Source organism: Rutidosis leptorrhynchoides, chromosome 3, assembly GCF_046630445.1.
Source record: "Rutidosis leptorrhynchoides isolate AG116_Rl617_1_P2 chromosome 3, CSIRO_AGI_Rlap_v1, whole genome shotgun sequence".
Lineage (NCBI taxonomy): Eukaryota > Viridiplantae > Streptophyta > Magnoliopsida > Asterales > Asteraceae > Rutidosis > Rutidosis leptorrhynchoides.
In genome coordinates, this window is record NC_092335.1 from 572,730,130 (window position 1) to 572,802,218 (window position 72,089).

The 72,089-nt window shown below is 34.7% G+C and overlaps 3 protein-coding genes across 3 annotated transcripts in view; 1 reads left to right on the plus strand and 2 right to left on the minus strand.

The window, feature by feature from the left end:
* Window positions 1-12,462: 12,462 nt before the first annotated feature.
* LOC139902106 (uncharacterized) lies at window positions 12,463-13,212 on the minus strand. The gene has a single exon (XM_071884761.1). The coding sequence runs from the start codon at window positions 13,210-13,212 to the stop codon at window positions 12,463-12,465; it is 750 nt and encodes a 249-aa protein (XP_071740862.1).
* A 10,658-nt stretch (window positions 13,213-23,870) lies between these two features.
* On the plus strand, window positions 23,871-38,543 carry LOC139898661 (uncharacterized). Its single transcript, XM_071881416.1, has 2 exons — window positions 23,871-24,243; window positions 38,074-38,543. The coding sequence occupies exons 1-2, from the start codon at window positions 23,883-23,885 to the stop codon at window positions 38,394-38,396; spliced, it is 684 nt and encodes a 227-aa protein (XP_071737517.1). The 5' UTR covers window positions 23,871-23,882; the 3' UTR covers window positions 38,397-38,543.
* A 33,195-nt stretch (window positions 38,544-71,738) lies between these two features.
* The window catches only part of LOC139902107 (uncharacterized), a 784-nt gene continuing 433 nt past the window's right edge, over window positions 71,739-72,089 (minus strand). Inside the window, exon 1 of the mRNA XM_071884762.1 lies at window positions 71,739-72,089. This exon is cut by the window's right edge and continues 433 nt beyond it. Coding sequence (XP_071740863.1) covers window positions 71,899-72,089 — 191 coding nt within the window. The 3' untranslated portion in view covers window positions 71,739-71,898.

Consider the following 72,089-nt stretch of genomic DNA (forward strand, 5'->3'; position numbering starts at 1 on the left):
TGCCACCCAAAGTGGCTCAAGCGTTTTTAACAAGGATTTTAATAGTAAGCTTCATCCCTAACGGAGGGAGAGAAGAAGTGTGATCCCTACATGGTGTAGTCTAATACGGAAACCTTTAATAAAATCAACCGAGAAAGTTTTGAAAAACCTTTAAACGTTTGATGCGACAACATAAATGGAACGAAGTTCTTGGTAAATTTAGAAGTATGTATAACGAGTACCATTTGCACAAAATTATTTGACTTAAAACAACTCAATAAAGGAGCGATTTTTAATCATCTTGAAGGTATAACTTAGTATGTACTAACCCAAAATAAGTAAGGGTAAATTTATACATATATGATTTTATAAATCGCGTAAGTGATAGAAAAGTTTTTAGTACTTTCATTTGTCCATAAATCTCGTGAGGACCGCACAAATAAGCAACGTGTAAATTAACGTGTAAAATTTTTGATAAACATAGTTTTTCGTATTTCAGAGGTTACGAGTTGAAAAAGGTCGAGTGAAAAATCTTTGAATCATCGGTTGACATATTACTAGGTAATGAAAACTAATGAATTAAATGTAGTTTTGATGATTATCCGAACTTAAGTCTTTGGCCCAAAAAATGTTTACGTCCGAAGCCGTTGCTAAAAAGTGAGGTATGAAGGATAGAGCATGAGGATGAGAAGTTAATCGCTTCTTGACTTTGCAGAATGCCACACAGGTTATGGCTAATATTAAAGTCGGAATACTAATGATGTTAATATCGCTAGGTGAGAATTTCCTTGGAATAGGTCAGGACTTTGAGTTATGTAAGATAGAGCATCGCTCCGACAGATGTGAAGAATAAGATCCCTGGGGTAACGTAGTAATTTTGAATGGTTTAAGTGTTTGTGGATGCCCGAAGGCTCTGCATGACGTGGTAGTAAGTGCCTTCATCACATACACACACATGAATCTCTTAGTTTCGACAGTTGTCTGTCTTCATGATGACTTGGATACGAATAAGCAACAAAAAATTTTATATTGACAAGCAACGAAGATTTATAGAATTCATTTAAGGTGACGATGTAAGAAAAGAAATTAAGTTCTTAGCAAACTAGGGTTATGTACAACACGTACCATTCAAGGTAAAATATCCTTTGAATAAAAGATTTGATTTGTAAAAGTGAAAGTAAAATTTCATATGTATTTGTCAAAAAGAAGTAATTATTTACTTTATTTTATATAACGTATACGATTTCAAAAATTTGCACGAATGGCAAATAAAATAAATTTATTTTTATTAAGTTTTGAGAGGATCGCACAGTAAAATAGTGTAAGTAAAATTTTGGCAAACAAAATTTTCATATTTCGGAGGTTACAAGTTGAAAAAAGATTGATGAGAATCGAGTAAAAGACTTTTGAAAATCTCGGGTGATATTTGAGCAAAAATGTTACGAGGTAATGAAAACTGTTGAATTTTAATGTGGTTGATGACTATTAGTAGGGCATAAGTCCTTCGACCAAAAATGCTTAAGTATAAAGTTGTTGCTTATAAGTGAGAAACGAAAGGGAGAGTATGAGGACGGGGATTAACTACCCATTGATTTTGGAAATTCCGAACTGGTATGACTAATATCGAAGTAAGAAGGGTGATGGTGTGATTATCATTGATTAAGAATTCTCTCGGAATAAGTTAGGATTCAGTGTCGCATAAGAATGAGTATCAAATACGATTCTTGGGTAGTATAGTATTTGAATTGCTGAAGTGACGGAATACAATTTCCTTTATGTATCGTTGTCTATTGTATCGGTTTCTTTCATGGCTAGAAAGTGAGCAGATTTGGTGAGGCGATCAACGATAACCCCGATAGTGTCATAACTGCCGACTGTTTTCGGTAGTTTCAGAATGAAATCCATCGTCATCCCTTCCCATTTCCATTGTGGGATCTGGGGTTGTTGAAGTAATCCGGATGGCTTTTGGCTCACCATTCTCGCGAGGTATACGAATAAGCTTCTTACTATAAATAACTTTCGCTTTCGTCCTTGAAAGTCAGTCCGTTCCAACTATTTCCTCAAAGCTTTCTAACTCGATGAGTATTAGGTTGATTTTAAGGTCCATTCCAACCAAATCTTATTATACTGCCGTGAAAATTTTTATCAACCTTCTCAAATAACATCTGCTTGTGCGCAGGTAACTAATTCTTTCTAACTACTACTATAAAACTTCCAAGTTTTGTTGGCATGAGGTCATCTCCAAATGACCCACCTGTTAATTTTTAAGGTTCTATCTTAAATTACTCCTCTATCTCTGCCAACTTACCATTAGCTTGTCCTATAGAATACTTAACTCTCATGATTGTTAATGGCTTATTAGTCATCACACTAGGATTCTTAGATATAAGGTTTCTATCACTCTAGTATTAAACAATTCCGAGACGATAAATCGTTGTGAAGAAACGTACCCTAACTAAAATCAGGATCCATGCGAGTCTCCATAGCTGAGATAACAATTGCTCTATCGTATGTGAGTCCAAATTTTTTTTTTTTCCTCTTTGAGAACTTTTTCCTTAAGTATCCAGGGTGTCTATATCTATAACAAATTTTCGGGTTATCAATTCTGCAGTCCAGGCCCTTCTCGTACAGTATCTAGACTAAGTGGTTATTCCTGCCTTTATCAGACCATAATGCGTATACTCAAGTGGTTCCTACCAAAATTTCCTTTGAATCGCTTCATATTCCTTATGTAGTAACATTCGGACTTCTGCATAATTCACTTCAATATAATTACGCTGGCCTGGCGTCATTATATTGTACTAAATCGTACGTTCATTCCAATATCACTCCATATGGTCAATGTAACGTGATCACTTTCAGTTCTACTCAATTTCATCCAACGGTGCTTTATCTATGCTATCTCAAAACAAAATCTACATAATTAATCTCACGGTTTCTCGGTGTGGGTGCGTAAGTTCCGTAGGTCATGCACCAATGCCTAAATGTCCTGAAATTTCTTCAAAATGTTCAGGTTCAGGTAACATCGTTAGGTTCCTTTCTAGAAATTCAATCTGGGTCTCGCTTTGAGTTGTATGTGTAGCAAGTAGTAGTACGATATGTCTTGAGGTGACTCCCAAGTCTTTGGGTATGGTTGAGCATCAGTAGAAGGCACTCTGACCTTGTGAAAGGAGATGTCCTCCTGACTTCCCCAATGCCTAAGAGTGTTAGGGTACTAAATCCAGAAATGTCGTCAGATCGTCGAGCAGTGGTGAAGAACGAAAGATATAAGTGACGGTCATGAAAGCATATGAGATACGAGCCATCTTGCAGGAACTGAACAACCTTCGAATGTTCACACGTCGTACGTGGCTATTTAGAGTGAGCTCGGGGTGCGGTTACTCCGACAAATCCTCCAATATCTCCTCCTCCGAGGATCGACTTTAGTGGGCGTGTAATCCTAGGGGTACTCCTCCTAGATTGCGTGAAGAATCATATCGATCTCTGGAATGGTGGAACAGTAGTAACAGGTGGATTACAATACTAATCCTTAGGGTTAGACGTGTGGGAAATGGGTTCAGAAGAACATCTGAACTAGGAAAGGTAAGTTTTTCCAAGTCGGTGCAGCGAATAGCAGGCATGAAGCAAGCACGTAATTAGGCACTACAGCAATCTAGCTCGTTTACAGCAGTATATAGCATGGCAATATTAACAGTACTAAACAGAAGTAACATGCAATCGAAAGCAGATAGTAGCATGCAGTAGCTAGAATAAGCAAAAGCATGCAGCGAGTTTACATAGCAGTAAAAGGAAACGGTAGCATGCAGTACGTTCATACGGTAGTAAAAGTAAGCAGTGGCATGCAGTAGTAGTAAGCAGTAACATGTAGTAATATAACACAGTAGCATGCAGCAGGTTCCGCAGAAACAAATAAACTAGCAAGTTGTAGATTAGTCCTATTAGTGAATCCTACTTGGGTCGGTCCTAGACTCACTAATGCAACCTAATTCCCTACAACCAATGCTCTGATACCAACTGTGACGCCCCGTACAAAATCATCGTGTACGGTACATCAACAACAGGATCATTACAAGGTCAAACACTATATGCTGTTTGAAAACCAGTTTTGCATTCATGAACAGATAACGTTTTACAAAAGATGAATAGGAAACATTAACATGAGTACATGATACTAAGGTCATTACAAAGCTATTGTTTTGAAAATAACATAAGTTGGGAATGCAAAGTAAAAGTTTCATGCTTGAGACATCTCTAAGTAATGCAGCGGAAGTCTAACACAGCAAGTCTGTAACAGCAAGTCTATACACCGAGACTAGAACAGCAAGGCTAACAGCAGAAGCAACAACGTCTAAACACCTGAGAAATACATGCTTAAAAAGTCAACACGAATGTTGGTGAGCTATAGTTTGTTTGTATTCAGTAATGTAATGTAGGCCACGAGATTTCAGTGCTTCAAACAAGCGTTTCAAATCAGTAATTCAAATCAGTATGATAAAGTATATGTATAACCGTGGGCACTCGGTAACTAACTTAACGTTTATACCCCCTGAAAGTACACTTGGCAAGTGCGTATGTCTACGAAGTATTAAACACTCGTTAAATGCTAGCGCGACTAGCCCGAGTGGGGATGTCAAACCCTATGGATCCATATCTAAGATTCGCGTTCATGGTTCAAAAACCAATGATTAAACGTTACCGAGCTAAAGGGAATGTTTATGCCGTTGTATAACCCACACATATATAAGTTTAAGTACTCGTGCCTAGTATGTAAAACATAAAATCCGCATGTATTCTCAGTTCCCAAAATAAGTTAAAGTAAAAAGGGAATGCTATAACTCACAGTGATAAAAGCGGTAAAGTCGGTAATGAAAGTACGCAAGTAGTAAGTCGGTCCGAAAGGTCGTCAACAAGCAATACTAGAAAGGGAAGAAAGAAAGAACAAGTGTGTGTGAAAATCAAATGAGCAAGTGATTTGAATGAGAGGTAAATGGCTAGTATTTATAAGCAAGGAATTTGACAAGGATTGATGACATGGACAAGGACTGGTATTTATAAGCAAGGAATTTGACAAGGATTGATGACATGGATAAGGGCTAGTATTTATAAGCAAGGAATTTGACAAGGATTGATGACATGGACAAGGGCTAATTAATTGGGTCACTAGCTAGAGTAGGGTGGGCTTGAGCCCAACAAGGTAGAAAGTCCAACAAGACTAATTATTGTGCATAATTAAATTACTACGCGTAATTAAGCATCCAAAAACCCAGGTAATTATTATTATAAAATAATAATTAATATTTCGCAGTCATAATATTCCGATTATGACAAAAATTAAACTTACGCGCAAGTTCGCGGTTTATTCGAAACGTCAAATAACACTAACGGTTATAAAGGCTTCCAATGATCAAGTTATGTATCCTACGTACTCTAAGGTACGTTTTAACATATAAATGGAAGTAAACCACGTAAATCAAGTTTCCAGAGTATAAAGTAACACAGTACGCACAAATACGCAGTTTCGCAAAAACACAAGGCACAAAAGCAAGTTGAAAAAGCCGGGTCGTTACACTTGCCGTCCGCTATTTCGACTTCTACCGGACGACTTAACTTAGCTAACGGTCTATTAAGTCTAGGCACAAATTTTGGAGATACAAACGACAAATTTGCACCGCTATCAAATAGGATCCTTGCCGGATTAGAGTTAACCATAAAAGTACCTGAAACAACTTCGTTGGATTACTTGGCCTCATCATTGGTCATCAAGTAATTGCTACCCCTAGCCGTACCCGCCGCTCTCTCCAATTTCTTCACATGATCATTATTCAAATCGGGACATTCCGGCCTCTTGTGTCCCTCTTTACCACAATTAAAACAAGTAAGCTTGGTCGTCGCCTTGGTACAATCACGGGCGATGTGCCCTCTTTGATTACAATTATAACACGTGGGTCCAAAACCTCCGGAAGCACCCTTCTTCACACTATTAATGCTTTCGGAGCCTTTCTTGTTCTTTTTATTTGAAAAGTTCGAATAGCTCGAACCTTCAAACTTTATATTCGAAAAAGTGAAATCGCTTTTCCTTGGAACCTCCGGCTCAAAACCCCTAGCCAATTCGTATAAATCTTCAAATGACTTAGCCATTCCCCGGCTAATCTTACCCTTCAACTCATCACTTAAAGTACGGTAGAAATCTAGCATCAACTTGTGATCATCACCAACGTACTCCAGACAAAAACGAGTCTTTGCCAAGAAGGTAGACTTGAGAGTAACCAAGTCCATTGAACCTTGTCGCAAATGGTGCAACTCGTCCCGAATTTTATCAAGATCGGAAGAAGTTCGGTATTCTTGGAAGAATTCCTTCTTAAACTCCTCCTATGTCAAGCACATGCATTGCTCTTCACCATATAATTTGATTTTATCGTCCCACCACAACTTGCCCTCTTCGCGCAACATGCTAGACCCATACCTCATCTTCTTCTCGGGAGGACACTCCGCGGTACGGAACGCTCCCTCGATATCGGAAATCCAACAAGTGCTTTTCAATGGATCCCTCACCCCATTAAATATCGGAGGTTGAGTATCCTTGAAATTTTTGTTGAAAGTCCCGCCTTCCACCCCCACCATTACCTTCACCCCCTTCGCCTCGAGGATAAATGTTTCTAGCCTCTAAAGCCTCTTCTATTGCGGCTTTCATTCGATCATTGACCATTTCGGTCACTTGTCCATCAACCGACTCTTGGAAGACCTTTCGGACGTCGTCAAGAAAATCCTTCTTTAGCCTTTTAAAGATGGCCTCAACCTTGGCCGTGAGTTTAACGTCCTCACTCGTACTTCCGTCATTGGTGTCGTATCCATTTCTCATCTTCATTCTATAAAACGAAGTAAATTAAGCAACAAAACGAAAGGACTCAACACATATGTATATACATATACACCATACTACCCCATCTTGCTCAACAATCGTCGTACATCGCTTGTTTGACACGATTTGAACCCGTAACAACGGTAGCTAATCGTTGTTAAGCGAGCACGTCGCATTAAATCGCTAGTACCACGTCTATCTCGCTTGATGATTGCTAAAACAACACAAAGCAATTAGTGCATGGTTAATTCATATAAACACTAGCACTAACAATTCCCTTTCCGACCCAAAGTCCTACAAGTCCCGCATAAAGCGTACACACAGTAAAGTCTAAGTCTAGGCACCTATCTCAAGTCGCCTAAATCCCTTAGACCATGCTCTGATACCACTTGTAACAACTCAAACCAAACCACCATCGAACTCGCGAAAAATACCAAAAAAAAAAATTTGTTTGTTCAGCTAATGGCGCGGCGCGCCAGAAGGCCGCGCGGCGTGCCAATATGGTCTGTCCAAAAAGTCTTCAAATACGAAAAAGATTGGCCACTTCCCGACATAATTAGACAAAACACTTTTAACAACACATTCAAATATGTACAACTAACACTTTTCAAACATAAAATACGTTTTACAAAGCGGGGCCCACATCGGCCGTTTTACGAGTTTAATACATAACGAGAGTTTCGACCGCAAAAGTTTAAATACCAAACGATCCTACGAGCATGGTGTTTGGGGTTAAACTACCCAAGTCTCGGTCAAACCCCAAAGGCTAATCTCTCCAAAAGCGTCCCCTAATACGACGGGATCTCTACTCCAAACAAACGCCCTTACCTTTGTCCATACCTGAGCCTATAAAAAGGTAAACAACGAGAGGGTAAGCAAAGCTTAGTGAATGCAATAATTACACATACATATATATAACTCATCTATTTGCAATCACATTCACCAAATACCTCATACGAACTTGTAACTCAATTAGCATGTCATCGTACCCAAAACACTTAACAAGTCGTACATTAACACAAAACCGCATTAGCATATACTCAACACAATGTATATATATATAAACAATATGCTAAATAATCTACAATCTCAATATGGTTAACCATAAACGCTATGGTGCTACCGGATCGTGGTTCACACCATACGCAATTGAGTCATACTCTTTTATAGTGCTACCGGCTCGTGGTTCACACTCGATGCTACCGGCTCGTGGTTCACATCTTATTTTATAGTGCTACCGGCTCATGGTTCACACTCGATGCTACCGGCTCGTGGTTCACATCTTATTTTATAGTGCTACCAGCTCGTGGTTCACACTCGATGCTACCAGCTCGTGGTTCACATCTTATTTTATAGTGCTACCGGCTCGTGGTTCACACTCGATGCTACCGGCTCGTGGTTCACATCTTATCGCACACATGTTATGGCACTACCGGATCGATGGTTCATACCATAACACCCACAAATAAACGTGTCATATACACATACGTATAATTACTCCACTCACCTCAAATTCCCTTGTGAAAGATAATCAAGTTCGAGAACCTTCAATGTAACGTACCTATTACATTATACATAATATCAATCACAAACTCAAGTTGGTCAACCCACTAAAACTCCATTCTAGGGTTATCTTGACCCATGGTGCAATTTTGACCCATTTGCAACCCTAACCCTAATATTTGGGTTAACATCCCTAAAACCCTAATCATTATCCAAGTTAGGTCCTAAGACACTTTCCAATACAAGGTTTATGCATCAAACACATACATTTACCCACTTAGGTCCATCATGACCCATTTGACCATTTAAAGTCAATACACCCATTTCGGGTCACCCACTAACTCACTTAACACCCATTTACATATATATAAGTGTGCTAGTACTTTAACTAACCAATTTAGGCTCATAAACAAAGTTTAATACTTTGAAAACTCTAGTTAGTCATCTTTGGGTCTACATGACCCAAATTCACTCAAAACACCCAATTTACTAACAAATGGGTTTTAGGTTCATCACTTACCCCAAACCCTAACCCATAATCAAATTAAAATCAAGAAATCAAGATTAGAGCATACCACTACCACCAAAATGTAGCTAGAGGAAAGATGAACAACTTTGAAACTCGCACTAAGACCCGATTCAACCTCCTTCTTCCTTTAATGGAGCTTTCTCACTCTAGAACCTCCTCTCTCTCTAGGATTTAATGGAAGATGATTAAGTGGGTGGAAATGGAGTAAATGAGGCTCCAACAACTGATCCCAAGCCTTAAAGTCGGATTCCTTGTGATTTTACCAATTTGCCCTCAAAATATCTAATTAAAAAGGAATCTGTCACAGAACAATGGCGCGGCGCGCCAAATGGCCGCGCGGCGCGCCAAACTCCCAGACCAGTTTTCTGCATTCTTTTTAATATGTACAATCAAAACCCCACTTCAAGTACATTAACTACACTTATGTACACTACAAATAAACGGGTCTTACAGTATGTTTATGTACAGCTCTTAATTCAATAAGTAATTTTTTTTTTTTTTTTTTGTCACTTAATCTGCCACTTAACCTGAAAATTGGTCTATTTTCAGGAGACGTCAGACACATCTCCAGAATAAGAGGCAAATGAAAACAGAGGCAAATTTAGAAAAAAAAAAAAAAAGTAAACAAACCCTCAACCGTGTGTCTGTGTGTCCAAAATAAAACGCTATTTGATTGATCGAAATCCCTTTAGTCATCGAACACTCACTCACTTATTCCTTATTTAATACTTTCTTCTATCTGGTGAATTAAAAAAAGTTACTTATATGCAACAAAATATAAGTTAATATACATCTATTCGCTGTATGAGGACAATTCTCCTCCTGATTTTTCAAAATCGGTTCGTAAAGCCGGTCGAAATTCCGGCAAAAAATATGTAGAAGATGAGGCGAATACAACTAATAATGATGGTCTCGGGCCACAACAACAGCGTACTATATTCGTTGGTATGATTGGGAAAACGGTTACTTTGAATCCACTTTCGGTAAATTTAGGTCGCTAATGGAGTTCAAATTTTGGATGGCTAGAAGGTACTCGTTCATCTCTTATGTTGATGCTAAAGGCGTGCAGGTTGCAATTTCCTCAATGAATGGCTCCTGCTTTTTTGGTCGGCCAATTTATGCGGGATGGTCGAGGAACGCCAACAGAGGGATTAATGGATGCAATCGAGCTCCCGTGAGGTCTAAACTTCAACGTAAGATTTCCCCCAATCCGACGATCACCAATTTGTTGCGGTTTTCTGTCATGTTGTTTGATTCAGTCCCAATCATGGACAATAAGGTTTCAAGTTTTTTAATTTCGTCTAGGGTACAAGTGTCTCTTATCTCTAAGTTTGGGTTGTATGGGCGTATATGTGTTTGTGGGGATCTTGAATGCTTTAATAACTTGATTTGTGCTGGTGCTTTCGATTTTGCTATTGTTGTACCATTTGAACCGCTTGTAAGTTCCTACTTTCGGTTCGCTTGGGTTGAGATCTCTGGGGTTCCTGTGATGTGTGCATCCAAGGAGAATGCTACCATCATGGGTGGTTTATTTGGCGAGGTTATTTCAGTAGCAAAAGCTACTTCAGATTTGAGTAATGTATGCTCCTTATTTGCCTTTATTAAATCTGTTAATGCAAGACATATCCATGACACGGTTGAGGTGGAGGTTGAAGATGAGATGCATTCTGATCGTACTTTAGTTAATGTTTGGGTGTCTAAGTTGTCTGATTTTTCGTCTTTAAATCGTATCTTGTTTGACTCTTTTGATCGAAATTTGCTTTTGTCTACTAATCGATTTGTGGTGTCGAATGGTTTTTTGTGTTTTACACCTAAGCACGTTGTTGGTCATAAGTCTGCGAATTATAATGTTCATGAGCTTGGTTCAAAGGCTGATATGAATCGGCTGTTGGAAATATGTTGAAAAAAGTGTGTTTCACCATTTTTGGACAACGATTAATATATGATCAAGTGACATATATTAATAATTGATTAGCATGTTTTATAGTCATTGACGAGGGCTTTACAATGAGCTAAAATGTGTCCAAAGTGAAATAAAGGTGAATGAGATATTCGATCTCAAAGTTAGTTGTTTGGTACATAATTTGCAAATGAAACAACTTGTCTCACTTAGGAGTGGGAACAAAGTTGAAAGGTAGTTATAAGGGATTAACTACAAGCCATGTTAAATTGTTATAATGTGAAGTGGTTGTGGTTATGATTGAGTGGGCAATAATTGTGTCACTAAAATAGTCACATCAAGCACTAAGTCTTTGACTTCTATTATAATGATCAACTGCAACGATTGAATTGATCATTTTAAAATGAATTTTATGTCCATTATGATAATGGTAGTGGTTACTTGAATTGCTATATATTGATGCTTAATTCCTTGCAAATAGACACAACCAAAACAATACATAACAAACAACAAAGTACGTTTACTAGAAACACACAAGGTTGCAACAACTTTCTTTCTCGATTCAACACGGTCTCTCCTCCGACGATTTTTCAGACAAGTTCAAGTTCGGCAGTACGCTGCTTAGGACCGGTGTACCCTGGGAACAGACGAATAATCTGTTTAAGGGAATTGTGTCAAACACAAGCCCGGTTCAACCTAATATTGGTTAGATCGTTTCAACTTTCTCTTAGTTTGATTATTTATTAGCAATATGATTATTACGTTTGTGATAATATATATAAGTGTTTCAGTTTCGTATACAATTTTCCTACAAACTTAAACAGATTCTTATACGAAACTAATATTTGATATAAACTGCTTTTGATCTAATATGAATAATTTTATTGCTATTTAAACTCATAATACAGATCGTATGTTATATACAGAGTATTCCGTAATTGATGTAGCTTACCTGTGATATAAATTTTGTATGTCTAAAATATTTATGTTGATATAACTCTGCCATATATGTTATTATGGTCTATTAGAATACATATTAGTATTAGTATTTTAATCGTGTATAAATACAAAGATATGCATTCAAACTTATACAAAATATACCCAAGAATCCTATCTTAATTGGAGACCATATCCTTAGCATGTATTACACTTATAAAATACTATTAATGCACCGGTTTATTAAATTGATTGTAATTTGCCATGATGTTTCGGTGGTTATAAACATGTTTACTTTGTTATTAATTTTGCTTGCAAATAAAATTGCTTGTTTGTGTTGGTTAGGTCCTTTTCAGATCAGAGATCAAAACAAGAAAATAAAGATTGTATATTTGATGTATGCTAAAGTAGATAAAGAATTGGAAACAAAAAAGTACAATTTTATTAACCAACAGATGCTAGCTTTATATAGCTAGAAAACAAACGTAAACCATGCTGGAAAATAGCACTATCTAAACTACCATACTCTATTCCTAAAGAATAGGCACACCTTCTGACTCACTCCATGACTTCCACTAATTTAGGTCCACATACTACTTATTCAATACTAATAAAACAATTAATTAAAACATAGCATATAAAATAAATAACTATTAAATCTAAGTTTCCAGCCATCTTAAATTGCAACTGAACGTGACTAGCAAACCATTTTTGATATAAACCGATTATAACCCAACAATCACCCGCTTAATCGGTTTATAACAATGCCGGTTCCTCTTCAACAAAGTTTGCTTCATGCTCCTTACCCTTCCATTTTGTACACTCATGTTTGAAGTGTCCAAACTCTCCACACTCGTAACATCTAAACCCACTCTTGTTACCTCGACCCGAGCCTCTTCCTCGACCTCTACCACCTCTTTCATAGCTCCTTCCACGTCCCCTTACGCGTCCACTACTTTCACCATACTTTTGTTCACTTGCCAACAAAAGTTTGTTTTGTTCTTCATCTTTTTCTTCATGACCTAGAAGCCTTTCTTCATAGGCTTTCACCCTTCCAACCGCCTCTTCAAATGGCATTTTCGTAAGGTCCGAATATTGTTCAATGGGAGCTACAATTGGCAAGTATTTCATTGGAACCGAATTAAGAAACTTCCTTACAGTCACCTCATCTTCAAGAGTAGAACCAAGACTCTTGAATTTAGCAACAATGCTATTTATCTTACCCGAAAAATCATTAATTGATTCATTCTCTTTCATCTTTAGCATTTGGAATTCGTTTCTCAATGTTTGTAACCTTGCTTTTTGAACTAATTCAGCCCCTACATAACGAGTTTTGATTGATTCCCAAACTTCTTTCACATTCTTGTGTTTGGAAACTTGCAAAAGAACATCTTCGGGTAGGGTTTGATAAATTATACCTTTGGTAGTATAATTTTTCTTCTCATCAACCTCATCTTGGGTGATAGCATCCCAATGGCCATATGCCCTTAGAACCGTTTCGATCATAATGGACCATGTGGTGTAGTTAGTCTCGGTTAATTTTGGACATTGAATTGGTACGGTTCCTTGCTCACGAACGGATTAAGTCCCATCGCTTGATGACATCTTTTTTTCTGCCTTTTAATACTTGCTGACTTCTTTTTTTTTTTTTTTTTTTTTTTTGCTGCTTTGTACTGCTTTGCTGCTACTACTTCTTGCTGTGAACTTCTGATATTTATTGGTACCACTTCCTGCTATCTTCTACTGCTTTTCTGCTTATATTTGCTGCTAATTTAGACGTCTTTCTGCTGAGTTTACTGCAGTTATCTGCTTCTTTTTTACTGCATAAATCTGCTGCAACCGGCTGCTATTTTCTTCTCGTTTTCACTGCTTTTAGACTGCTATTTTTGACTGCTAATTGCTGAATTATCAGCCTGCTACTCTGCTACTGCTACTGCTTTTCTTTCATAGGATTGAGTCTAAGCTCTTGATACCAAATGTTGGTTAGGTCCTTTTCAGATCAGAGATCAAAACAAGAAAATAATGATTGTATATTTGATGTATGCTAAAGTAGATAAAGAATTGGAAACAAAAAAGTACAATTTTATTAACCAACAGATGCTAGCTTTATATAGCTAGAAAACAAACGTAAACCATGCTGGAAAATAGCACTATCTAAACTACCATACTCTATTCCTAAAGAATAGGCACACCTTCTGACTCACTCCATGACTTCCACTAATTTAGGTCCACATACTACTTATTCAATACTAATAAAACAATTAATTAAAACATAGCATATAAAATAAATAACTATTAAATCTAAGTTTCCAGCCATCTTAAATTGCAACTGAACGTGACTAGCAAACCATTTTTGATATAAACCGATTATAACCCAACAGTTTGATGATTATAATAAATTCAACTTCAATTAACAATTTCGTATATACAAATTCGTGTATTAATCTGTTTCACTCTTTTATGTATATATCGTCGAAGATCGTTGGTTACGATCCTAGATTAATTTCATATGTTTGGTTTTGTTTCAAATCGAGCTTGCCGTATTTTCTTTGGAAGACCCGTGAACATAAGATTGGATGACCTTTGTTGATGATCATCATCATTCTTTTCTAGCGGCGGTAACAATCGACAACACCGGCGAATAAATTGCAGGTATTGCCATTAACGATTTTTATTCGTTTAAGTGTTTAACCATAGTGTGTTAAGACAGGAACGAGATCGATTCCCGGTGTCACCGCATAGCCATATGTAAGGTAACACGATTAAAATCATGTATCACTCGAGGTGTTTTTTCTCTCGTTTGATATTTTTTTTTTCATTGAATACGAAACTGCTTTGCGTAGAAAATAAAGCATTGAAAAGGAAATTATTAAACTTGTCGTTATGATTCTTACGCTTATAAATAGAACGATAAAATTTCATATTTTAGTTCTGCTATACGTGTACTACTTGAATTATGTACATGTTCTACGTGTTGGAAAATTACGGTCTCACTAATTCCCACCACCCAGCCCAACAATAATAGTAAAGAAATCAGAATAATATACAACACAAGATTTAACGTGGAAACTCCAAAACAGGAGAAAAACCACCGGCCCCCAAAGAGAGAAATACACTATATCACAAATTGTTACAAAGATATAGACGACTCTCTTAAGCCAACTACACTCTCCAAAATATTTAACTAATACAACTCTCAAACAAGGGTAAGAAAGAAAGAAATAATCAAATATTTAAAGTGTATTGATTGGTGCAGTTTGGAATGAAGACTTAACCCCTCTTTTATAACCAAGCAAGTCCCCTCCAACTTTTTCCTCCCACCTATGTGGGATAAAATTCACAAATACTATGCAACCACATCCAATTCTTCTAACCAAAACTATATCCAACAAATCTCCACCTTTTGGATAGAAGAAGATAACCATGCTTCCATATTGCAAGGATAATCGATGTAGACGCTTCCTCGACGACAACTTCAAGATCCTCATCTTCATGCTGTTGACATTATCTCCCAAGAGACAAAACTTTCATCTGCATCGAACATTGTCAAGACCCGACAATCATTGTCATCATAGACAATCATAACTCTAAACAGAATTATCATACCCCACTATAAAGAGTATCACACTTAGAATATCACATTTCAAGCATTTCACCTCGGCACATGTTGTATAACCAGCTGAAAAGTTATGGTGCAACTTCCTGTTTGGCTTCCCTGGAAGTTTCATCAGCTACAACATCAGTTTCCACCACACAACCTGCACCAATGCCAAACCAGTGCCCATGTGCAATTGTGGAACCGCTAACGAACATCCCTTTTCATGGTGGCGCGGACACACCATGAGGATGATGTGACTTCAGAAGAATTCGTCACTCTCCGTAACGACGGAGACAATGTTAGCATCTTTGGAGGCATTTGCCGGATTAGCTCCACCGGGACAATTAACCCTTACATGCCCAGTCTTCCCGCACTTTCAGCATGTCAGATTCTTTACGGAGTTTCTCTTCCGCCTATCCGAACACAACAGTACCGTAGCTTCTGATGACGAGACCCCGTTACCTTCCAATCTTTTCTCCTCGGATAGGAGCTTGCTAGTAACATCTTCAAACTTCAACGTTTCTTTCCCGTACATTAGAATGGGTTTCATGTGCTCATAGGACGATGATAAAGATAATATCAACCTCAAAGCTTTATCTTCATCATCCATTATAACTCCAATAGCCTCCAGTTCCGAAACAATACCGTTAAGAATACTTAGATGATCTGAAATCTTTGAACCCCCATCCATACGCAGAGTATGAAATTGTTCTTTAAGACACAACCGATTTGAGATGCCCTTGCCCTGGTACAACTGCTCTAGTTTAACCCAAAGCTCATTTGCCGTTGATAACCCGTGCACATTTGCAAGCACGTTCTTTGCAAGACACAAACGAATCACACTTGCTGCCCTCAAATCCATATCATCCCATTCTTCTTCATCGAACTTACTGCTAGAATCACTGCCGGGAACAAAGGTGGGTTTACCTTTCAATGCCTTGTGTAACCCGGACTGAATCAACACATCCTTGACTTGAACCTGCCATAAGCCAAAATTGATCCTCCCATCAAATTTCTCTACATCAAACCTCATTGGACTGAACTTTGACATAGTATCCGTATCCTATAAACAACACTTTCTCTGATTTTGCTCACGTTTCGAATAGCCAAAAGATGTAGCAGGTAGCCAGGACCCTTTAAATCGGAAATCCACAACTCGCCACTAACAAATCCAACTATTACTACGAATCAGAAAAAATATTGTCTAACCAGATACCCTATACGATCAATAGAACTCGTTTCTGATGTGGACGATCCACTCCCGTGGCAACCACAGAGCATACTTCGACTCCTATAACCGAGACCCCCGTCAAACCTGACGCTCTGATACCAGTTGTTGGAAAATTACGGTCTTACTAATTCCCACCACCCAGCCCAACAATAATAGTAAAGAAATAAGAATAATACACAACACAAGATTTAACGTGGAAACTTCAAAACAGGAGAAAAATCACCGGCCCCCAAAGAGAGAAATACACTATATCACAAATTGTTACAATGATATAGACGACTCTCTTAAGCCAACTACACTCTTCAAAATATTTAACTAATACAACTCTCAAACAAGGGTAAGAAAGAAAGAAATAATCAAATACTTAAAGTGTATTGATTGGTGCAATTTGGAATGAAGACTTAACCCCTCTTTTATAACCAAGCAAGTCCCCTCCAACTTTTTCCTCCCACCTATGTGGGATAAAATCCTTCACAAATACTATGCAACCATATCCAATTCTTCTAACCAAAACTATATCCAACACTACGTGTACTTCTCAAGTAAATTACAAAAGAATTAAACTGATTGAAGTGTATGGTTTGAATTATTCTATTTAGATGGCACAGGTATTGAAATGTTACTTTGATTGATTGCAATTTGTTACACAATGTGAATCTGAATATAACCAATTAATTATGTGGTATTTGGTCAATTATAACGGATGACTTTGTTGTAAAACTTACTAATGTTTGCGAATATTAGTTGCATAATTAATACTGATGAATGAATGCTTTGATATGTTACTCGGTATTAATTTATTGTGGACAGTAAATCCTTGCTTATTACATATAATATCTAATTGATATTGATGTTGAACACGTAGTCTATGTGGTGTACATATATAACTTTTGTTTATAAACAACCTCAAAAAGATTAATTACTTGTTTATGCTTTTGCTGGTTATATGTGTTGTATATATATAACTTTGCTTAGCCAATCAGGACCTCTTATTGGACAGTACTACCACTGTCGAATGTGGCTCTTTCTCATACTGAGAAACCTGAGAAGTTTACTGGTGTAAATTTCAAGCGGTGGCAGTAAAAGATGTTCTTTTAGCTGACCACGCTGAACCTTGCGAGGTTCGTGACCGAACCTTGCGAGGTTCTTGACCGAACCTTGCGAAGTTCTTGGCTGAACTGCTTCCCAAGTTGTTGAAGGGGAACATGATGCTCAAATTGAGAGCGCGGTTCGGGTTTGGAATCATTCGGATTCCTTATGCCACAACTATGTTGAATGACATGGTTGATTCGTTCTATAACGCGTATTCGTACAGCTTTTTGGACCGTTTCCGAACTGTTTTCGAACATGGTTTCGAACAGGTATTCTGACTGTCTCCGGATAGTATTCAAGATTGGTTTTGGACCGTCTTCGGGACTTTATTAAGACAGTTTTAGACTGTTATTGGACTGGTTTCTAAACCTGTTTAATTTAATAGTTGGGTTAAAACCTCTTTGTTTTAACTATTTGGGTTAAACGGTTTAGTTTAACCATTTAGTTAAACCTTTTGGTTTACCTGTTTGTGTTTAAACCTGCTTGGTTTAACTGTAGGGTTGAAACCTATTCGATTTACCCGGTTGAGTTGAAAATGTATTATGGTGAAACCTGTTTGGTTACCCGTTTGGATTAAAACCTATTTGGTTTACCTGTTTGTGTTGAAATGGTTTAGTACCGTTTAGTTGAAACCGTTTGGTTAACCCAAATAGTTTTAACTATTTGGTTTACACGGTTAGGTTTAAACCAGTTCGATTTACCCGTTTAGGTTGAAAACATGTTTCTTTTACCTATTTGGTTGAAACCTGATTGGTTTAACCTGATTGAGTTGAAACCTGTTGGTTTAACTCAGTTTGTTCACGATAAACTGGAACTTTAATTTTGGGTTGAAAACTCAAATTAATTCAGTACATGTAGTACTTGTTGTTTTCTTAACAACTTAGCAACTGAAACAACTTGTTTTGTTAAAACAGTTTAATTCAGTTTAAATTTCAGATGATCTCTGAAGTTAACTTGGTTTGTTCAAACATCAAGAAATGGTGAACTTATACTAGGGTTTTCCTTCATGTGTGTGTTATCATGAGTCTGCCATTGATGATATTAATGGCAATGAGATTATTTTTGTGAAAATGAACTCTGCAAAGGGATTTACATTAATCAATGTGTTTGTATGTTCATGAGATTCGTAAGTATCTGATGTTCCCCATTGCTGTTGAACAAGTATGTCTTCAAAAAGTAAAGAAAAAGGGGAATGTATGTTCAAAAGGTCATGTTGACCAAAAGTGGAATGTATGTTCATAAGGGTTATGCCCGATAAATGTGAAATTTGTGTTGAAGCCAAATTAACGAGATCGTCTTTCTTATGATCCACACTCATGTGTGTGATTTGAGATCCATTCTAACGACGAATGGAAACAAATACTTTATTTCGTTTATGGATGATAGACAAAGTATTGTTATATTTACTTGTTTAAAGGTAAAGATGAAGCAATAGATTCCGTTTATTGCTTATAAAAACGAAGTTGAGAATCAACTTGAACGGAAATCAAGGTTGTTTGCAGTGATAGAGGTGGTGAATATGTTGCACATTTTGCTGAATTTGGTTCACAAAATGGCATTGAGCATGAATGCACTGCACCTTACTTACCCTAATCGAATGGCACCGTTGAATGCAAGAATAGAACCTTGAAAGAAATGGTGAATGACATGTTGGTGAGTTCTGCTGTAAGCCAGTCAATGCGGGGGGATGCCATCCTATCGAAAAATTATCTTTTAAATAAGATATTCCAAAAGAAAATGGATGAAACCCTGATGCCTGGAAAAGGTAGTTGTTCCACTACAAGGCACAGAAGATAAGATCCAAGAATGGCATATGCGTTATGCTTATAAAGGAACTAATACTGAATGTATACGAAGATATATGTGAAACTTAAAACCATCTTAAATGGTATATTTTAAGGTGGTGTTTGAATATATGAAGTCGATTTTGTCATGATACAAATGATATGGTATGACATTCCTTGTGAGAAAAGCTATGGAGAACATGAATGATGCGTCTTATATTCTCATACTTTGGACTTGAAGTCTATAGAATACTAGACTTAGACTTGTTAATAATGATCATCTGCAGAGATCAATTAACAACTAATATTTCAATGTGTTGAATTTGTTTAAAGACAAAATCTCTTTCATTCAGTAATAGAAGCATTTGGTATATTGTGAAACCAGATTTGTAAACATCATTGATGATGTAAAGTATTCCATTTTATGTGGAATATGATATAGAAGATAATTATAAATATAAAGATGTCAATCTTTATTATTTTATTATCTTGAGACTTTGAATCACCTAATCAGTATTAAGATGCAAATATAATTTGAGTGCGAAACTTCTGTAAAGTTCTCTAAATTCAACGTCTCTAGGTCAAACATAGAATATGACTAAGAATTGCTTAAATATGCTAAAATATGGATCATAAAAGATGTAAATCTTATGTGTGGGCATTTGAACGCCTTATTGATTAGAATCATATTAGATATGTATGATTATGATATCAAGTTACAAGACATGTGGGGGGAAGCTTTGAAACGATAAGCACTAACCCTAGTTAGTTGTGTAAAATGAACACAATAGCTTGAAAATGTGGGGGTGTCTTGTATTTTGATATAAAGAACATGATTCATGATAACGCGTTATAATGTACTCGATTCGACTTAGCATATGCTGTAAGCAAGCTAAATAAATACATGAATAATCTAAGTACAACTCATTAGAGTTGTATGATTAGGTTACTTCGGTACTCGAGATCACGAGTAGCATTATAACAGATATCCTGCAATGATCAACGGTCACTTTGATGCGAACTGGATATCTAATACAAATGATTCCAGTGCGACAAGTGGATATGTATTCATAATTGGAGGTGATGCTAAATCGTGTAAATCGTTTAAACAAACGGTTATTGCTAGATCCACGCTGGAATCATAATTAATCGCTTTAGATAAAGTCGGTGAATAGGGAGAATGGCTACGTCAATTCGTTGAGAATATACCAAGATGGCCTAAGCCGGTGTCGGCCATATGTATACATTGTAATAGCCTATCGGTGATTGGTAGAGCTCATATTACAACGTGTAATGGTAAGAAGAAGAAAAAATATGAGACGTATACATAATTAAGTACGACAACTAATCTCTACAGAAATTATCAATATTGACTATGTGAAGTCAAAGGATAATAATGCGGATCCGCTGACAAAAGGCTTAAGCAGAGAGTTAATATATGAGTCGTGCGTGGGAATGGGACTAAAGCCCATGAAAGGCTAAGTTTATATGAAGGAAAACCTAACTCAGTTGACTGGAGATCCCAAGATTTGAGTTCAATAGGACAACCTACTTGCATGAACTGGCGAAAGTCACTGTAGGAGAGTTAATTACTAAACTAGCAACCCCTACACATTTTAAAGGGAGTTTACTAATTAAGAGTAGACTTCCTATTTCATTCCTAAAAGTGACATGTAAGAGGATAAGCCCATAGCTTTTAATGATTCAACTGAAATAACCATGCATGGTTAATCAGTAGCCACGCTGTGGTGAATCACCTATGTGAGAGAGAAATGGGGTCGCTTCGAAGGGTGTTTTTGGGGCACAATACTTGATAAGCTCTCGCAGAACCAGGCTAATGTCCATGACCATAACAGACATAACTATGAGGACTTGACTTTGTCAGGGAGAGTCTTGTGTAAAGCGTATTGTCGCCTACACAAACGGCAGACGAGTTCAAATTCATCGCCGTCTACTCAGAGCCAGTAGACTAAGTGCGTTTCATAAGCGAAGGTTCAAAGGGTAACACCTACCTATCGTATGCAAGATCCAACTGTTGAAATTTAATCGGATGGTGTTGTTTCTGATAGCGATATCCATTCATGTGGGGGATTGTTGGAAATATGTTGAAAAAAGTGTGTTTCACCATTTTTAGACAACGATTAATATATGATCAAGTGACATATATTAATAATTGGTTAGCATGTTTTATAGTCATTGATGAGGGCTTTACAGTAAGCTAAAATGTGTCCAAAGTGAAATAAAGGTGAATGAGATATTCGATCTCAAAGTTAGTTGTTTGGTACATAATTTGCAAGTGAAACAACTTGTCTCACTTAGGAGTGGGAACAAAGTTGAAAGGTAGTTATAAGGGATTAACTACAAGCCATGTTAAATTGTTATAATGTGAAGTGGTTGTGGTTATGATTGAGTGGGCAATAATTGTGTCACTAAAATAGTCACATCAAGTACTAAGTCTTTGACTTCTATTATAATGATCAACTGCAACGATTGAATTGATCATTTTAAAATGAATTTTATGTCCATTATGATAATGGTAGTGGTTACTTGACTTGCTATATATTGATGCTTAATTCCTTGCAAATAGACACAACCAAAACAATACATAACAAACAACAAAGTACGTTTACTAGAAACACACAAGGTTGCAACAACTTTCTTTCTCGATTCAACACGGTCTCCCCTCCGACGATTTTTCAGACAAGTTCAAGTTCGGCAGTACGCTGCTTAGGACCGGTGTACCCTGGGAACAGACGAAGAATCTGTTTAAGGGAATTGTGTCAAACATAAGCCCGGTTCAACCTAATATTGGTTAGATCGTTTCAACTTTCTCTTAGTTTGATTATTTATTAGCAATATGATTATTACGTTTGTGAGAATATATATAAGTGTTTCAGTTTCGTATACAATTTTCCTACATCGGGATGGTAATCATGAGTCATTGTTGCCTTCTTCTTCGAAATCTGTCAAGAGTAACGGTTTGGGTTTGTTAGCAAATGAGGTTGAATTGAGGTTTGGGTCGATAGATGCGGGGTCTCTCTCTGCGTGTGATGTTTTACCGAGTAATGAGCCCGTTTTAGAACAAACAAAGATTGTGGATGATGGGCCGGTTAGGGCTCAATTAATCGAGGAAAGTATTTTTGAGGGTGACGGTTGTGTTAGTGTTTCTGTGCCTAAACCTTCATTCGTAGAAAGACTTAATAGTGCTATGAAGGAGAAGAAAAAGAAGCAGGTGGTAGAGTCGGGAGGGCGTCTTGTTGATAATAAGAATGATAAACCTACACCGATTTTAGTTGGACGAAGTGGTAGACTTTATTGTGATTATGTATTACCTTCTTGTGACGGATTTTGCAAAGCTTGGTTCGTGTTAAATAGAAGCGTGTCTAAAGCACTTCTTGAGTTCATTAAGAAGGATTCGAGAACGAAGGGGAAAGAAACTTATGAGGAGGGTTCATTTTCTCTAAAAAAATATTGTAGAAGATCTTGATTATGGAGAAGCGCTACAAAAACTTTTTATGAATGCTAAGGATGGGTGACCTTCAGATAGTGACCAAAAAGGTTTTTTTTTCATGAGTTTGTGGATCAAAGATTTCCTTGGGTTCCTGGAACCCGAATTGGTAGTTCTTCTTCCAACGTCATCTCGTATAACATCAAATCTCGGAGGGTAAAGGGCTACATATCGACAAAGTTGACGGGTTTACAAATGGTCCGGATAGAAGGAACGGTAAAAAACCCTCTTAGTTTGTGTTTTTGTTGTTTGTGTTTTTGTTGTTTGGCTTTTTAGATTGGTAGTGTTCTTGTTGGTAGTTTGCTGGTTTTTTGTGTAGTTGTAAAGGTTGTATTTTTTTCTTTGTGTATGATGTGGTTGTGGTTGTGATTATGCTCGGTTGAAGTTAGCGTCGGCTTGTGACGTTTACTTGTTTCGAGCCGTCTGGTTGTTTCATCTCTTTGGTGTATTGGTTAGAATTTTCATTTTTCGATGAAGATCCCGTTATTTATAGTATTCGTTATTTTTGCAAAAAAATAAAAATAAATAAATATACATTTATTATATTTTTCTCAAAAAGGGTACCAGTAAATTATGTAAGAACTAAGAACTGAAAGACCGTGTATAATCGCACTATCTTAAAATCAAACATAAGTGTTTATATATTACATGTAATATATATATATATATATATATATATATATATATATATATATATATATATATATATATATATATATATATATATATATATATACGGTTGCTCTATTTGATTCATCCTAGATTATTAGGTTGGTCCTATGATAAAAATATTTCCGAGTGATAATAATAAAGTGAAAATATAAAATGTAGTGTTATCACAACACACTAAAGTTCAAGGATCAAATATGATCGTTATTAGTTCTACAAGGACGACTTATGAACATAACACCACAAAATTAAATCACACCCACGCACAGAAACATACTCAACCGTTTGCCCAAAATGACAACGAGAGAATCGGCAACAACTGAATCCAGCAACGGGATAAAACTCGACGCTACAATTCACAAACCATCACTAAACGACAACAATTCAACTTCTACTGACCAAAATCAAGTAATTGTCGTTTTAGTCCACCCGTATTCAGTATTAGGCGGTTGTCAAGGTCTTATGAAAGGCATTGCTCGTACTTTAGCTGATCATGGCATCACTGCTGTTACTTTTGATATGAGAGGCGTCGGAAAGTCTACCGGACGGCCGTCACTTACCGGATTTTCAGAAGTTTCCGACGTTGTTTCCGTCTGCAAGTGGTGTTCTCAGAAGTTTAACTCGAACAGGATTTTACTTGTTGGTTCGTCTGCAGGTATATTAAGTTTTTGATTCGATTAGTTGACTGTGTTTATTGATTTGATTATTTATTATTATTATATTTACTTAGTGATGTTGCTAAATTCATACATATTTTTAGTCGCAATATCAGTCCAAAATGTTATGATTTTTGTGTATTCGAGTATTTTTCAGTTTTGTAATTGGTTAAATGTCCAAAGCGTCGAATAAAATGTCATTATGGATTTTTAATGATAAAAAGATCAAAATGAAGAGAAAATGAAGATTTCTAATGAGATACAAAAGACTACAACATCACGCCTCCTCAAGACAACGATGATTTGTAATATTCAAGAGAGTAATGGGATATTAGATATTACTATAGCAAGTAATGGGTCTTCATGGATAATTTAAATTAATTGGTTGTGATGTGATCACCTAATTACTTTGGATGACAACCAACGTGGCATATGCATGCCTAACCACATCTTTTGGATAAAAATAATAACACTGTAATGTTAGGCCACATAATGAAAATGGGACGGCTACTTTATTTAATTTAAAACCATTTCTTTATCAAGTGCAGAGCTCTTTACAGTAATTTTCCATCCATATGATTTTAATATATGAAGTACAAAATTACTATACACACACATATTACAAGACACAGAAGATATACACACACAATAGGTTTCATTGAGCTACACAACAAAAGATAATAGTTACTCCGTACTTTATAAGTCAACACTTTCAATATCCATTTATTCACTACTGTATCGATTATATTACGTTAAATATCTCGTATTTATTTGGCTTCTGTACCAATTTAATTCTCAAGTCAAGATTAGGATAGTTTCAAATATTAAGGGTGTATTGTTCGTGATTAAGGGTATTATTGTGCGAGTGAAAGGGTGTTGTTTTCATTTCCATTTCTACCATTTGCAGTTAATAAGAGTGAAGATTTTTGTAAGTTTGTTCTACTAAAATTATTGTTATCATCTTTTATCATTATCATTATTGTTATTATTATGTTTGTATATTTTTATTTTTATGTTTACCCTAGCATAATGAGTAGCTAAATTTCCCTAATGGTTGCTTAGATGTAGAGCCCCTAGTGAAATGGATTGTTATCATTTGCAAAATAAAAATGTAACTTAAGTGTTTTTAATATTGAGCCTAATTAAATGAACCATTATTATGTAATTGGATATTTAACCCCTGTCACTTAATTTATGAGATAAAAATAACGAAAGTTATTTTTATTTATATAAATTAAGCTTCAACATTAAAAGTGATTTAGACGAGTTTTATGAATAATTTACTAACACTAAATTAGGAATAAAGTTCGGTGGTTTGGGTAATATCACTAGTCACATAAAAGTGAAATTGTAAAAAGGGAAACCGTTATGATTTGGGTTTTGGCGAAGGTCAAAACTGGGTTGGGTCTCAATTTAAACACTTAGGGACTAGTAACTAACTAAATAAAATCCGGTGAAAATTAGATTTAATTCAGTTAGTCAAAACTTTATATTTTTTCGAAAGGAAAATATAAGTTTATTACTAAACATTTTAATACGAGCTTAAACTTAAAACAATCCATGGATCTAGGGGTGACACATTTAAGTAAACACTCCTATTTTTATATATTGTAAAATCATTATTATCATTATTATTTACGTATTATTATTATTCACTAAAAAAAAAATATCACTCCGTATAATTAAACATATCACTCCGTATAATTAACATATCATGTAATTTAGGGTTTCATATATTTTAGGTTAAAATTTAGGGTTTCATATAATTTAGGTCAAAATTAGGGTTTTGAATAGAATATTTTTATAATTAGGTTATTAATTTATATTAGGTTATAATTAGGTTATAATTAGGTTAGAATGTTTTAATCTTATAATTAGTATTAATATAATTTAAAATTAGTAATTAGCTTATAATTAGTTAATTATTATAATTCCTATTAGTTTATATTAATTTTAATTAAAACATGTCATTTAGTTAATTTAAATAAATTTATATTATAATTGCTCAAAACAAAATTCTAAATATATAGTTTTATTAAAAGTTATTGTTTTAACTAATTATCATCTAGTAATAAAATTGTCGCATCATAATTAGTATAATTTCATTTAGTATCTTTTTAAGTTAATTCTTGTAATATTGTAATTTTATTTTATTTAGTAAATTAGTTTAAGTTATTTTCTTTTACTGTTACTATAAATTCCTAATCCAAAACCCCCCTTTACTTAAGTTTGACATCAAAGACTATTAAAAACCATTAAACACTCCATCTCCCTGTGGAACGAATCGGATTTACCAATAAACTAAACTACACGGATAGGACCAGTTGCCTATATATGTGTGAAATCAACCCGAATTCATTAAAACACCATATATACAAGAAATCAATTCGTGTAACAAAATAACTCAAATCCGTTCAAAATAAAGGTTACGTTTCGCAGCATCAACTTTTTGGCGCCGCTGCCGGGGAACGAACCCGGGTCACCCGCGTGACAGGCGGGAACGAATCGGATTTGAGTACTCGCACTTGAACTTAGGCGAACTTAAACCAACCAATTCAGGCCTTAGATTCATTGATCAATCGGTTAATAAACCTATAGGGATTGCTGAAAACTTAGTAGTAAAAACAGGTGAACTTGAGTTTCTAGCTGACTTTGTAGTTGTAGACATGAAAGAAGATAAGTTTGTACCTATTATTTTAGGTAGACCATTCTTAGCAACTGCATGTGCTTTAACAGATTGGAAAACAGGAAAACTAGTTTTGAAGGATAGAGGCAAGAGTGCAACCTATCAAACTGAGTTTAGTATGAACCCACCACCCACACCGATAGTTTCAGTGAATATTGTTGACCATGTCAAACCCATTAGTCAACAAGCTAAGTGTGGGGAGGGTGATGAGGAGAAACTAGATAGTAAACCGCTCAATGATAGTGTTGTTGAGAAAACCATGAAAAAGTTATATGGTAGGATTAGAAATGCTATGTCGAAAAAAGATAAACATTTGAGAGAGAGATTGATTTCAAACCTATCAAAACTTGAGAAATATAAGTTGAAAAAACTGGTTGAAGAGTCAAGATTTTCGGACTCTTGGTTATTATCAAAAATTAGTGGTAAGAATGGTTGCAGTAATGGTTCTATTGGAGTAAAGAAGGGTGATGTTTATCACCCCGACGTTAGTTAAAAATTGGGGTAGGGTCGCGTGAACGACTCGCTAATAAACTTCACAAATTGTAAATAGTCCCATTCGTGTGTCTCGTTTTTTTTTATATTGTGTTTTAAATTCCTTTTTATTTTTTTATTTTTTTATATTTTTCATATACTTGTTTTAAAATTTAAAAACGTTAATCTTTTTAACACAAAAATAGAGTGTTTTTATTTTATTTTAAATTTGTTTTCGAAAAATATTAAAACTTTAACTTTTAATGAATTGAATTTTATAAATTGAATTTAAAAATTTATAAACGGATTAAGATCAGGTATAACAACCGAATTTCCATTACAAATATAAATTTATAAAAGATATTTTAAATTTAATTGATTATAAGTTATAAAAAAAAAATATAAAATGAAAAAAAAAAAAGTAAAAAAAAAAAATTTAGTTTGTAATAACATAATTTTTTGGTGTGTATTGAAACTTATTATGTTTTTATTTTTTATATATATGCAAGAAAATATAGCGTGGGGTAAAAAAAATGTGTTGTACGATTGAATTAAAACCCCATATTTTGTGTGTTTTTAACATGGTTTGACAGGTACAGATGAAAATGCAATTAGACGAAACGAAACATCAAATTACATTGTGATACAAACGTTGGATATAATCATAGGTAAAACAATTTGAAAATCCAAAACGGTTAACAAAGGAAGTTCCAAATACTCTACACTTTTTGTCCTCTCAAATTTATACATTATTATCTGATTTTATGTAATGAGGGCATTACATAATCTTAAGTGTGGGGTGGGAATATATAAATTCTCGAGAACTAATAAGTTATTGGTTTTTATGAAAATTTGAAAATTTTTAAACAAACGTATCTAATCAATTTTTAAGGTAACTACGAGCAATTAAAGATCAGGTGTAAAAACCGAAATTGTTGTCTCCATACATTAAAAATACATAAGTTTATTTGTTTAAAACTTATAAAAGAAAACCATTTATAACAAGAATTTATAAATCCTTATATTGAGAACCATTTATCACATTTTTCTTTGAAGTTTATTGCAGATATCATTGCTAAGGAACGTATAAACCTGAATATTCCATTATCACGAGTAATAGAGGATGAATCAAGTCCATCCCGTAAGGAAGTAAAGTCTTCCGAATTGACACACTTGCTAACTTATGTTAGAAGATGTAGTCCAGAACAGCTGTAGGTTGACGAAAAATCTTGAAAAGTCATCCCTAAAATCGGCTGGAAATCCACCTAACCTCAGCATCAAACAGGGTTTTTGGTGGTCAGACTTATCCTAACCATGAGATGGATCTGTCTCGTACAATGGGGGGGCACAATGCAAATTAGCTTTTAAGACTAATGAATCTAATCCCCAGATGGATGATCTCCGTAAAGATTAACCGCATCTATGTTTGACCGCGGTCAACATACATATGCCATAACAAATTGAGGTGTGCAAACTCATGGTTCACCGATGATATTTGGACACGATATAATTTTGTTCTAAAACTTATGCTATTTTATGAATTATATTTGTGTAAAACTATTTTTGGACATTTGGCTTCAAGTTCCATGATACTACAATCATGGGGGCGAATAGCTTGCTAATCGCCGACTGAGACTTCGGTTTTCAGTTACCCTCAACCGGAATTTGAGGTTAAAACCGGAAAACGTGTCTAGTGTAAAAACTAGCATGACATTTTATAAAATCATAAAACGTTTTCACAAGGTCCAATTTTCCCTAAGGATCCAAATTTTTAAACCCTAATCACGTGTTTCATGTTTGTTTCTGTTGTCAGAATTTCGTTTCGTGTGGTGTGCGTGTGATCCAATAAATACTGTGTTGTGTAATATATTTCATATAGCGTGTGTTTCATTTCGTGTAGTGTGTGTTGTGTGATCTAAATGTTCGATAAAGAAAAATATATAATGTTCTAATTCTGTTAAAAGATGTAATTGCTTGAGGACAAGCAACGTTCAAGTGTGGGGTAATTTGATATTGCTATAAATATACATATACTTCGTCGCAATATCAATCCAAAATGTTATGATTTTTATGTGTATTCGAGTAGTTTTCGGTTTGTAATTGGTAAAAATGTCCAAAGCGTCGAATGAAATGTTATTATGGATTTTCAATGATATAAAGATCAAAATGAAGATAAAATGAAGACTTATAATGAGCAACAAAAGACTACAACATCGCGCCTCAAGACTACAAGTCAAAATGATCGAAATCACGAAATCAGCGCGCCTGCACGAGAAAAATCATAACTAAATCATACGGACTCGAAAAAAGGCGAATCAGGAGTCCAGACGTCCGTAACTCAAAAATCTACAACTGCCCAGAATTGTACTTACACGAATCGTGTACAACTACACGAATCGTGTAATGTTTGGCCGAAATTCAGATTCCAAATGCAAAGTGGGGCGGCTACTTTGTAATTTTAAAACAATTCTTTACATTAGTGCTGCAGCCAATGGAATTTCTTTTGACTCAACAACTACCTACTATTTCAATGATAAATATGGATACGTTCAGAGTTGAAGAGGATATATGAAGTACAAAATTACTATACACACACATATTACAACACACAGAGAATATTACAACACAAATTTATATTTCAATTACTATAGTTAAAATTATTGTTAAATTTATTACGCTGTAAAAATAGTTTCAGTTATTAAGGGGGTATTGTTCGTGATAAAGGGTGTTATTGTACGCATGAAAGGGGTGTTATTATTGTAATTTTTCTACCATTTGAAGTTAATGCAAGTGAAGGTATTTTAGTAAGTTTACTCTGTTAAAATTAGTGTTATTATTATGCTTGCATATCTATATTTTTATGTCTCCCCTAGTGTAATGGATAGCTAAATTTCCCTAGTGTTTGCTTAAATGTAGAACCCCTAGTGAAATGGATTGTTACCATTAGTAAAGTTAAAATGTAACTTTAGTATTTTTAATATTGAGCCTAGTTAAAAGAACCATTTTTATGTAATTAGGTATTTAACCCTTGCCACTTAATTTAGTAAATTTAAATAACGAAAGTTATATTTATTTACCTAAATTAAGCTTCAACATTAAAAATGATCTAGACGCATTTATGGATAAGTTATTGACACCAATTTAGAAATAAACTTCGGTGGTTTGGGTGATATCAATAAATTATATGAAAGTGAAATTATAAAAAGGGAAACCGTTATAATTTGGGTAATGGCGAAAGTCAAAACTAGGCTAGGTCTCAATTTAAATACTTAGGGATTAGTAGCTTTCTAAAAAGAATCCGATGAAAATTAGATTTTATTTAGTTAAGTTGTAACTTTATATTTATTCGAGAGAAAAATGTAAAGTTTGATACTAGAACATTTTAATAGGGCGTAAAACTTAAGACAATCCATGGACCTAGGGGTGACACAATTAAGTAAACACTCCCATTTTATCTTATTTATACTTCTTATAAAAGTTTTATCATTTTTATTTACGAATTATAAGTTTAAAATATATAAAAATACATAAAAACATTTAATTTTTCGAACAGTAAACTGTCACATACTTTTAGCCTTACACGAATCGTGTACGGTCACACGAATCGTGTAGGCCTTGACGCGGCTACAGTACCAGCTAGGGTAAAAATTAGGGTTTTGATTAATTAATTATTTATAATTTAGGTTATTAGTTATTTAATTATTATAATTAGGTTATTTATTATATAATTAGTTTTAATTAAGTATAAAATACAAAAATACATGTTTTAATCCTAAAATTAGTATTAATCATTATAGGTTTATAAATTGTAATTAGTTTATAATTAGTAAATTAATTAAATTCCTTTTAATTTGTATTAGTTTTATTAAAAATGCATTTTAGTTAAATTAATTAAGTTTATATAATTTTTCCTTAAAACAAAAATCTAAATATATAATTTTATTAAAAATTACTATTTTACTAATTACCATTTAGTAGCATAATTAATGCATCATAATTAAGTATAATTTCATTTAGTATCATTTTAAGATAATGCTTGTCATATTATAATTTTATTTTAATTAGTAAATTAGTTAAGTTATTTGCTTTTACTGTTACTATAAATTGCCTAATCCAAAACCCCACTTTAATTAAGTTTGACATCAAAGACTATTAAAAAGAAAACCATTAAACGCTCCATCTCCCTGTGGAACGAATCGGATTTACCAACAAACTAAACTACACGGATAGGACTAGTTGCCTATATATATGTGTGAAATCAACCTAAAATCTATAAAATACCACATATACAATAAATCAATTCGTGTAACAAAACAACTCAAATCCGTTCATAAATAAAGGTCTCGATCCAGCACATCAACTTTTTGAGGGGTGGGAATATATAAATTCTCGAGAACTAATAAGTTATTGGTTTTTATGAAAATTTGAAAATTTTTAAACAAACGTATCTAATCAATTTTTAAGGTAACTACGAGCAATTAAAGATCAGGTGTAAAAACCGAAATTGTTGTCTCCATACATTAAAAATACATAAGTTTATTTGTTTAAAACTTATAAAAGAAAACCATTTATAACAAGAATTTATAAATCCTTATATTGAGAACCATTTATCACATTTTTCTTTGAAGTTTATTGCAGATATCATTGCTAAGGAACGTATAAACCTGAATATTCCATTATCACGAGTAATAGAGGATGAATCAAGTCCATCCCGTAAGGAAGTAAAGTCTTCCGAATTGACACACTTGCTAACTTATGTTAGAAGATGTAGTCCAGAACAGCTGTAGGTTGACGAAAAATCTTGAAAAGTCATCCCTAAAATCGGCTGGAAATCCACCTAACCTCAGCATCAAACAAGGTTTTTGGTGGTCAGACTTATCCTAACCATGAGATGGATCTGTCTCGTACAATGGGGGGGCACAATGCAAATTAGCTTTTAAGACTAATGAATCTAATCCCCAGATGGATGATCTCCGTAAAGATTAACCGCATCTATGTTTGACCGCGGTCAACATACATATGCCATAACAAATTGAGGTGTGCAAACTCATGGTTCACCGATGATATTTGGACACGATATAATTTTGTTCTAAAACTTATGCTATTTTATGAATTATATTTGTGTAAAACTATTTTTGGACATTTGGCTTCAAGTTCCATGATACTACAATCATGGGGGCGGATAGCTTGCTAATCGCCGACTGAGACCTCGGTTTTCAGTTACCCTCAACCGGAATTTGAGGTTAAAACCGGAAAACGTGTCTAGTGTAAAAACTAGCATGACATTTTATAAAATCATAAAACGTTTTCACAAGGTCCAATTTTCCCGAAGGATCCAAATTCTTAAACCCTAATCACGAGTTTCATGTTTGTTTCTGTTGTCAGAATTTCGTTTCGTGTGGTGTGCGTGTGATTCAATAAATACTGTGTTGTGTAACTTATTCCATATAGCGTGTGTTTCATTTCGTGTAGCGTGTGTTGTGTGATTTAATGTTCGACAAGGAAAAATATGTAATGTTCCGGTTCTGTTTAAAAGATGTAATTGCTTGAGGACAAGCAACGTTCAAGTGTGGGGTAATTTGATGTTGCTAAATTCATACATATTTTTAGTCGCAATATCAGTCCAAAATGTTATGATTTTTGTGTATTCGAGTATTTTTCAGTTTTGTAATTGGTTAAATGTCCAAAGCGTCGAATAAAATGTCATTATGGATTTTTAATGATAAAAAGATCAAAATGAAGAGAAAATGAAGATTTCTAATGAGATACAAAAGACTACAACATCACGCCTCCTCAAGACAACGATGATTTGTAATATTCAAGAGAGTAATGGGATATTAGATATTACTATAGCAAGTAATGGGTCTTCATGGATAATTTAAATTAATTGGTTGTGATGTGATCACCTAATTACTTTGGATGACAACCAACGTGGCATATGCATGCCTAACCACATCTTTTGGATAAAAATAATAACACTGTAATGTTAGGCCACATAATGAAAATGGGACGGCTACTTTATTTAATTTAAAACCATTTCTTTATCAAGTGCAGAGCTCTTTACAGTAATTTTCCATCCATATGATTTTAATATATGAAGTACAAAATTACTATACACACACATATTACAAGACACAGAAGATATACACACACAATAGGTTTCATTGAGCTACACAACAAAAGATAATAGTTACTCCGTACTTTATAAGTCAACACTTTCAATATCCATTTATTCACTACTGTATCGATTATATTACGTTAAATATCTCGTATTTATTTGGCTTCTGTACCAATTTAATTCTCAAGTCAAGATTAGGATAGTTTCAAATATTAAGGGTGTATTGTTCGTGATTAAGGGTATTATTGTGCGAGTGAAAGGGTGTTGTTTTCATTTCCATTTCTACCATTTGCAGTTAATAAGAGTGAAGATTTTTGTAAGTTTGTTCTACTAAAATTATTGTTATCATCTTTTATCATTATCATTATTGTTATTATTATGTTTGTATATTTTTATTTTTATGTTTACCCTAGCATAATGAGTAGCTAAATTTCCCTAGTGGTTGCTTAGATGTAGAGCCCCTAGTGAAATGGATTGTTATCATTTGCAAAATAAAAATGTAACTTAAGTGTTTTTAATATTGAGCCTAATTAAATGAACCATTATTATGTAATTGGATATTTAACCCCTGTCACTTAATTTATGAGATAAAAATAACGAAAGTTATTTTTATTTATATAAATTAAGCTTCAACATTAAAAGTGATTTAGACGAGTTTTATGAATAATTTACTAACACTAAATTAGGAATAAAGTTCGGTGGTTTGGGTAATATCACTAGTCACATAAAAGTGAAATTGTAAAAAGGGAAACCGTTATGATTTGGGTTTTGGCGAAGGTCAAAACTGGGTTGGGTCTCAATTTAAACACTTAGGGACTAGTAACTAACTAAATAAAATCCGGTGAAAATTAGATTTAATTCAGTTAGTCAAAACTTTATATTTTTTCGAAAGGAAAATATAAGTTTATTACTAAACATTTTAATACGAGCTTAAACTTAAAACAATCCATGGATCTAGGGGTGACACATTTAAGTAAACACTCCTATTTTTATATATTGTAAAATCATTATTATCATTATTATTTACGTATTATTATTATTCACTAAAAAAAAAATATCACTCCGTATAATTAAACATATCACTCCGTATAATTAACATATCATGTAATTTAGGGTTTCATATATTTTAGGTTAAAATTTAGGGTTTCATATAATTTAGGTCAAAATTAGGGTTTTGAATAGAATATTTTTATAATTAGGTTATTAATTTATATTAGGTTATAATTAGGTTATAATTAGGTTAGAATGTTTTAATCTTATAATTAGTATTAATATAATTTAAAATTAGTAATTAGCTTATAATTAGTTAATTATTATAATTCCTATTAGTTTATATTAATTTTAATTAAAACATGTCATTTAGTTAATTTAAATAAATTTATATTATAATTGCTCAAAACAAAATTCTAAATATATAGTTTTATTAAAAGTTATTGTTTTAACTAATTATCATCTAGTAATAAAATTGTCGCATCATAATTAGTATAATTTCATTTAGTATCTTTTTAAGTTAATTCTTGTAATATTGTAATTTTATTTTATTTAGTAAATTAGTTTAAGTTATTTTCTTTTACTGTTACTATAAATTCCTAATCCAAAACCCCCCTTTACTTAAGTTTGACATCAAAGACTATTAAAAACCATTAAACACTCCATCTCCCTGTGGAACGAATCGGATTTACCAATAAACTAAACTACACGGATAGGACCAGTTGCCTATATATGTGTGAAATCAACCCGAATTCATTAAAACACCATATATACAAGAAATCAATTCGTGTAACAAAATAACTCAAATCCGTTCAAAATAAAGGTTACGTTTCGCAGCATCACTTAGTTTCAGTATTAAGTTCTATTAGTTTCAGTAAAAATTAGCTCTATTAGTTTCAGTGTTTTGTTCTATAGAGTTCTAAGTTCTATTATTGCAAATTGCTTGAAAAGTACCAATTTTTTCAAAATGTGATGCCTAATTTGAAATTGTTGGGGGTATCCAAAGTTGAAATCTCTAAGTTAAATTCCCATTAAACAGTGGCGAATCCAGGATTAGAACTCAATGAGTTCCCAAAAAAAATTTCCAATACTAATTATATTTAAATGCTATTTTAATGGTTGTTTACCTAAAAAAAAACTAATTCGAACAATATATGTAATCTGAGTAGTTAAATTTAGTGGTATCCTATACAATTTAAAAGAAAAACTATAGATTCCAAAAATATATGGGGTCATGTAGTTAAATTTAGTGGTGTCCTACACAATTTTAAAGTATTTTTTACATATGAATTTTAAACTAGTGGTGTCCGTGACCTCACGGGTTATACACTAGATTCGCCATTGCTCATAAATGCGCAAATGGATCTATATTAATATAATTATGTTCTAACGCTACATACATAACATTGTAAAATTGATATTGATATATATTACATATTATAATTATTCTATTGTCCACATATTGTGTTACATGCTTTAAAATGTGGTGCATTTTTCTGTTTGGGATTGCTTGTATATTTTTTTGAACTTAAGCAATCGCAGAAAAATATTCGATAGTAAATTATATGGAATAAATTATACCTGGCAAACGGGTCAAGTTGGGCTGGGCTGGTTTGGGTAACGTGTCATGTTGGGTCAGTTTGGGTAACGGGTCAAAACGGTTTTGGAATGAAATGGTTCATGGGCCAAACAGGCAAATTTTAAAACGGGTCCACATTGGTCATGTTGGGTCGGTTGGATTGGGTAACGAGTCGAAACGGGTCATGGGTCAAATGGGTCCAAACGGGCCGTATATTGATTTCTTACATTTATCATATCATTTTATTTATTACTCTCTCCGTCCCATAGTAAGTGTCTTCTTTTAACTTGTCACAGTCTTTATTTCTCAACTTTGACTTTAAATATATTTATTTGTATTATATAATATTTGGTAAAAATTATATGAATGGATTGGGTTTTAAATGTACTTTATATTGGTATGAGTTTCACCAACTATTATATAACACAAATAAAGTTATTCGACGTCAAAGTTGAAAAGAGTAGACTTTGAAAAGTCAAAACATGACACTTATTATAGGACGAGGGAGTATTATTTATTATTCATATTTATTATAATATAAGACACTATTAATATACATAATAATTAATATAACCATGAATACTTTTTGATAAATGTTTGACGAATGAAATTTGTTATGCTCGCCCCATTTGACCCATTCACGAAACCAATTAGACCTATCTCTAGCTTTAGGAATTGATACCCATTGGACAATATCTTTTATATTTTGTATAGGACCCAATAGGTTAGAGCAATAATCCATTGGATCTTGGCACTTGTGTTAGATTTTGACTTGATCATTGGATTGGTATTGCTCCATTAGCGGACCGATTTAATAGATTGTTTCATCATGATTCTAATAAAGAGGTGGTTATCACTGATCGGCTTGTTAAGCATTCGTGGTCGTGGAGTTGGGTATGATCATCGATTTACAGCAGGAATATGGCTGCTCTTGATGTTCTACTGAAGAAATCCATAATGTGCAGTTGCACGATCAAGCAGATAGATGGGCATAGTCTTTAGATTCAAGTGGGTTATACATTGTTCGTTCAGCGTGTGCGCATATCGATAATGCATTGCAACCTTCTAATGGCCCGGCGACTAATGTGGATGAAATCGTTTCCGAGGAAGTTAAAAATTTACTTATGCGTTTGTGTTTGGATAGACTTTTACACTGGTTAATTATCGACTAAAGGTATCACTATGAATTCGTTGGCATGTCCTTGTTGCAAACAAGGGATTGAAGATTTGGAGCATGTATTTTTCACTTGTCCTAAATCATTTGAGTTGTCGAGACTAGTGCGCATATGGCTAGGATGTAACATGCCTTCGTTTACTTCTTGGATTGATATTTCATCTTGGTTGGAAGCATGGAGTTCGACTTCAGTTTCGAAATCAAAGGTATTGGTGATCGGGGCTCTTTTGTGGTTGATATGGAGAGTTTGAAACTGCGTGGTTTTCAACGACACATCGGTTTCTAGGCGTAATTTTTTTGTTTTCATCTTTTTAATTGGCTAAACAATAGAAGTAACATAGATTCGATTGGAATCCATGGCTTCTAAGCCCGTAATTCTTCTAGCTCCTTGCTAGTTGTCTTTTAATAAAATTTGTGTCGTTCAAAAAAAAAATCCATTGGATTTTTGCTTTACATTGTCGTGCCTTATTTTTATTAAGATCCAATTGACCCCAAAAGCTTGACCCAATTAACCCAAATATGAGATTATGAGTCTCAATTGCCAGGTATAGAATAAATAAATATGATTACTTAAAATGTAAGACAGTTCACAGTTGTATACTTGCTTATTTAATTTGTTAATAGTAATAAGCAGTAGTGCTCTAAAATTAGTAAATTCCTAACACCTTAGGTTTTTTCGGATCAAATTATTTGAATACACATGTAACTTGGTCGAGTTATTGAGTTGCTTACTCGGGAGTTGTATTTTACGATACATTGAGTTTTGAATTGATGTATTATTTGATTTGAATATTTGATTATTCGATTGCAGGTGCGCCCATTGCGGGGTCTGCGGTTGATCAGGTAGATGAAGTTGTGGGCTATGTTAGTTTAGGGTATCCTTTTGGGTTGATTGCTTCAATTCTATTTGGAAGACATCATAAAGCGATATTACAATCTACTAAACCGAAGCTTTTCGTAATGGGGACTAAGGATGGATTTACGAGTGTTAAACAGTTGGCTAACAAACTAAAAACTGCAAAAGGGCGAGCGGAAACACATCTTATGGAAGGGGTTAGTCATTTTCAAATGGAAGGTTCGTCTTATGATACTGAAATGGCTAATCTTATTATTGCATTCATTTCATCTTTGTAGTTATAGTTATAGTTATAGTTATAGTTATTCCCCTGTTATTGTAAACTTATAGCATTTGTTCTTGTGATTTTGTTGAAGTTCTCATGTGTTTGTTGACTTGTTGAATAAAACTGTATGTTGTAGAACTAAACCCTAGAGGCTATGTGCGTGTACAAAATACATGTCTTTCAATGATTAATCGTTGATAACTTATGAAACTTAGACCGCCTTAATTGTGTTTGCTAGGCATGAATAGTCAATAGATTATGCTAACTGTATTTACATTGACAGCTAAGAACATGTGTTTTAAGTAGGACTTTAGGACAGTTTGTATGTATATTTGAAGTGACAAAATGTCTCTTCATACTACCCTGGCATTAAACTTTCTTAAATCGATAAGGAAACTGAAGTTTTTCTTAGATCATGCGCTGAGAAGACTGAAACCAAAACACCAAATGCATTCTAATAGGTAATTATAGCAGTAATCTGATATTTGTACATAGTAGAATGGTAATTTTTGCAGTTGTTTAAACAATATGTTTTGTATTGGCCTGGGATGTCCCAAAAAAATACCCATTAGGCATGCATGATGCGAGCTTGTAAATACTTTCATTTAAATGCATTTTGCCGGGATATTGTCCCTTTATCCAAAAAAATGTATTCTGAAATATAATGTAACGTATTTATTAGTTCACAGTAATAGGACTTTGAATACCAGACTTTCACTTTATACAATAAATAAGAATTGAAGTGCAGAAAATGAGAGAACACGATGAATAAAATGAAAGACAAATAATATTGATCGTGCCAAGTACAAGTTACAAAAGAAAACATATGCCCTATTTATACAAGTAAAAACCAAATCTGGAGATTTGGTTTCCATAACTAACATTCCTATAAAAGTGGAAAAGATAAATTAAATCAAATCAAATCAACTATTAACTAGGAGGTTAACTCTGGAGATGAGATTAAATCTTCAAAACAAATCTTCTCAAATAACAAGCATATCTCCAGAATATTCTATGGCTTCGGCTTCAAGAAAACTTCATACGTTGACTTCAGTAATTCCGGAGTCTGCAACTTCAGACTCTAAATCTTCATACTCTAAAAACTGCAAAACACTTTTGACTCATCAGATTATTATTTTTATTTTTCCCAACAATCTCCCCCTATCTGATGATGTCAAAACAACCTGTACTCCTAATCAAACACCTTCGCGTACTCCCTTTCAATAAACTTGCACTTGTTCTTCATATGAGAAATTTTCTTCAATATGCTCAGCTTGCTATACAAGTACTTTAACAACTGCATCCTGAAAGGAGATGTTTGCTGTGTTTCACATCTGGACATTAGACTAATCAACATTTCAATGTCAGCCCCTTCAAACTGATCACACATAATTAGCATCCTTTGATTTTCAGTGGTCTTAATCATTAAGCCATCCAAGTATTCAACATACTTATTATCCACAAACTCCATATGCTCAGGAACAACATATCTTTCAACATTTCCCTTAACTCTTCTTTCTTTCATCTCCAGATTAAAAGCCCCACAAAACACCTCATAATCTTTAGTGCTTATGAACCCCTCTTCAAACACTAAGTGAATCAACATACACACCCTTTTTAACACTTCATCCAAAATAGCCTGATCCCCTGCACACTCTTTAATACCAAAAGCTATGCCTCTCCATTCACAAAAACCCAAACGAACTATTTGATTCATTTTAACTCTCAATCTCCTGTCTGTTATATGAGTCATTGTTAGCAATAGAATCACACCTTCAAACTCAGACCTTTCAACCTCAACTTTCACAATGTCACCAGCATATCTCCTAAACCTGAACCTCTTGTTCATCTTAGCTCTAAGATCACCATCTGTTCTTTGTGTAGCAGCAACCAAAACACCACTAGAACTACCCTGTTTATCACCAGCACCCATGACAGTAATATCCTCCCCCTCAATTTGAGTCTCCTTGGATTGCTCCCCCTCAATACCTGCATCATTTGATCTTTTTCTTTTCTCCCCCTTTTTGACATCATCTAAAGGAAGAGAAGATATGAACTTCCAAATTTCAGTCTGTGGAGCTTTGAGGGAAGAAATATCAGATGCAAATCCAGTAAAACAATCTTTCAGCTCATCAACACCAACCATTTTCTTATCCAGTTCTGTCAACCTTTGATCAACTCCTGTTACAGACCCTGAATCACTTGGACCAGCCAACCCCTGCACATCCCCAACCAACCTCCTCACCTCCATCAACTCAGCTTTAGAAACAAAATTATTATTAAAGTGAAGATTAATATTATTAAAATTAGACTGCACAACAGAAAGCTTGTCATCAAACTTCTTAGTCAAACTGGTCAAAGCCTTATTCAGGCCAACCATGGTGACTAGTGCCTCAGTCTGGGAAGTCGTGCCAATGGATGTGGGTAGGGTTGGTATGTCCTCACAGCCTTCCTGTGGAAAAGAAAGGCGATCTTTGGACATAGAAGGATTTGAGGCCTGTATCACACCCTGTGACATGAGTGTGACATTGGCAGCCTGTGCAAGAATGTGTAAGGATGAAACATTTTGGGTGGGTAGTGACAGACTCAAGTCTGAGGTAAAAGTAGGCTTGGTCATTTCGAATGGTTTTTGGATTTGGTTATTGGAGTCAAGGATTGGGACTTCTTCATGTAAGTCAACTGAGGGGGCTTCTTCAGCGACTGTAATGTGGGTATCCAAGTTTTCTATCCTACCAAGTTCAGGTTGGGTCAAAGCACTGCTCTTACCAACCTCTAGCAGAGGTGATGGAGTAGTACTAGAAGCACCTTGCCTAGTGAATTTTAGAGGGGAATCTACAGGTGCTGTATCATCTAAGGTTTCAAATATGGTGGTATTCTCTGTATGAACTGGTGAGTTCATAAGGTGGTCTGAGTGGGAAATTTGCTCAGTAGCAGTGGGTGAGGATGGGTTAGACTGAGGTGGGATTTCCTCATTCATGTCCTCAGCCTGCTCTGTATGTGGAACATCATGGGGTGGAGAATGTGTGGGGGTAGAAGCTGATTGCTCAGATTCTAAAAAGTAATTTTGACCATCCTCATTCCCTGATTGCTCAGAGTCAAAGGAGTTGTTGTGATCCTCTTCAGACTTGGATTGCTCAGAATCTGAGGAAGATGCCCCTTCAGACTCTGATTGCTCAAAATCTGCAGGTTAGTCTGCACGGTCAAGATTGACCCAATGCATCATAGCAGGAGTAAGAGCAACTTCTTGATCATCCACAATGTGCCTGTTAAACATTCTGACACTACACTCTGGCAAATATGTATACTCATACACACCAAATACTTTAAGCCCATCATATAAAACAGGAGTTATAGCTTGTTCAAACATAAGACTCAAGACTCTGATAAACGGCACATTATGGTCTCTTTGAGGTTTTTCAGTGAGCACCAAGAGTTCATTGAAATATAAACGTGCAAAATCTATATTCCTCCTTGTGACCATAGCGTGAAAAAGATATGCCTCAAAATTATTGATTTCAGTCAGACTACCACACTTGTAACTCAGACTCCTAGTGATATTTGACAACAAAAACATTCTTCTTGGAGAAAACATACTGATTTTAACGGATGAATCAGTTAAGGGTTGACCAACCAAAGGAAAACTAGTTCTTGCAGCAGTTTTTGACCCAGTATTAACAAAATTATCTTGAACAGGAAGATTTAAAGCAACCCTTAAATGATGTTCAGTAAGTGTTAAGGAATTGTTACCATCTCTGTAAGTACCAGTAATGGTCCTAGCTTCTCTGTTCCCAATGCAAGTGTATCAAAATTCTGCCAACATCTCTGAAAACATGATTGTAGTCTTGAAGAAAGCATCCTTCAAAGGATGATTCTTCATGAACAGCACCAGATCCTCATATCCTTCATTAGCAAAACCCTCAGGCACAGTGCCACATGCAACCCTATTATTAACCGAAACCTGTACATCCTTACCTCCTCTGAAATCTTTAGCCCTAATCATGTTGCCGGTGGGTGCAAGAACAAAAGGGATGAACTTCGTGTTTGCCATTAGAACCGAAAAAAAAATTATTTTCAAGAACACGAGAGAATTTTAAGAACCGAGAGAATTTTTCAAGAAGATAATGATTGAATGAGAGAAATTAGCAAGATATAAAATTTTTGAAGAGTAAAAATAGGAGAGATAAGAACGAATTAATACTCCTGACACAATCATTATCAAAAAGTTACCATTAACCCCCTCCATAAATAACAGATTTGACCCTTTTATTTTAGGAAATTGAATAAAGAAAAATAAAATTAACCTAAAAACGAAATTTAAAAAAAAAACTTTATTTGACTAAAGAAGGAAACGATTTTATACACAAAAATACACCTGAGTAAACTTTCTCAGACTCTGAATAATATTACATCATCCAGACTCTGAGAAAAAAAAAATCAGACTCAGGGAATATCATCACTGGACAACATTTCAATAGATGGATTTAACATTCCAAGTTATCCAATAAGATAAAAGTGCCTTTCCTCATTAAGTTCCTTAGTGAAAATATCTGCCAATTGGTCCTTAGTACCAATATGCTTTAAAAAGACTTTGCCCTTTTCAACACAATCCCTTATAAAGTGGTGCCTGATTTCAATATGCTTGGTTCTTGACTGAAACACTGGATTCTCAGTAATAGCAATTGCACTCTCATTGTCACACATGATTGGAGTGTTGGTCAATGTTAACCCAAAATCCAGAAGTTGATGTTGCATCCAAATTAACTGAGCACAACAACTTTCTGCAGTAACATACTCAGCTTCTGCTGTGGAAGTAGCCACAGAGTTTTGCTTTTTACTAGACCAGCTAACCAATTTTTCACCTAGCAATTGACATCCACCAGAAGTACTTTTCCTGTCTAACTTGCACCCTGCATAGTCTGCATCTGTGTAACCAATTAGATCAAACCCTGAGTCTTTAGAATACCAAAGACCCAGGTTAGGGGTACCTTTTAAGTACCTGAAAATTCTTTTCACAGCTTTATAATGAGACTCCCTAAGATCAGATTGGTAATGTGCACAAAGACATGTAGCAAACATTATATCAGGTCTACTTGCAGTTAAGTATAGCAAAGATCCAATCATACCTCTATAGGTTGATTGACAAGTGGGTTTCCCAGACTCATCTTTATTAAGCTTTTCAGAAACACTCATTAGAGTTTTTAAAGAGGAACAATTTTTAAAACCATATTTAGTTAACATATCAGAAATATAGTTACTCTGGTTAATGAAAATGCCCTCAAAACTCTGTTTTATTTGCAACCCAAGAAAATAGTTTAAAGTACATAAATTACTCATTTTATACTCTTCAGACATAATGTCAGAAAACCATTTTCTCAAGTGTGGATTTGTAGACCTAAAGATAATGTCATCAATATAAATTTGAACAAGTAACACATCACCTCTGTCCTTTTTGATAAACAAAGTCTTGTCAATAGCTCAACTGAAAAAATTCTTTTCTAGAAGAAATGTTGACAAGGTATCATACCAGGCTCTGGGAGCTTGCTTCAGACCATACAATGTTTTCTTTAGTTTGTAGACATGCTTAGGAAATTTTTTACTTTTAAAACCAGGAGGTTGTTTCACATAAACCTCTTCTTGCAATTTACCATTTAGGAAAGCACTCTTCACATCCATTTGAGACACCTTGAAATCTTTGTATGCAGCATATGCAGGAACAATCTGATAGCTTCAATTCTAACCACATGAGCAAAAGTCTCATCATAGTCTATTCCTTCTTCTTGTCTGTACCCTTGAGCAACCAACCTTGCTTTATTTCTGACCACAACACCATCTTTATCAACCTTGTTTCTGAAAACCCATTTTGTGCTAATGGCAGTTTTACCAGTAGGTTTTGGAACCAATTCCCATACATCATTCCTTTTAAATTCTGTCAAATCTTCAGTCATAGCCTCAAACCAGTCATTATCACCTAGTGCCTCATCAACTTCTTTAGGCTCAATCAGTGAGAGAAAGCTAGAAAAGAAGCAGAAATTTGCTGTAGCAAAGTTAGACACAGGTGTCTGAGAAGAGTAACTAGGCTTAGGCAACCCTGTAGGATCCACAACATAGTCCTCGAGATGCTTTGGAGGAACTATATTTCTAGATGATTTTCTAGTAGGTACAATGAGATCCAAGGTGGTATTTGATGACTGATCACTCTCTTGATTAGCAACAGATTCATCTTCCTGTGGAAGTTCTTATGTGTGAGCATTATTTGCAGTTTCATTTCTCAATCCAGACAATTTTGGTTCATCTGACTCAGACTCTGAATCCTGAGTCTGAACACTATATTCTGAAATCAAATTTGACAATTCTCTAAGTGCAGATAGCTCAGTACTGAATGACTGATCTATTTCTAAAGAACTTTCATCAAAGGAAACATTGATGGATTCTTCAATCTTCATTCTCCAAGTACTGAATGACTTTGCCCTTCAATCTAAAGAACTTTCATCAATGTTTCCTTTGATAAAAGTTCTTTAGAAATAGATCAGTCATTCAGTACTGAGCTATCTGCACTTGGAGAATTGTCAAATTTGATTTCAGAATATAGTGTTCAGACTCAGGATTCAGAGTCTGAGTCAGATGAACCAAACTTGTTTGGATTGAGAAATGAAACTGCAGATAATGCTCACACAGAAGAACCTCCACATGAAGATGAATCTGTTGCTAATCAAGAGAGTGATCAGTCATCAAATACCACCTTGGATCTCATTTTACCTACTAGAAAATCATCTAGAAATATAGTTCATCCAAAGCATCTTGAGGACTATGTTGTGGATCCTACAGGGTTGTCTAAGCCTAGTTCCTCTTCTCAGACACCTGTGTCTAACTTTGCTACAACAAATTTCTGCTTCTATTGAGCCTAAAGAAGTTGATGAGGCACTGGGTGATAATGACTGGTTTGAGGCTATGACTGAAGAATTGACAGAATTTGAAAGAAATGATGTATGGGAATTGGTTCCAAAGCCTGCTAGTAAAACTGTCGTTGGCACAAAATGAGTTTTCAGAAACAAGGTTGATAAAGATGGCGTTGTGGTCAGAAATAAAGCAAGGTTGGTTGCTCAAGGGTACAGACAAGAAGAAGGAATAGACTATGATGAGACTTTTGCTCCTGTGGCTAGAATTGAAGCTATCAGATTGTTCCTGGCATATGGTGCATTCAAAGATTTCAAGGTGTCTCAAATGGATGTGAAGAGTGCTTTCCTGAATGGTAAATTGCAAAAAGAGGTTTATGTGAAACAACCTCCTGGTTTTAAAATTAAGAAATTTCCTAAGCATGTCTACAAACTGAAGAAAGCATTGTATGGTCTGAAGCAAACTCCCAGAGCCTGGTATGATACCTTGTCAACATTTCTTCTAGAAAAGAATTTTTTCAGAGGAGCTATTGATAAGACTTTGTTTATCAAAAAGGACAGAGGTGATGTGTTACTTGTTCAAATTTATGTTGATGACATTATCTTTGGGTCTACAAATCCACACTTGAGAAAATGGTTTTCTGACATTATGTCTGAAGAGTATAAAATGAGTAATTTATGTACTTTAAACTATTTTCTTGGGTTACAAATAAAACAGAGTTTTGAGGGTATTTTCATTAACCAGAGTAACTATATTTCTGATATGTTAACTAAATGTGGTTTTAAAAATTGTTCCTCTTTAAAAACTCTAATGAGTGTTTCTGAAAAGCTTAATAAAGATGAGTCTGGGAAACCCACTTGTCAATCAACCTATAGAGGTATGATTGGATCTTTGCTATACTTAACTGCAAGTAGACCTGATATAATGTTTGCTACATGTCTTTGTGCACGTTACCAATCTGATCTTAGGGAGTCTCATTATAAAGCTGTGAAAAGAATTTTCAGGTACTTAAAAGGTACCCCTAACCTGGGTCTTTGGTATTCTAAAGACTCAGGGTTTGATCTAATTGGTTACACAGATGCAGACTATGCAGGGTGCAAGTTAGACAGGAAAAGCACTTCTGGTGGATGTCAATTGCTATGTGGAAAGTTGGTTAGCTGGTCTAGTAAAAAGCAAAACTCTGTGGCTACTTCCACAGCAGAAGCTGAGTATGTTACTGCAGAAAGTTGTTGTGCTCAGTTAATTTGGATGCAACATCAACTTCTGGATTTTGGGTTAACATTGACCAACACTCCAATCATGTGTGACAATGAGAGTGCAATTGCTATTACTGAGAATCCAGTGTTTCAGTCAAGAACCAAGCATATTGAAATCAGGCACCACTTTATAAGGGATTGTGTTGAAAAGGGCAAAGTCTTTTTAAAGCATATTGGTACTAAGGACCAATTGGCAGATATTTTCACTAAGGAACTTAATGAGGAAAGGCACTTTTATCTTATTGGATAACTTGGAATGTTAAATCCATCTATTGAAATGTTGTCCAGTGATGATATTCCCTGAGTCTGATTTTTTTTTTCTCAGAGTCTGGATGATGTAATATTATTCAGAGTCTGAGAAAGTTTACTCAGGTGTATTTTTGTGTATAAAATCGTTTCCTTCTTTAGTCAAATAAAGTTTTTTTTTTAAATTTCGTTTTTAGGTTAATTTTATTTTTCTTTATTCAATTTCCTAAAATAAAAGGGTCAAATCTGTTATTTATGGAGGGGGTTAATGGTAACTTTTTGATAATGATTGTGTCAGGAGTATTAATTCGTTCTTATCTCTCCTATTTTTACTCTTCAAAAATTTTATATCTTGCTAATTTCTCTCATTCAATCATTATCTTCTTGAAAAATTCTCTCGGTTCTTAAAATTCTCTCGTGTTCTTGAAAATAATTTTTTTTTCGGTTCTAATGGCAAACACGAAGTTCATCCCTTTTGTTCTTGCACCCACCGGCAACATGATTAGGGCTAAAGATTTTAGAGGAGGAAAGGATGTACAGGTTTCGGTTAATAATAAGGTTGCATGTGGTACTGTGCCTGAGGGTTTTGCTAATGAAGGGTATGGGGATCTGGTGCTGTTTATGTAGAATCATCCTTTGAAGGATGCTTTCTTCAAGACTACAATCATGTTTCCAGAGATGTTGGTAGAATTTTGATACACTTGCATTGGGAACAGAGAAGCTAGGACCATTACTGATACTTACAGAGATGGTAACAATTCCTTAACACTTTCTGAACATCATTTAAGAGTTGCTTTAAATCTTCCTGTTCAAGATAATTTTGTTAATACTGGGTCAAAAACTGCTGCAAGAACTAGTTTTCCTTTGGTTGGTCAACCCTTAACTGATTCATCCGTTAAAATCAGTATGTTTTCTCCAAGACGGATGTTTTTGTTGTCAAATATCACTAAGAGTATGAGTTACAAGTGTGGTAGTCTGACTGAAATCAATGATTTTGAGGCATATCTTTTTCACGCTATGGTCACAGGGAGGAATATAGATTTTGCACGTTTGTATTTCAATGAACTCTTGGTGCTCACTGAAAAACCTCAAAGAGACCATAATGTGCCGTTTATCAGAGTCTTGAGTCTTATGTTTGAACAAGCTATAACTCCTGTTTTATATTATGGGCTTAAAGTATTTGGTGTGTATGAGTATACATATTTGCCATAGTGTAGTGTCAGAATGTTTAACAGGCACATTGTGGATGATCAAGAAGTTGCTCTTACTCCTGCTATGATGCATTGGGTCAATCTTGGCCGTGCAGACCAACCTGCAGATTTTGAGCAATCAGAGTCTGAAGGGGCATCTTCCTCAGATTCTGAGCAATCCGAGTCTGAAGAGGATCACAACAACTCCTTTGACTCTGAGCAATCAGGGAATGAGGATGGTCAAAATCACTTTTTAGAATCTGAGCAATCAGCTTCTATCCCCACACATTCTCCACCCCATGATGTTCCACATACGGAGCAGGCTGAGGACATGAATGAGGAAATCTCACCTCAGTCTAACCCATCCTCACCCACTGCTACTGAGCAAATTTCCCACTCAGACCACCTTATGAACTCACCAGTTCATACAGAGAATACCACCATATTTGAAACCTTAGATGATATAGCACCTGTGGATTCCCCTCTAAAATTCACTAGGCAAGGTGCTTCTAGTACTACTCCATCACCTCTGCTAGAGGTTGGTGAGAGCAGTGCTTTGACCCAACCTGAACTTGGTAGGATAGAAAACTTGGATACCCACATTACAGTCGCTGAAGAAGCCCCCTCAGTTGACTTACATGAAGAAGTCCCAATCCTGGACTCCAATAACCAAATCTAAAAACCATCTGAAATGACCAAGCCTACTTTTACCTCAGACTTGAGTCTGTCACTATCCACCCAAAATGTTCCATCCTTACACATTCTTGCACAGGCTGCCAATGTCACACTCATGTCACAGGGTGTGATACAGGCCTCCAATTCTTCTATGTCCAAAGATCGCCTTTCTTTTCAACAGGAAGGCTGTGAGGACATACCAACACTACCCACATTCATTGGCACGACTTCCCAGACTGAGGCACTAGTCACCATGGTTGGCCTGAATAAGGCTTCGACCAGTTTGACTAAGAAGTTGATGACAAGCTTTCTGTTATGCAGTCTAATTTTAATAATATTAATCTTCACTTTAATAATAATTTTGTTTCTAAAGCTGAGTTGATGGAGGTGAGGAGGTTGGTTGGGGATGTGCAGGATAACCAGTACCACCATCATCAACACCAACAGGACCATTACCACCACCAACAACATCCCCATCATACGCTTCAACATCACAATCTGTACCTCGGATATCAACATCATACGCACCATAGATTCCAAGGAGTATCAACAACAACAAACGATGAAGTATGGATTCATAACTTCATCGGAGAAATATCCTACGGCGATTATATAATCTATAATCTTAGAGATTATCTATACTAGCCCTAACCATAAATCAAATGAGTGAACCAAAATGATAGAAGGAAGAGTAAAAACCCTGACAAAAATGGTGCGTAAGGTACAAGCTAGACTTGTTTTACCAACAGCATCAACAATACCCTTAGCCTCGCCAGCACAGTCAGTGCTGTCAACATCGTCAGAATCAGCAGCACCTCTAACATCACAAGTTTCGCCAGTTCAAGAATCACCGTGGATATCATTACGAATCAATAACGCGTATATTGTATCAACAAAATATTAACTCATTCTCTCTGAAGAATTTATATGTATATCTTAGATATATAGACCATAATAAATCTTTCTGTACTAAGCTATTATGTATGGAACTTAACTACTCGGTTAATTCATATTACTAATATGCTATGATGTACATTATTCGTTAGCGACTTAATCATCGTTAACTACAATCTCTGTTTCAATTCAATGAATTTCATTTCATAATAAATCAAGTGTATTATTCAATTACATAATTGATTTTACATTTTCATTTTCGATGTAATCGAAACTTTCCAGAAAACATCATCTGTGCCTTGTAAGGTTCACAAAATTCCACGAGCACCAACTTCCTTCACCGAGGAATATCAATAAGAATAAATAATGAAGTATTAATTTCATTAGTGAAATACTCCGCGAAGATTATGTAATCTCTAATGTTTTAGAGATTATTCATTTCTAATTCAAGTCAAAAATTAAATGAGCTTAATATGATATTAACTCATTAAATCTGTATTACATCTGCAGAAATATACATACATATATTTTCATAAAGACTGTAATGAAAATTCTTTTGTACAAAATATTACTTCTGAAATCTTTAACGGGTAGGTAATACTCGGAAAATATATAAGTTCACAATTAATATGTTACACTGTACATTCTTCAACTTTGATTCAAAAATTATTAACAATGCTCAGAACGATACACAATCGTTTTCATACAAATTCAATTACATATTCTGATATTGACGGATCAGAATCCAAGTCATAACTCTGAACCCGTGACATCATTCTTAGATCTCTACATCTTTCAAAGCTATACTTTGACTTTAAAACTGTGCAAGATCCTTTAGCATTGTTTTTACCGAAAATAATCTTGCAATCCCTTTTCAAAGTATCCAGCTTTACCACACTTCCAACCAGTCAACTTCGACTTTTCAGATTAGCCTTATTATAACCTTGACATATACGTTCTTGTTACTGGGGAACCTTTCATGTCCCACCACATTAGCAGTAAATTTACCAACAACTTCATTGATCTTTGACCTTCCGAAAAATCATTATACTCATTGAAACCATATCATTTACTCATCCACATCTTGTAACAATAATTTCCATACCAACTACCGGGAATTAGCAATCAGTATTTCGAATTTCGCAACAATTCTACGCCAACAGTTATATATATATATATATACATATAATGTCTATCTTCTAGACTTACCCACTTCGAATGTGAAGTTTCTGAAAAACACCCCAAACTGCGAAATTAGATCTCCGAAATTGGAAAAATGCTGATGAAGCAGCAAAAACTGTAAACGACCTTAACAGTCAAAAGTTTGATGATAAAGAATAGTATGGTGGTAAAGCTGTGTAGTGACCCGAACTTTTCCATGTTTATATATATTAATTGAGATTGATATTTACATGATTAAATGTTTCCAACATATTAAGTAATCAAACTTGTTAAGACTTGATTAATTGAAATAGGTTTCATATAGACAATTGACCACCCAAGTTGATCGGTGATTCACGAACGTTAAAACTTGTAAAAACTATATGATGACATATATATGGATATATATATATAGTTAACATGATACTATGATAAGAAAACATATCATAAAGTATATTAACAATGAACTACATATGTAAAAACAAGACTACTAACTTAATGATTTTTAAACGAGACATATATGTAACGATTATCGTTGTAAAGACATTTAATGTATATATATCATATTAAGAGATATTCATACATGATAATATCATGATAATATAATAATTTAAAATCTCATTTGATATTATACACATTGGGTTAACAACATTTAACAAGATCGTTAACCTAAAGGTTTCAAAACAACACTTACATGTAACGACTAACGATGACTTAACGACTCAGTTAAAATGTATATACATGTAGTGTTTTAATATGTATTTATACACTTTTGAAAGACTTCAATACACTTATCAAAATACTTCTACTTAACAAAAATGCTTACAATTACATCCTCGTTCAGTTTCATCAACAATTCTACTCGTATGCACCCGTATTCGTACTCGTACAATACACAGCTTTTAGATGTATGTACTATTGGTATATACACTCTAATGATCAGCTCTTAGCAGCCCATGTGAGTCACCTAACACATGTGGGAACCATAATTTGGCAACTAGCATGAAATATCTCATAAAATTACAAAAATATGAGTAATCATTCATGACTTATTTACATGAAAACAAAATTACATATCCTTTATATCTAATCCATACACCAACGACCAAAAACACCTACAGACACTTTCATTCTTCAATTTTCTTCATCTAATTGATCTCTCTCAAGTTCTATCTTCAAGTTCTAAGTGTTCTTCATAAATTCCAAAAGTTCTAGTTTCATAAAATCAAGAATACTTTCAAGTTTGCTAGCTCACTTCCAATCTTGTAAGGTGATCATCCAACCTCAAGAAATCTTTGTTTCTTACAGTAGGTTATCATTCTAATACAAGGTAATAATCATATTCAAACTTTGGTTCAATTTCTATAACTATAACAATCTTATTTCAAGTGATGATCTTACTTGAACTTGTTTTCGTGTCATGATTCTGCTTCAAGAACTTCGAGCCATCCAAGGATCCATTGAAGCTAGATCCATTTTTCTCTTTTCCAGTAGGTTTATCCAAGGAAATTAAGGTAGTAATGATGTTCATAACATCATTCGATTCATACATATAAAGCTATCTTATTCGAAGGTTTAAACTTGTAATCACTAGAACATAGTTTAGTTAATTCTAAACTTGTTCGCAAACAAAAGTTAATCCTTCTAACTTGACTTTTAAAATCAACTAAACACATGTTCTATATCTATATAATATGCTAACTTAATGATTTAAAACCTGGAAACACGAAAAACACCGTAAAACCGGATTTACGCTGTCGTAGTAACACCGCGGGCTGTTTTGGGTTAGTTAATTAAAAACTATGATAAACTATGATTTAAAAGTTGTTATTCTGAGAAAATGATTTTTATTATGAACATGAAAATATATCCAAAAATTATGGTTAAACTCAAAGTGGAAGTATGTTTTCTAAAATGGTCATCTAGACGTCGTTCTTTCGACTGAAATGACTACCTTTACAAAAACGACTTGTAACTTATTTTTCCGACTATAAACTTATACTTTTTCTGTTTAGATTCATAAAATAGAGTTCAATATGAAACCATAGCAATTTGATTCACTCAAAACGGATTTAAAATGAAGAAGTTATGGGTAAAACAAGATTGGATAATTTTTCTCATTTTAGCTACGTGAAAATTGGTAACAAATCTATTCCAACCATAACTTAATCAACTTGTATTGTATATTATGTAATCTTGAGATACCATAGACACGTATACAATGTTTCGACCTATCATGTCGACACATCTATATATATTTCGGAACAACCATAGACACTCTATATGTGAATGTTGGAGTTAGCTATACAGGGTTGAGGTTGATTCCAAAATATATATAGTTTGAGTTGTGATCAATACTGAGATACGTATACACTGGGTCGTGGATTGATTCAAGATAATATTTATCGATTTATTTCTGTACATCTAACTGTGGACAACTAGTTATAGGTTACTAACGAGGACAGCTGACTTAATAAACTTAAAACATCAAAATATATTAAAAGTGTTGTAAATATATTTTGAACATACTTTAATATATATGTATATATTGTTATAGGTTCGTGAATCAACAGTGGCCAAGTCTTACTTCCCGACGAAGTAAAAATCTGTGAAAGTGAGTTATAGTCCCACTTTTAAAATCTAATATTTTTGGGATGAGAATACATGCAGGTTTTATAAATGATTTACAAAATAGACACAAGTACGTGAAACTACATTCTATGGTTGAATTATCGAAATCGAATATGCCCCTTTTTATTAAGTCTGGTAATCTAAGAATTAGGGAACAGACACCCTAATTGACGCGAATCCTAAAGATAGATCTATTGGGCCTAACAAACCCCATCCAAAGAACCGGATGCTTTAGTACTTCGAAATTTATATCATATCCGAAGGGTGTCCCGGAATGATGGGGATATTCTTATATATGCATCTTGTTAATGTCGGTTACCAGGTGTTCACCATATGAATGATTTTTATCTCTATGTATGGGATGTGTATTGAAATATGAAATCTTGTGGTCTATTATTATGATTTGATATATATAGGTTAAACCTATAACTCACCAACATTTTTGTTGACGTTTTAAGCATGTTTATTCTCAGGTGATTATTAAGAGCTTCCGCTGTCGCATACTTAAATAAGGACGAGATTTGGAGTCCATGCTTGTATGATATTGTGTAAAAACTGCATTCAAGAAACTTATTTTGTTGTAACATATTTGTATTGTAAACCATTATGTAATGGTCGTGTGTAAACAGGATATTTTAGATTATCATTATTTGATAATCTACGTAAAGCTTTTTAAACCTTTATTGATGAAATAAAGGTTATGGTTTGTTTTAAAATGAATGCAGTCTTTGAAAAACGTCTCATATAGAGGTCAAAACCTCGCAACGAAATCAATTAATATGGAACGTTTTTAATCAATAAGAACGGGACATTTCAGTTGGTATCCGAGCGTTGGTCTTAGAGAACCAGAAAATTTGCATTAGTGTGTCTTATCGAGTTTGTTAGGATGCATTAGTGAGTCTGGACTTCGACCGTGTTTTCTTTAAAAATGATTGCTTAACATTTTTGTTGGAAACTATATATTTTTAACATATGAATATTATGTGATATATTAATCTCTTAACGTGTTTGATATTATGTGATAGATGTCTACCTCTAGAACAAGTCCCATTGACTCACCTAATAATAATGAAGAGTCAAATGTAAATTGGAATGATTTGTGGACTGATTCACAAGTTCCCGAAGAGGAACCGGAAGAAGAGTCGGAACCGGAAGAAGAATCGGAACCGGAAGAAGAATCGGAACCGGATGAAGAAATAGAACCGGTGGGGGAAATAATAAAACGGTTAAGTAAAAGAAAATCCTCAACCAACCGACCAAAGTTAATTATGGTCAATGGTGTTTCCGCCAAGGAAGCAAAATATTGGGAGGATTACCAATTCTCCGATGAATCGGATTCCGACGAGAATTCCGATGATGTTATAGAAATTACCCCAACTGAATTTAAAAAGGCAAAAGAAAATAATAAGGGAAAGGGCATAAAAATAGAGAAATCTAATTCCAACCCCGATGAACTTTATATGTATCGTCAACCCCCGAAGTCCTTAAGTTGTAACAATGACCCGAGAACCTCTAAACCACCAGGTTTTTCTAAACCAATGTGGACAACGACGGCTCGTATTAGGGGAACATCATATATCCCTAGAAACTTGGCAAAACGAACCAAAACCGAAGAAGAAGAAACGAGCAAGTCGGAATAAGATAGTTGTATTCGTGTGGTGTAATATATGTAATATAGTGTTCTTATGCTTTATGATATATGTAAAAATTGCTTGTATTAATAAGTATTTTTTTTATGAATCTAACTCTTGTCTATTTTACAGTTTAAAAACACAAAATGGATAGACAACCCAATATTTTAAGAGACCTACCCGGAGACATGATTGATGAAATCTTGTCTAGAGTCGGCCAGAATTCTTCGGCACAACTATTTAAGGCGAGATCAGTTTGTAAGACATTCGAAGAACGTTCCAAGAATGTCTTGGTTTATAAGAGACTTTCGTTTGAAAGATGGGGGATATCACATTGGGAAACCCATAAGTTACGATGTGTTTACTTTGACGCATATATTGCGGGGAACCCAAATGCTATTTTACGCAACGGGTTAAGAAATTATTTTGACTCAATATATCCGAATATTGGACTTCGTGATTTAGAAAAAGCGGCTAACATGCAACATAAAGAAGCATGTTATGCTTACGGATTAGTAATGTTCGCTTCTCACCAAAGTGAGAACAAGAACATCGGGCTACAACTATTAAACAAAACGTTTCCACAAGTGACGGAGTCGGTAATTGGGGTAAGAAATGAGGTTTTTAGATTATTACGGGACTGTTGGACATTACGTAACCCTCGTCCCTTTGATGACGTTACAACACGCTGTCTTATCAATGGCCATAACGGTTATGTTGCACAAGACCAAGGATGGGAAGTAGTCCTAGTAAAACCAGAATGCATGACTTGTTTCTGGACGTATGAATTACGTGTCTTTATTGCCTTTGCTGAACGCCTTGTGTACTAGCTAGAATTGTCTTCACAACTATCTTGTATCAAAATTATTGTGTGCTATATTTCATGCTTTATGTAAAATAAGCGGTATTGTAAGTTTGTAAAATATTGTATAAAAGTTTGAACGCGAAATATTATTATAATCAGTTTTTCATATAGAATTGTAGTAGTTGAATTGTATATTAGCTACTAAGTATGAACTTAACGGGTAGGTACTACCCGAATTTAAACTTATAAAACGCTAATATGAAGAAAAAGCTTTTATAAATGAGTTCATATTATGCTACGAAATACTATTAACTACTCTTAATATTCTGTATGATTAACTTGTTCCATTTAACTATTTTGAAGGAAATGGCACCGACTACTCGACACACCGTGAATATGAATGAAGAGGAATTCCGTACTTTTCTAGCTTCAAACATAGCCGCAGTACAGGCTGCGCTACATACCAACAATAACCTTGGATCTAGCAGTACAGGAAATCGTGTAGGATGCACCTACAAAGAATTCACTGCCTGCAAACCTTTGGAATTTGATGGAACCGAAGGACCGATCGGATTGAAACGGTGGACCGAGAAGGTTGAATCGGTGTTTGCCATAAGTAAGTGTACTGAAGAGGACAAAGTGAAGTACGCTACGCATACCTTCACAGGTTCTGCGTTAACATGGTGGAATACCTATCTAGAGCAAGTGGGACAAGATGATGCGTACGCACTACCGTGGTCAGCATTCAAGCACTTGATGAACGAGAAGTACCGTCCCAGAACCGAGGTCAATAAGCTCAAGACAGAACTTAGAGGGTTACGAACCCAAGGATTTGATATTACCACGTACGAAAGACGATTCACAGAATTGTGCCTATTGTGTCCGGGAGCATTCGAAGATGAGGAAGAGAAGATCGACGCATTTGTGAAAGGATTACCGGAAAGAATTCAAGAAGATATAAGTTCACACGAGCCCGCCTCTATACAACAGGCATGTAGAATGGCTCACAAACTAGTGAACCAGATTGAAGAAAGAATTAAAGAACAGACTGCTGAAGAGGCCAATGCGAAGCAAGTCAAAAGAAAGTGGGAGGATAACGGTGATAAGAATCACCAATACAACAACAACAGCAATTACAACAATAATCGCAACAATTATCCCAACAATCGCAACATCAATCGCAACTACAACAAACGGCCCAACAACAACAACAGCAACAACAACAGCAACTACAACAATCATCCCAACAACAATAATAACCGCAACAACAACAACAATCAGAAGCAGCTGTGCCAAAGGTGTGAAAAGTATCACTCGGGGTTCTGCACCAAATTTTGCAACAAGTGTAAAAGAAATGGTCATAGCGCGACGAAGTGTGAGGTTTACGGACTAGGGGTTAATAGAACGAAAGGAACAAATGGTGTCGGAACGAGTAATGGCGGAGCAAGTAGTGTCGGAGCAAGTTATGCCAATGTAGTTTGTTATAAATGTGGAAAACCAGGCCACATTATTAGAAATTGCCCGAACCAGGAGAACACGAATGGACAAGGCCGTGGAAGAGTTTTCAATATTAATGCGGTAGAGGCACAGGAAGACCCGGAGCTTGTTACGGGTACGTTTCTTATTGACAATAAATCTTCTTACGTTTTATTTGATTCGGGTGCGGATAGAAGCTATATGAGTAGAGATTTTTGTGCTAAATTAAGTTGTCCATTGACGCCTTTGGATAGTAAATTTTTACTCGAATTAGCAAATGGTAAATTAATTTCAGCAGATAATATATGTCGGAATCGAGAAATTAAACTGGTTAGCGAAACATTTAAGATTGATTTGATACCAGTAGAGTTAGGGAGTTTTGATGTGATAATCGGTATGGACTGGTTGAAAGAAGTGAAAGCAGAGATCGTCTGTTACAAAAATGCAATTCGCATTATACGAGAAAAAGGAAAACCCTTAATGGTGTACGGAGAAAAGGGCAACACGAAGATACATCTTATTAGTAATTTGAAGGCACAAAAACTAATAAGAAAAGGTTGCTATGCTGTTCTAGCACACGTCGAGAAAGTACAAACTGAAGAAAAGAGCATCAATGATGTTCCCATTGCAAAAGAATTTCCCGATGTATTTCTGAAAGAATTACCGGGATTACCCCCACATCGATCCGTTGAATTTCAAATAGATCTTGTACCAGGAGCTGCACCAATAGCTCGTGCTCCTTACAGACTCGCACCCAGCGAGATGAAAGAACTGCAAAGCCAATTACAAGAACTTTTAGAGCGTGGTTTCATTCGACCAAGCACATCACCGTGGGGAGCTCCTGTTTTGTTTGTCAAGAAGAAAGATGGTACATTCAGGTTGTGTATCGACTACCGAGAGTTGAACAAACTTACCATCAAGAACCGCTACCCACTACCGAGAATCGACGACTTATTTGATCAACTACAAGGCTCGTCTGTTTATTCAAAGATTGACTTACGTTCCGGGTATCATCAAATGCGGGTGAAAGAAGATGATATTCCAAAGACTGCTTTCAGAACATGTTACGGTCATTACGAGTTTATGGTCATGCCGTTTGGTTTAACTAATGCACCAGCTGTGTTCATGGACCTTATGAACCGAGTGTGTGGACCATACCTTGACAAGTTTGTCATTGTTTTCATTGATGACATACTTATTTACTCAAAGAATGACCAAGAACACGGTGAACATTTGAGAAAGGTGTTAGAAGTATTGAAAAAGGAAGAATTGTACGCTAAGTTTTCAAAGTGTGCATTTTGGTTGGAAGAAGTTCAATTCCTCGGTCACATAGTGAACAAAGAAGGTATTAAGGTGGATCCGGCAAAGATAGAAACTGTTGAAAAGTGGGAAACCCCGAAAACTCCGAAACACATACGCCAGTTTTTAGGACTAGCTGGTTACTACAGAAGGTTCATCCAAGACTTTTCCAGAATAGCAAAACCCTTGACTGCATTAACGCATAAAGGGAATAAATTTGAATGGAATGATGAACAAGAGAAAGCGTTTCAGTTATTGAAGAAAAAGCTAACTACGGCACCTATATTGTCATTGCCTGAAGGGAATGATGATTTCGTGATTTATTGTGATGCATCAAAGCAAGGTCTCGGTTGTGTATTAATGCAACGAACGAAGGTGATTGCTTATGCGTCTAGACAATTGAAGATTCACGAATAAAATTATACGACGCATGATTTGGAATTAGGCGCGGTTGTTTTTGCATTAAAGACTTGGAGGCACTACTTATATGGGGTCAAAAGTATTATATATACCGACCACAAAAGTCTTCAACACATATTTAATCAGAAACAACTGAATATGAGGCAGCGTAGGTGGATTGAATTATTGAATGATTACGACTTTGAGATTCGTTACCACCCGGGGAAGGCAAATGTGGTAGCCGATGCCTTGAGCAGGAAGAACAGAGAACCCATTCGAGTAAAATCTATGAATATAATGATTCATAATAACATTACTACTCAAATAAAGGAGGAGCAACAAGGAGTTTTAAAAGAGGGAAATTTAAAGGATGAAATACCCAAAGGATCGGAGAAGCATCTTAATATTCGGGAAGACGGAACCCGGTATAGGGCTGAAAGGATTTGGGTACCAAAATTTGGAGATATGAGAGAAATGGTACTTAGAGAAGCTCATAAAACCAGATACTCAATATATCCTGGAACGGGGAAGATGTACAAGGATCTCAAGAAACATTTTTGGTGGCCGGGTATGAAAGTCGATGTTGCTAAATACGTAGGAGAATGTTTGACGTGTTCTAAGGTCAAAGCTGAGCATCAGAAACCATCAGGTCTACTTCAACAACCCGAAATCCCGGAATGGAAATGGGAAAACATTACCATGGATTTCATCACTAAATTGCCAAGGACTGCAAGTGGTTTTGATACTATTTGGGTAATAGTTGATCGTCTCACCAAATCAGCACACTTCCTACCAATAAGAGAAGATGACAAGATGGAGAAGTTAGCACGACTGTATTTGAAGGAAGTCGTCTCCAGACATGGAATACCAATCTCTATTATCTCTGATAGGGATGGCAGATTTATTTCAAGATTCTGGCAGACATTACAGCAAGCATTAGGAACTCGTCTAGACATGAGTACTGCCTATCATCCACAAACTGATGGGCAGAGCGAAAGGACGATACAAACGCTTGAAGACATGCTACGAGCATGTGTTATTGATTTCGGAAACAGTTGGGATCGACATCTACCGTTAGCAGAATTTTCCTACAACAACAGCTACCATTCAAGCATTGAGATGGCGCCGTTTGAAGCACTTTATGGTAGAAAGTGCAGGTCTCCGATTTGTTGGAGTGAAGTGGGGGATAGACAGATTACGGGTCCGGAGATTATACAAGAAACTACCGAGAAGATCATCCAAATTCAACAACGGTTGAAAACTGCCCAAAGTCGACAAAAGAGCTACGCTGACATTAAAAGAAAAGATATAGAATTTGAAATTGGAGAGATGGTCATGCTTAAAGTTGCACCTTGGAAAGGCGTTGTTCGATTTGGTAAACGAGGGAAATTAAATCCAAGGTATATTGGACCATTCAAGATTATTGATCGTGTCGGACCAGTAGCTTACCGACTTGAGTTACCTCAACAACTCGCGGCTGTACATAACACTTTCCACGTCTCGAATTTGAAGAAATGTTTTGCTAAAGAAGATCTCACTATTCCGTTAGATGAAATCCAAATCAACGAAAAACTTCAATTCATCGAAGAACCCGTCGAAATAATGGATCGTGAGGTTAAAAGACTTAAGCAAAACAAGATACCAATTGTTAAGGTTCGATGGAATGCTCGTAGAGGACCCGAGTTCACCTGGGAGCATGAAGATTAGATGAAGAAGAAATACCCGCATCTCTTTCCAGAAGATTCGTCAACACCTTCAACAGCTTAAAATTTCGGGACGAAATTTATTTAACGGGTAGGTACTGTAGTGACCCGAAATTTTCCATGTTTATATATATTAATTGAGATTGATATTTACATGATTAAATGTTTCCAACATATTAAGCAATCAAACTTGTTAAGACTTGATTAATTGAAATAGGTTTCATATAGACAATTGACCACCCAAGTTGATCGGTGATTCACGAACGTTAAAACTTGTAAAAACTATATGATGACATATATATGGATATATATATATAGTTAACATGATACTATGATAAGAAAACATATCATAAAGTATATTAACAATGAACTACATATGTAAAAACAAGACTACTAACTTAATGATTTTTAAACGAGACATATATGTAACGATTATCGTTGTAAAGACATTTAATGTATATATATCATATTAAGAGATATTCATACATGATAATATCATGATAATATAATAATTTAAAATCTCATTTGATATTATAAACATTGGGTTAACAACATTTAACAAGATCGTTAACCTAAAGGTTTCAAAACAACACTTACATGTAACGACTAACGATGACTTAACGACTCAGTTAAAATGTATATACATGTAGTGTTTTAATATGTATTTATACACTTTTGAAAGACTTCAATACACTTATCAAAATACTTCTACTTAACAAAAATGCTTACAATTACATCCTCGTTCAGTTTCATCAACAATTCTACTCGTATGCACCCGTATTCGTACTCGTACAATACACAGCTTTTAGATGTATGTACTATTGGTATATACACTCTAATGATCAGCTCTTAGCAGCCCATGTGAGTCACCTAACACATGTGGGAACCATCATTTGGCAACTAGCATGAAATATCTCATAAAATTACAAAAATATGAGTAATCATTCATGACTTATTTACATGAAAACAAAATTACATATCCTTTATATCTAATCCATACACCAACGACCAAAAACACCTACAAACACTTTCATTCTTCAATTTTCTTCATCTAATTGATCTCTCTCAAGTTCTATCTTCAAGTTCTAAGTGTTCTTCATAAATTCCAAAAGTTCTAGTTTCATAAAATCAAGAATACTTTCAAGTTTGCTAGCTCACTTCCAATCTTGTAAGGTGATCATCCAACCTCAAGAAATCTTTGTTTCTTACAGTAGGTTATCATTCTAATACAAGGTAATAATCATATTCAAACTTTGGTTCAATTTCTATAACTATAACAATCTTATTTCAAGTGATGATCTTACTTGAACTTGTTTTCGTGTCATGATTCTGCTTCAAGAACTTCGAGCCATCCAAGGATCCATTGAAGCTAGATCCATTTTTCTCTTTTCCAGTAGGTTTATCCAAGGAAATTAAGGTAGTAATGATGTTCATAACATCATTCGATTCATACATATAAAGCTATCTTATTCGAAGGTTTAAACTTGTAATCACTAGAACATAGTTTAGTTAATTCTAAACTTGTTCGCAAACAAAAGTTAATCCTTCTAACTTGACTTTTAAAATCAACTAAACACATGTTCTATATCTATATAATATGCTAACTTAATGATTTAAAACCTGGAAACACGAAAAACACAGTAAAACCGGATTTACGCCGTCGTAGTAACACCGCGGGCTGTTTTGGGTTAGTTAATTAAAAACTATGATAAACTTTGATTTAAAAGTTGTTATTCTGAGAAAATGATTTTTATTATGAACATGAAACTATATCCAAAAATTATGGTTAAACTCAAAGTGGAAGTATGTTTTCTAAAATGGTCATCTAGACGTCGTTCTTTCGACTGAAATGACTACCTTTACAAAAACGACTTGTAACTTATTTTTCCGACTATAAACTTATACTTTTTCTGTTTAGATTCATAAAATAGAGTTCAATATAAAACCATAGCAATTTGATTCACTCAAAACGGATTTAAAATGAAGAAGTTATGGGTAAAACAAGATTGGATAATTTTTCTCATTTTAGCTACGTGAAAATTGGTAACAAATCTATTCCAACCATAACTTAATCAACTTGTATTGTATATTATGTAATCTTGAGATACCATAGACACGTATACAATGTTTCGACCTATCATGTCGACACATCTATATATATTTCGGAACAACCATAGACACTCTATATGTGAATGTTGGAGTTAGCTATACAGGGTTGAGGTTGATTCCAAAATATATATAGTTTGAGTTGTGATCAATACTGAGATACGTATACACTGGGTCGTGGATTGATTCAAGATAATATTTATCGATTTATTTCTGTACATCTAACTGTGGACAACTAGTTATAGGTTACTAACGAGGACAGCTGACTTAATAAACTTAAAACATCAAAATATATTAAAAGTGTTGTAAATATATTTTGAACATACTTTAATATATATGTATATATTGTTATAGGTTCGTGAATCAACAGTGGCCAAGTCTTACTTCCCAACGAAGTAAAAATCTGTGAAAGTGAGTTATAGTCCCACTTTTAAAATCTAATATTTTTGGGATGAGAATACATGCAGGTTTTATAAATGATTTACAAAATAGACACAAGTACGTGAAACTACATTCTATGGTTGAATTATCGAAATCGAATATGCCCCTTTTTATTAAGTCTGGTAATCTAAGAATTAGGGAACAGACACCCTAATTGACGCGAATCCTAAAGATAGATCTATTGGGCCTAACAAACCCCATCCAAAGAACCGGATGCTTTAGTACTTCAAAATTTATATCATATCCGAAGGGTGTCCCGGAATGATGGGGATATTCTTATATATGCATCTTGTTAATGTCGGTTACCAGGTGTTCACCATATGAATGATTTTTATCTCTATGTATGGGATGTGTATTGAAATATGAAATCTTGTGGTCTATTATTATGATTTGATATATATAGGTTAAACCTATAACTCACCAACATTTTTGTTGACGTTTTAAGCATGTTTATTCTCAGGTGATTATTAAGAGCTTCCGCTGTCGCATACTTAAATAAGGACGAGATTTGGAGTCCATGCTTGTATGATATTGTGTAAAAACTGCATTCAAGAAACTTATTTTGTTGTAACATATTTGTATTGTAAACCATTATGTAATGGTCGTGTGTAAACAGGATATTTTAGATTATCATTATTTGATAATCTATGTAAAGCTTTTTAAACCTTTATTGATGAAATAAAGGTTATGGTTTGTTTTAAAATGAATGCAGTCTTTGAAAAACGTCTCATATAGAGGTCAAAACCTCGCAACGAAATCAATTAATATGGAACGTTTTTAATCAATAAGAACGGGACATTTCAAGCTGAGAAAAAGAGAAGGTTTGGAACTGGAAAACGGATTGAGCAGACCATGAAGGAGGCTGTGGACAAATCACAATGACTAAACCTGCCTTCAAAGAATACAAATGATTCAGTGTCTGCTGAAATTCTTAGCAAATACCTTGCTCCTTACTCTAAAACCTTTGTGGACAATATTCTTCATCATCATCTTATCTTAAATATTCTAAGATATCATCATATATCCCATTATAAATATCCTTCATATTTCTGAAGATATTTTTATAACCATTCTTATCTGAAATCATTACATCTTCGCGCTATCTGTGTTACATCATAAAAGAAACTATTTTAGTTTCTAAAATCTGAAAAATTCGAAAAAATTGATGTTTTGAAGTAATATTGGGAATTGAAGCATGAGTTAGTATAATATAATGACACTTGATCAACGTGATTATATTACAGTAAGTCATGCTGAGTTTCTAATGGAACGTGATAAAGGTTCACAGATCACACCCTCATCCTGAACCATGTTACATAACTCTTTCATTCTATATAATCGCTAAATATATCAAGAAAATATTTTCTTGACAAATCAAATCGTGCTATTACCTTTCCTTTCTGCTTTGTATATTATGATCATTCGAAACTTCATACCTACGAATTCTGGACCATTATTCGCTTGACTTGAAGTCGGGAAGAGAAAACAAAAGCATGAAGCTCTGAAATATAATGGAAAATATAAAGCCCGATAACAACCCCGAAATTTACAAACCGTGTATATCGATGCGTATAGCAATATAAAGACACGGGAGAATGAAAAACACTATAACCCCAAGGTAATAGTAGAAGAAAATAACTTCCTCTGGTGGCAGATGAAAAAGAAGAATGAAGGATACGATAGCCAGGAAAATATCAATAATCAGAACTGGATTAAGCATTTTCACAATCTATTGGGATGTATGAAATAAGGAAGAAGATTATAGGAGTGGTGAATATAAATGAAACGGAAGAGGTCAATTTATAGCGAAATATCAGACATAGCAATCGAGGCAGATTACGCATTTAATCAAAGGAAATCTTAAATTCTGAAGAATCAAATCTTATTTAGATTATGAAGATTTTCTATTCCTTAAATTTCGAAAATCAATCGTTACTACGTCATGAGTTAAAACAAATCTCTATTCTCCATTTCACTCTATTACGATAACTTCCCTCATACGCTTCGAGTAATCGGATTATTTTATCCATATTATTCAACGGTGATAAAATTCTATTTATCAACTCATATTCGTCATGAAAACATTTTAATTGTTAGCCATGACGACCTCACTCAAATTTCGGGACGAAATTTCTTTAACGGGTAGGTACTGTGATGACCCGAAAAATTTCGACTTATTTTGAACCAAATTCTCGATATGATTTAATGTTTCCGACACGATAAGCAAAGTCTGTAAAACTGAATCTCAAAATTTTTGAACTATTCAATTACCCATCGACTGTTCTCGACGATTCGCGAACAATTATATGTAAAAAGATACATATATACACTATAACTTGAAAGCGTAACAAAGTATTAATTGTATGATACTGGGCATAAAACTTATTGGTTTAAATATCTATTTGAATATATATGATAAGTTGGAATTGTAATTGTATGAATAACTTGCGATGTGTATTTAAAACGTGTTTATGAATATTAACTTGGTTATTAAACGTTTTGATTTAAAACAATATTATTAAATATACTTTGATAGATAACGAGACGATGATTTATAGAAGTAAATGACCAAAACACTCGAATGTATAAGTTATATTTCGAGTGATATAGTTTATGGATAGTTAAGTCTATATTTTGACAAATGTACGAGTCACGAAAGGTAAAGTGCCAGTTTTCTCAGTGTACGAAAGGACGTTCGAAAAACCGAAATCGGGACATAAGTCGAGTGACGACGTACGACTTATCGGAACAAAAATTACAAGTCAACTAGACAAGAGAATATAATATATTATATAATTAATTAATTTAAATTATATATATTATATTTAATTATGTCGACAAGCAAAACAACAAAAAAATTGTGAGCTGGATTTTGGGGCCATGCGATCGCATGGGAAATAGGCATAAAACCCACGCGATCGCATGGGGTCAGATTTCAGGAAAGGTCTATAAATTGAATTCGTTTTTGCTCGATTACACACACACATATCCTCACATCCCTCTGCTCTCTTTATATATTATTATTATTATTATTATTATTATTATTATTATTATTATTATTATTATTATTATTATTATTATTATTATTATTATTATTATTATTTTTATTATTAATTAATTAATTAATATTATACATAAAATACTACGACGAGGTCATGAGCGTGTCACTTCAAAAAAAGCTTTTCGAACAGGATAGAGCTAAGGAAATTATGGGTTATAGCTATGGAGGTTATGGGTAATATCCGTGGGTATTGTTTGCAAGTCAAACCTAGTGTTTATCATCTCTGTTGCGTCTACGTACTTTTCTACAATATTGAATCACAATATTGATACGTGAGCATTCATATCTTATCTTTTATATATTAATAGTGTATACATGTCTAGTGCTCGAGTATATATGTTTATGCATGCTTGTATGCTAAATTTCGTCGTTAGATAGTTATGATGAATCACGAATTAAATACATATATTACTGATAAAAGGTATATGATATGCATGTTTTTGGAAAGCTAGCGAAAAATCAATAACTTTTCATCTAGAAATCGCATAATTTCGATGAACGAATTAAAAGATATGGTCAACTGAATTATGATTGACGTTAATTGAAATTGCTTTTGAATCTATAATTAATATTTAAACAACTTGTTTGTAAGATTGTTAAATTGGATTTTTGAATATTACCAGCCGAGTAAATGAATCCTTATATAAGGCACATCTCGTTTTGTTGAATTATTGTCAAAATTGACTTTTTTAAACGACTCTGGATAACTTTTGTATGTTGATCTCGAGCATTAGGATTGTGATACACTATGACCTGACCTAACTTGATAGACATTTATTGACCAACATATGTTCTCTAGGTTGAGATCTACGGTTATTTGGTAATCCGAGTTTCGGTCACATTTTGGTGAACGACTTTATATGCTGCTAAGGTGAGTTTCATTGATCCCTTTTTAATTGCTTTTGCAATATATTTTTGGGCTGAGAATACATGCAATTTATTTTAAACGCAATGAACACAAGTACATACTAAATTCTACACCGAGTTTGAACCGAAAATCCCTTATCTTTGGTAACTAGTAACTGTCGGTTATAAGAACCGATGGGCGCGAATAGAGGTATATGGATCCATAGGGCTTGACATCCCCGTCTGTTCCAGGTATAGAAACCCTAGCATGAACTATAAAACAGACGTATGCTATTTAAGTTCAATATACGTTGGATTGCGTGTATTGTACATGTTGGTTGCATGTATGTTAAAATAGGGGTACTTATTATATAGACGTTAAAGCTTAGTTACCAGGGTGCTCAATCTTGTAGAATAATTTGATAAACGTTTCTGGATGAAACAACTGAAATCTTGTGGTCCACCTTTATATACAGATTATGCGATACATTAAAACTATGAACTCACCAACCTTTGTGTTGACACTTGTTAGCATGTTTATTCTCAGGTTTCCTAGAAGTCTTCCGCTGTTTGCTTATATGTTAGACAAGCTATGTGCATGGAGTCTTACATGACATATTTTTCAAGGAAACGTTGCATTCACAAAATCACAAGGTTGTAAAAGTCACGAGTCGGGGACGCATCGATTTAGACCTAAAAAGGTCGCGTCGGCCGAGTCGGTGACGCGTCGGTGACGCATCGGTCGTTGACCAACGTTGACTTTATTAATAATTTCTTAAATATATATTTATATACATATAAAATAGTTGATTATGTACCATAAATTTCTTAAATAAGAACTTAAATTTAAAAACAATCGAACTTTAAACTTAATTAATGTTACCGAGTACATAATCAGTAAGGACATTAAGAAAAGAGTGGCCCAAAAAATAAAACAAAACCTAATTTCTAAAAACATATCAGATCTTGACGAAAATTTGACTGATTTTGACAGTTTTTGACCAACTTTGACCGTCTTTGACAGACTTTGACCGAACTTTTAGCTTTGACCGTCTTTCGAGTCGTTTTTAGAAAAAACGGGACGGAGAACCCAAAAAAACGACGCATCGGCCGACGCGTCGGTCAAGTCGGACGACTTTTACAACACTGCAAAATCATCACCATGTATCTATTTTGACTGCATTGTCAACAGAATTATTATTGTAAACCATTATTTACGGTGATTGTCTATATGTAGAAATTATCAGATGTCGAAAACCTTGGATTTAAGTATTCATTTATGGTATACCTTTTTAAAAGAATGCAATGTTTATAAAACGTATCATATAGAGGTCAAATACCTCGCTATGAAATCGATGAATGACGTATTCGTCCATATGGATTTGGAGCGATCGTCACATGGCTGGTCCAAGTGATTCAGGGTCTGTAACAGGAGTTGATCAAAGGTTGACAGAACTGGAGAAGAAAATGGTTGGTGTTGATGAGCTGAAAGATTGTTTTACTGGGTTTGCATCTGACATTTCTTCCCTCAAAGCTCAACAGACTGAAATTTGAAAGTTCATATCTTCTCTTCCTTTAGATGATGTCAAAAAGGGTGAGAAAATAAAAAGATCAAATGATGCAGGTATTGAGAGGGAGCAATCCAAGGAGACTCAAATTGAGGGAGAGGATATTACTGTCAGGGGTACTGGTGATAAACATGGTAGTTCTAGTGGTGTTTTGGTTGCTGCTACACAAAGAACAGATGGTGATCTTAGAGCTAAGATGAACAAGAGGTTCAGGTTTAGGAGATATGCTGGTGACATTATGAAAGTTGAGGTTGAAAGGTCTGAGTTTGAAGGTGTGATTCTACTGCTAACAATGACTCATATAACAGACAGGCGATTGAGAGTTAAAAAGAATCAAATAGTTCATTTGGGTTTTTGTGAATGGAGAGGCATAGCTTTTGGTATTAAGGAGTGTGCAGGGGATCAGGCTATTTTGGATGAAGTGTTAAAAAGGGTGTGTATGTTGATTCACTCATTGTTTGAAGAGGGGTCCATAAACACTAAAGATTATGAGGTGTTTTGTGGGGCTTTTAATCTGGAGATGAAAGAAAGAAGAGTTAAGGAAAATGTTGAAAGATATATTGTTCCTGAGCATATGGAGTTTGTGGATAATAAGTATGTTGAATACTTGGATGGCTTAATGATTAAGACCACTGGAAATCAAGGGATGCTAATTAGGTGTGATCAGTTTGAAGGGGCTGACATTGAAATGTTGATTAGTCTAATGTCCAGATGTGAAACACAGCAAACATCTCCTTTCATGATGCAGTTGTTAAAGCACTTGTATAGCAAGCTGAGCATATTGAAGAAAATTTCTCATATGAAGAACAAGTGCAAGTTTATTGAAAGGGAGTACGCGAAGGTGCTTGATTGGGAGTACAGGTTGTTTTGACATCATCAGATAGGGGGAGATTGTTGGGAAAAATAAAAATAATAATGTGATGAGTCAAAAGTGTTTTGCAGTTTTTAGAGTCTGAAGATTTAGAGTCTGAAGTTGCAGACTCTGGAATTACTGAAGTCAACGTATGAAGTTTTCTTGAAGCCGAAGCCATAGAATATTCTGGAGATATGCTTGTTATTTGAGAAGATTTATTTTGAAGATTTAATCTTATCTCTAGAGTTGACCTCCTAGTTAATAGTTGATTTGATTTGATTTGATTTAGTTTATCTTTTCCACTTTTATAGGAATGTTAGTTATGGAAACCAAATCTCCAGATTTGGTTTTTACTTGTATAAATAGGACGTATGTTTTCTTTTGTAACTTGTACTTGGCACGATCAATATTATTTGTCTTTCATTCTATTCATCGTGTTCTCTCATTTCTGCACTTCAATTCTTATTTATTGTATAAAGTGAGAGTCTGGTGTTCATAGTCCTATTACTGTGAACTAATAATCTCCTTCGTTTGTGGTACATCATCTGCAGTCTAATCTGTTTCGGTAAATTCGGTATCGGTACGGTTCGGTTCGGTATTCGTACCGATCTCCTGCCTAATCTGCACACAATGCATCGCATCAGTTTAGATACATCGCATCGATATTTTCTATGTTCCATTTGTTGGCCAAGTGATGCGGCGCATCTCACCACCATTACCAGATCCAATCATCCAAGTTTGCAAAATACAAACCAGTTTTTTCGACTCGAGCTATCTCGTTAACACTATTACGGACTTGTACTCCACTTTTCACAGAATCCGTTTTTATAGTACAAGGAGATAACCAATACTTTCAACCTAGTAAATCCAATTCACTAAAACAATTCGTTGAATCACACTAAAATAATCAACAATATGAAAGTATTGTCCATATTATGATGTGATCCATTAATATTGGAACATTTTAATAATCAAAACTTGTTTTAGAAGTACAAATTTAAGCTGGATGATGATGCTGAAACAGGTGACTCACTGAAGAAGAATAAAGGGATCATGATTAGATCAAGGAATGTTGAGTGTGGGACAATAAGCTTTCACCTTGACTTATATTAGTCGCCGACTGTTATAATTATGTCATAATTAGTATTTACCTTGAAGATTACTTCTCTATTTTCATCATCAAAAAACTCACTTTCTTTCCAAATATATTTTTTAGAAGGTACTTCAGATGAGAAGCAAAAAAAATAACTAACATAGAGTGTTCAATCGGTTCAGTCTCTAGGTTTATTTGGTTTAAAAAAATTTTGGGAGGAAAATCGAAACCCAATTCAAATTATGAAACCGAAAACAGAACTTAAGCGAACCGAACCTGAAATTAAATTTGAACTCAGTTCAGCACCTGTCAAAATGCTATAAAAAAAAAAAAAAAAAAAAAAAAAAAACTTTATTTAATAATATAATCATAAAATTTAATTCATTTTTCAGATTAAACGGTTTAAAACCTAGACTAATTAAGGTTGCAGGCACAATTATTGGAGAATAAGACTAAAGGTAGCACTAAAACAAAAGGTGTGATTGCAGCACTTAAGTACCTTTATACATGAAGTAACCAACAAGATACATTTGGGTCACACAGTCAGAGGTACTTTGGGTTCCTCGTTCCTCGTTGAAGGAGATAATCGGAAAAAGCAAATATGAGCGAAGATATAACAATTTACGTGAAATATGAAAGTGAGACAGTATCAAATTTACTAGATTGGGGGACGAAATTTCACATTAGAACCGAATCCGATTTCTGAGAAACAAAAAGTATAAACGCGATGCCAACGTTGACTAACTCTCCTGTTAAATTAAAATATGGCAGTCGCCTCGTCTGGCTAGATCGTCTTTTAGATATATCAAGAATGGAGATTAAAGATCATTCATATATACATATACATATATAGATTAATAAATAAATAAGTAAAATATGATAAAACTAAAGAAACTGCCACGAAAAATGGAAACTTGTACACAACACAAAATCGAACAATATTGTTGATGAGTAATATAAAAGAACTACAGTATAACTATAGATTCAATATATAGAATATAGAATAGTTGTTAAGAAAAGTGAATATATTTAGTTTAAGGGTCCAATTAATTAGAAACACATAATTCCTAATGATCTTCCACTTACAAACACAAGAATTGCACAATACCAAACAATCTCATCTTCTATAATCCTCTCAATATTCCACTTGAAGCTAAGAAGTATTAAAGGACAACCCCCTTCCCCATATTTGGACCATGCAACCCTTGGGTTAACTATACCACCCCAACCCTTGATACATAAGGGAAATAAGCCTATAAAGTTATCAACTGAAATTAAGCTTCCTAGTCACACACTCCTAGCCATCATTTCTTGAAATCTTCTATAAGACTCTTGTTTTTCCAATCTAAATTTCTCATGACAATTTGCTATAAACTTATCGGCAAGACGATCAATCTCATTCATCTCATCAACTGTCATCCTAGAACTCTTGTTTCCATTATCTTTACCATTGTTCTTCTCTTCAAGCCAATGAAGGT

What these genes read in the sequence shown, in the direction of transcription:
- LOC139902106 (XM_071884761.1), bottom strand. Translation starts at nt 13,212, where the DNA reads ATGATCGAAACGGTTCTAAGGGCATATGGCCATTGGGATGCTATCACC.
- LOC139898661 (XM_071881416.1), top strand. Translation starts at nt 23,883, where the DNA reads ATGACAACGAGAGAATCGGCAACAACTGAATCCAGCAACGGGATAAAA. An exon ending in ACTTGTTGGTTCGTCTGCAG is followed by an intron (nt 24,244 to 38,073) that starts GTATATTAAGTT and finishes ATTCGATTGCAG; the next exon opens with GTGCGCCCATTGCGGGGTCT.